This window comes from Panulirus ornatus, chromosome 63, assembly GCF_036320965.1.
Source record: "Panulirus ornatus isolate Po-2019 chromosome 63, ASM3632096v1, whole genome shotgun sequence".
Lineage (NCBI taxonomy): Eukaryota > Metazoa > Arthropoda > Malacostraca > Decapoda > Palinuridae > Panulirus > Panulirus ornatus.
The window spans coordinates 17,045,574-17,117,662 of NC_092286.1; positions in this window are offsets into that span (position 1 = coordinate 17,045,574).

The window sequence follows — 72,089 nt, forward strand, 5'->3', positions numbered from 1 at the left end:
GGAAGCGCTATCGCTAGGCCATGATTATAATAATAGTCATAATGATACTACTACTACTACTGCTAATAATGATAATATTAATAATATTAATAATAATAATAATAATGATAATATTATTAATAATAATGATGATAACAATAATGATTCCTGTTACATTCTGGATATCTCTAATGAGCAGGTGGCCAGACACATGTCTGTGAGATAAAGACGTTCCTAAACATTTAAGCGTACAGAGAGTCAGTAATTTGATGCATCACCTCCATACATAGAATTGTAAGCCATCTTATTATGCAGCAAAATTAATCCTAACGATACGCACGTCTGTGTCTGTCCGCCAGATCAGCTCCAACAAAACAACCATCGTGGATAGGATGCCTTCTTTCCCTCTCTTCGCCTGACAACGCCTGAACATATTGCGTATTTTTGTGAGCTTCGGATGGAAGGATCTTTGCTATCCTAAGTTTAGGACAGTGTGTCTCGTCTGGGAGATTTACCTCGTTCAATGTGGCGTCGTTACATCTTACATAAACGGCACTTTGATGGTCTGTTTCAACTGTAATAACTGAGTCATCCATTACTGAAGGCCTCTTCTTGCCTACTGTTGATTACGTAGACGAGTACCATTATGTCGTTCATTACAACCAATAACATTCACTTACCACTGCCCCTTACATGACGTAAATGATTCTGGTTCTTAGAGTCATTACCAAACGTAGAGGTAGTTTGATATGCAGCTAAAATTTGAGGACAATATAAAGAAAAAAGAATATGTGAGGACTTGGTGTAGAGGAAGTACTGCAGGGAGTTTGGGTGAAGTGTTCACGGCGAAGTGGTGATCGTAAAGAAGCAGGGGCAAGCATTTGGCTGCTGCTTACAACACCTTCTTTGTGGACACCGGCCACTCGAGGATTGGCTGTTATGATGTCTCCTTCTTCCCTCCAACGACTCAGCTGTGGAATTCCCTTCCTTCTTTTGTCTTTCCCTCTTCATATAACCATTCTTCCTTGAAGACTCAGATCTACAAACACCTTGAGTAATCTACTTTCTTTTTCTTTTACGTTTTTTGTCTTTCAACCAAAATGGCATTGAATGGGATATGTTTTATCCGTGCCATATCGGCAGCTATATAAAGAAAAGTGACACTGGAGAGAGGCTTGGGTGGAGACCTGATGCAAGGGAGGAGGAGGCCGGAAGTAGTGGTATGGACGAGTGGCTGAATGATGATAGTAATGAGGAAGTGATGAACGATCTTATCATAAAAATACATGAGTCGATGAAGGGGTTAGTAGTGTTGAAGTGAGGGTGAGGAGGTGTGAGGGAGAGAGAAGCAGTGATGGAGAAGTGGTATTGGTACTAGCGGAGAGGTGATAGAATCATTTATGTATTGCTACAAATATGAATACTGGGAAACGAATGGTGACTTTTGACACCCTCAGAAGGTATCAATATAAAGACATTTGGTGGGAAAAAGAAACTTGATCATTATTTCCAGCTCTTTTTCGAAGCGGCTGCTATGAATTTGACAGAAAATTGATGTCAGTATGAGACAATTATTCAAATGAGCGAAATGGTGCTTTGGCACTTCACAAAGACACATATATGCGAACTTGACCGTGAAATATCATTATTAGCTTTTATCTGCATTTTTTACAATGTAGACGACAGGCGGTTGGCGTGCATGATAATAGATATATCCACATTATACTTGCAATTTGGAATAAAAAAGGTTGAGTTAATGAGACGTGACTGCTTTGTTTAGTGGAAAACAATATGACAAATATATCTGACTACATGGTTCACTGTGCTCTCTCTCTCTCTCTCTCTCTCTCTCTCTCTCTCTCTCTCTCTCTCTCTCTCTCTCTCTCTCTCTCTCTCTCTCTCTCTCTCTCTCTCTCTCTCTCTCTCTCTCTCTCTCTTATTCATTTATTCATATGTAATTACTCCGAGACCAATTTCTGTGAAAGAGTCCAGACTTTACGCAGGACCTCTTTCTAAAAGGCTCGCTCAGCCCAAACATGCGCAACTTGTAGTAGCAGGGAAAAGTAGACTCCTTTAGAGCGAGAAGTTCTTTGACGAGACAGTACTTCTAGTGACGCAGCTTCGCCAAGTGAAACTTTTCACTGACGGTGTAACCTCTTGCAGAGAGAGAGAGAGAGAGAGAGAGAGAGAGAGAGAGTGGTGATGGTAGTGGAGAGGCAGCTATGAAGAGGCGTTGGTGAGAGGAGATTTTGATGATGAAATAATGATAAAGGTGACGCTGAAGAAGTTCTGATGAAGGGATGGCGAAGAGAGATTGTGGTTTGAGAAATGATAATGAAGAAGAAATGATGGAAATGTTGATATTCACGTGGTAGTAAACAGAAATGAATGGAGAAGTGGGGATGAAAAGTTGTTGGAGAGAAGTGGATGATGAAATTATGATTGAGTGTTTGTGGTGGAACGGTAGCGATAAAGAGTTGTTACTGGAGAACAACAGTTGTAGAGATGATGATGAAGAGCTTGTGGTTATGACTGGTGACGAAGACGATGATGAAGAGGCGGTGTTGGAGAAGTGATGGTGGAGGGCATGGTGATGACATGATGATGGCGGATTACTTATGGGAAAGTAGTGATGGTGGAGAAATATTTCTCTTAATGTTTGGGGTATTGTAGGGCATTGACGCTAGGATAAAATAGGATGAACGGTGGCAAAGAGAACGAGGCAGTGGAGATGTGTAAGGTGTAAGTAACATGGCAGGTGAGCTGCTGGGTCGGGGAGTTGACAGCTCGGGGTCAGCCATGGCTGCCGACTCAGCTCCCGGAATTCACTGCCGTCCCGTTGAGTGATAGGGCAGGGAGGGGAAAGCCTCGGCTGCATACTGTTCCCTCGCTGGGAGGGTGGAGGAAAAACAATGGTAAGAAAGGTGGACACAACAGGGCCAAGACTAAACGAGAATGGTGTAAAGAGTAATAAAGATATATAATATCATGACGAGATACACTTTGAAAAGACGGTTCAAAGGGCGTCACCTCGTCTGATGTAGATGAATTTATATACTCATGTCTTGTCCTGAATTTGGATGCATCCTGTAAGCTCTGCGTGGTAGACGTGATATTAACCCTCCGACTGTAAAGCATTTATACATAAACAACTGAAGTACCAACGAATATCAGATATCCCTAAACTTCAGTAGTGTGGATAGTATTAAACATTGGAAGACACATACTCTAGGCTAAGGAAACGTATGTCAAAATTACCTTGTCAACAGTACACAGATTGTGTAGCTAAAGCAGTCATGTATATTGGAGATTTGATTCAACATAAGATCGAACACTTACATCAGTTTGGTATTTTTCTTGATAGATTTACAGGCAAACAATCTCCAGTACGTAACCCTTCACTCTCCTACACTCCAACATACTCAGTAATACCTCCGCCACATACACACACACACAACATGACAATCTTTTTCGTAAACTCTAACACTTTTTCTCCCCCCCGCCCCTCTTCCCCCTCCTCCATCCCTCAAGTAAGCTCGTTTTAAACACAAGTAAATTCATTCCTCAGCACACCTTTGCAAGCCTCCTGTAATGGCAGCCTCACTCTCAAAGACGCTACCAACAACACTCATAATTCCCTGAGATAAGTCGACACATTCCCCCCGCCACACACACACACACACACACACACACACACACACACACACACACACACACACACACACACACACACACACATCCTGACACTCTCTCAGACAACATGCAGAAATTTCCCCACTTCTCTACATTCAACATTAGCTGTCTCCATTCAATCAGATATGTGGTAGATCCATTCCGATACACATCCATTCTAGCATACTGCTGCCGCTCTATCAATCAGCCACGAACCTCACACACTAAACAAATTTCCACATACTGCCAGGACTACATCATCATACCTCACCGGTTAGAGTACTCGAGGGAAATCAGGTACTGATTTAATGGCTTACTGGACGATCAGTGATGAACCTAAATTTCGAGAAGCTCTCTTGTCTTTACGCCTTCTGTCGTGATTCATTTTGACGGACACATTAATTCTGAATAATGTCTCTCATGATGATCAGATAGTCCAAAATACTTTTACGTAATTAACAAACAATATGAATAAGATTTCGATTTGAGTGAATAGAAATGACATTTATGCATGAACTTTTCGTGGACGAAACATTTATTCTGTCCCGTTGTGACTTCTTATATAGAAGGCAATATATGTTTTGATGTTTTGTCCTTTGCATTTATTCGTATACGAAAAAATGTGACACGTATGATGAATTCTAGTGCGTTAACCAGAGACGAAATATGAAATGTTTTCTGCTCATGTTTTTTTTTTTTTTTGATTTTTCATCTTCGTAACAAAAAAAAAGAGAATTTCCTGTTACTAACAAACATACACATGAATCAGCTTGAGCCAGCATGGAATCAGAGGCACTGGAGTTCATGTGTGGGTGTAGGAGTCAGACCACACCCAACCCAGGCGTTCATCCTTCCGATGTGTGTGTGAGGGTATACATACATAGGAACAAAGACAAGATGCATAAATACACGGCTTAGAGACGGGGCAGCATGAGTGCATAACACTTTCCCCGTAACATATGAATAGTAATCACACACACACACACACACACACACACACACACACACACACACACACACACACACACACACACACACACACACACACACACACACACACACACACACACACACACACACACACACACACACACACATGTTCACATAAGAAGAACACTGAAGAACATATACTGTCTACTTGCAAATATTATCATAACATTCAAATATATGGATAAGGAAATATTCCGCAAGCTATTTGCATACTTATACATTTCAACATATACATATATGTATATACACAGATATATACATATATACACGTGTACATAATTCGTACTTGCTGCCTTTATTCATTTCCGTCGCCACCCCACCACACATCAAATGAAAACCCCATCCCCCGCATGCGCGCGAGGTAGCACTAGGAAAACACAACAAGGGCCACATTCGTTTACACTTAGTCTCTAGATGTCATGTATAATGCTCCGAAACCACAGCTCCCTTTCCACTTCCAGGCCCCACAGAACTTTCCATGGTTTACCCCAGACGCTTCACATGCCCTGCTTCAATCCGTTGACAGCACGTCGACCCCGGTATACCACATCGCTCCAATTCACTATATTCCTTGCATGCCTCTCACCCTCTGCATGTTCAGGCCCCGATCGCTCAAAATCATTTTCACTCCATCTTTCCACCTCCAATTTGGTCTCCCACTTCTCCTCATTCCCTCCACCTCTGAGACATATATCCTCTTTGTCAATCTTTCCTCACTCATTCTCTCCATGTGACCAAACCATTTCAAAACACCCTCTTCTGCTCTCTCAACCCCACTCTTTTTCATCACTACACATATATCTTACCCTTTCATTACTAACTCGATCAAACCCCCTCACACCACATATTGTCCTCAAATATCTCATTTCCAACACATCCAACCTCCTCCGCACAACTCTATCTATAGCCCACGCCTCGCAACCATATAATATTGTTGGAACCACTATCACTTCAAACATACCCAGTTTTGCTTTCCGAGAAAGGTGCATGAGATGAAAAAGAGGGCAAATGAGAGTTGGGGTGAGAAAGTATCATTAAATTTTTGGGAAAATAAAAACATGGTTTAGAAGGAGGTAAATAAAGTGCGTAAGACAAGAGAACAAAATGGGAACATTGGCGAAGGGGGCTAATGGAGAGGTAATGACAAGTAGTGGTGACGCGAGAAGGAAATGGAGTGAGTATTTTGAAGGTCTTTGTTGAATGTATTAGATGATAGAGTGGCAAATATAGGGTGTTTTGGTCGAGATGGTGTGCGACGTGAAAGGGTTAGGGAAAATGATTTGGTAAACAGAGAAAAGGTAGTGAAAGCTTTGCGGAAGATGAAGCCGGCAAGGCAGCGGGTTTGGATGGTACTGCAGTGGAATTTTTTAAATAACGGGGTGACTGTGTTGTTGACTGGTTGGTAAGGATACCTAATGTATGTATGACTCATGATGAGGTGCTTGAGGATTGGCGGAATGCATACAAAGGCAAAGGTGATAAAGGTGGGTGCCCAAATTACAGAAGCATAAGTTTGTTGAGTATTCCTGGGAAATTATATGGGAGGGTATTGACTGAGAGGGTGAAAGCATGTACAGAGAATCAGATTGGGAAAGAGCAGTGTAGTTTCAGAAGTGGTCGAGGATGTGTGGATCAAGTGTTTGCTTTGAAGAATGTATGTGAGAAATACTTAGAAAAGCAAATGGATTTGTATGTAGCATTCCCGCTCACACCTCTCACCATCCTGAATGTTCTGGCCCTAGTACCCTAAAGCCTCGCTAACTCCATCCTTCCATCTGCTTCTTAGTTTCCTCCTCACATTTTCTCATTCCATCTATAAAACCCTAAATCCTTTTAACAATTTTATTCTGGGATTTTCTCATTTTATTTTCATACGTCCCAACCGCTTCAACACAACTTGGATCAATTCTCTCAACCAGAACGATTTTATCACCACACCTCTCTCTCTTACTGTCATCTCCTTCACAATCAACGAGTCTCAACCATATATCGTCCTCAGACACTTCATTTCTAACACGTCCATCCTAAACCTTCCTTATCCACTCGAGACCTCAAGATTCAGCTCACTCTCCCCAAATTCCTTAATGCACCCGTGACCTTCGTCCCCTCTCCTACCATGTGACTCACTTCAGTCCCCCTTGGTTCATCCACTACCACATCCACCATCAGGGTACCTCAAGCACTTCACTTCCAAAGGTTCTCCCCATTTACTGAATTACTCTGAGGCCATCCTCTCTCATCCCCTTGCCATGCCTCATTGCTTTACTTTACATTTACTCTCAGGTTTCTCCGGTCACATAATTTCCCAAAGTCTGTCGCAGTTCTGTCTCAGAGAGAGACCTGGATTAGAAACTTTTTGTTAGAGCAAAGTAAACTCCAGACGCTGTAGAAAAGTTAATTATTCAATTTATACCAGCATAGTGGAAAAACTTCGACCAGCGTAGATATATCTGTGATAAATTAATAGATCTATATGTAAAGGGTCCACTCAAAAGTCATTCTCTCTATAAATGAGTAAAAAGTAAATAATGGTAAAATTTCATAATACAAGTCCACGTCCAAGAGTGAGAAAAAAGAAAAGAAAAGAGAAGAGAGATGGATTGCTCAAACGTCATAACCTTTAATATCTTTGTATGAAAAGTGAACATTATGAGGTATTTACTCTTACATGTTATTTAAAAGTGCTTGTAAGAAATCCTTTCAAATAAAACAAGATGAAGAAAGAGCTGTAAAAACTGATAATAGTGTTGGGGAAAGAGGAAAGGTAAGTAGTCTATTTGTGTAGATGTATATATAAATTATGAGACTGTATTGTGGCGTACTACTGGATTAGACACACTCAAACTGGGCGTATATTACAAAGGCTGCAAATCTTCAAGCAAAGAGAAGTTCCACTGATTACTAAAGAAAAAGAAAATAAAGAAAGGAAGTGAAGACTTAACATTATAATTTCATACAGTGATCTTAACACACTGGAGAATCTTAGCTTTGTAGTTTAACTTCACGAGGGCAAGGCTCACCCTCGGAACTTCGAAAAATATATTCTTTGGAAGAAAGTTTGACACTCAAGCGCTTGTGTTGTAAAGATATCAAAGAAAATCTTATCTAGCACAAGTATCAATTATTCTGTAAGAGGTCATCTCTTCCACAGCTTCTGGCGTAGGCTAGGTCGATGTAGGCTATGAATACTGGGTGACTCGCTTCATGATCTCCTAGGAACTTGTCCTATTTGTGAAGCTTCTATTTTATCCTTGGAGCGACACGCAATCATTTGGACCTGATACAGATTCAGTGTTGGGGGGGGGAGTAAAAAGAATTAGAGGAAGCACAGAATCATATTGATGACACCGCGATGCATCTTTCATGTCTTGTATTGACAGTGAGACGGTAAGGAAGGAGTGAGGGAGGAGAAGAATACGTGGGGACGTGGGAGGAAACAGCTGGTTATAGAGATAGTGAAGGTGGGAACGTAGAGGGTGGTGGTGACGACCAGGACGGCGGAGTTCCACGTACATGTTAGAGAGAGAGAGAGAGAGAGAGAGAGAGAGAGAGAGAGAGAGAGAGAGAGAGAGAGAGAGAGAGAGAGAGAGAGAGAGAGAGAGAGAGAGAGAGAGAGAGAGTTAAGTTACCTACCTCTGTTACATACGAAGAGATTTTACCCAAAGGTAGGGCTGCCACGTTAAAGTGCTCACTGCGAAAGAAATATAGACTTACAAGGATCGAGTCGTACGTATGTTTTGAACGTTTTCAAACGTTACATGTGTCGAGTCGTACGTATGTGTTGAACGTTTTCAAACGTTGTGTATGAGGAGGAACGACTCTATGTACTTAGACTGACTGCGGCAGCCACCGCTAAAGGGCTGACGAGAGAAAGAGAAACACGCAGATGTCAACTGCTTTAGAAAATTTAGTTCGCAAGAGAAGCAAGCTTTTTTTAGCGTCTTTCGTGCCAATTCTCTCGGTTCTAGCCTTCAGTTCTGAACCGATCTCGAGGTTCTGATGTTACATGGAACTCGTAATAACGTTGCTCACGTGATTGCAGCGTTGACCATAATGCCTCGAGATTTCTAGTCCACTATTCTATCATAAGTCATTTATGTATCTAAGTATGTTAATCAGCTGGGAAGAATGGGTGCTATACAGCACATTGTTTTACCAACAATGCTCGTCAGTTTGTCACACATCATGAAGTAACTTAAATGTGATGGGTGGTGTCCGTAGAGTTTTCCACCTCATGCCTCGCTGAACCGTTAGCCGTGAGATCCTGTGAACGTACTCTGTCAAGATCAAAATCTGGAAATCTAGTCACTACCCACCGTGACTAAACTAAGGATCTTCATGATAATATGGAACATTTTGCGAAAGAATACAATAAACTATAAATGAAAACTACAATACTATTACATCAATATTTCCTCTGTAATCTCACATTTATTTGGAGACACATAGAATCCGAACCAGGGTATTCAAAGATCCTCTTCTATTCTATATTAATCAATATCAGGCTTATCCTATCCTATGATAATTGAGGTTCATCTTTTATTACCAGGTAGAAGATCAATCTCCAAATACAGTTATCCAATTGTCGTATCAAATTAACCAACTGTGTCTGTTGATATAACAGTGCCAGATAAAACTCGTTAAAAGTAAACCTATAATACTGTAGACTCAAACTGTGGTAACAAGATATCATGGGGGAATCAGGATGCTGGAAAACTTGAAATATTTATGTGATATCAAATATTCTGAGGCCAAATAGACAGGAAAACAAGGTCATCTTTTATACATTCGTCAAAATTAGATTTTCCGAAAGAAAAATTAAATATATTCCTGTCTGCATAGGGAAAGTCACCAATTATCGTCCTAAATTTCATGAAGGCCATCATAGAATATTTTAGACATAAGATATATAAGCAGATTTGTAGATCAAAAAAGAACAGAAACATAGATTTATGAGTGCACAAAATGTACTAAATAGTGTAGCCTGGAAACTGAGAGCATTATACTGCAGTGCAATACAACCACTAAGTCTGTGTATATATACTGGGGAAGGCGAAGTTGACGCTGCGCTACACAAAGTTTGGAGTCAGCTGGACGCAGGTGACCCTTGCCCTGCATATGGAACTTGTGGTATGTAACTTGTGTCATCGTTTGGTGGCTCAGCCGCGGTGAGGAGGGCGAGCAGGTCGGCTGAGTGTAGCATTAAGGATAAAGGGAAGTCGTGACCAGGAGGTGGATGATCCTGCAGCACTGTGGAGGTTCCACACTAAGTCTGATACTGGGACAAAATAATAATGACCGAGAGGTGGATGATCCTTCAGCACTGTGGAGGTTCCACACTAAGTCTGATATAGGGATAAAGTAATAATGACCGAGAGGTGGATGATCCTTCAGCACTGTGGAGGTTCCACACTAAGTCTAATATAGGGATAAAGAAATAATGACCGAGAGGTGGATGATCCTTCAGCAATGTGGAGGTTCCACACAAAGTCTAATATAGGGATAAAGAAATAATGACCGAGAGGTGGATGATCCTTCAGCAATGTGGAGGTTCCACACAACGTCTAATATAGGGATAAAGTAATAATGACCGAGAGGTGGATGATCCTTCAGCACTATGGTGGCGCCACACTAAGACATTACCTGTGGTGGTCTTAGATAAATTTCCAGCTAAATCATGATTCATATTCATGCAGTAGTTGTATTGATCGAGCAAACTTTGACTTAACGTTTCTATCATCTATCATTGTCATATAATCTGTCATACTACTCTGTATCTCCATCCCACTGAAACAGCTCCAGCTACGATAAGACTAGAAAAAAAAGAATCTTCATCTGATGTATATAATAAAAACAAATCCTTGCCTTTTAAATCATGTACAAAGGTATTGAAATATGCAAAACAGTCAGCTGAAGTTTAATGATCGACGTGAAAGGAAACAGTGAAGGTAAAAGTAAATTTTTCTCCAAAGTCTCTGATCATGATGCAAAACACGTTAATTACACATCTTTTGACAGGGAGGAAATTCTTTGTTTCCTGGAATAATTTGAATGGCTCTCTCTCTCTCTCTCTCTCTCTCTCTCTCTCTCTCTCTCTCTCTCTCTCTCTCTCTCTCTCTCTCTCTCTCTCTCTCTCTCTCTCTCTCTCTCTCTCTCTCTCTCTCTCTCTCTCTCTCTCTCTCTCTCATCCAGCACCTTTTCTTGCTCTTTACCCCAGGCTCTCACAGCATCACCTTCCATCTTTATCCCAGTATCGCTCAGTATCTCCCTCCATCTTCACCATAGGTTCCCACAATAATTTTCTCCTTCATCACCACACTTCCTACTGCAGCTCCCGTGTTCCTCACACAGTAGCAAAGTATATACTCTGTGAGAAATCATCAAGTACATCAGGGAAAAATCTAATACATCAGGTTATAGAAAGACTGGAAAGAACACCCAGAAGGAGAGGACGTAGTTGCAAAAGCGACAGAGTTTTCGAAGAGATTTATAGTACATGACATAACAAAGTGTACGATCATAAGACATGCGAATGGGTAAGACAAAGTAGGTGAAATGAACTCAAGAATATGTAAAACTGTGGAACCACAAGCGTACGAAAATATCGTAGACAAAGATGCATTAGTAAAAACCGGGATTGGACGAATGAATGAAAATATTAGAAAATAGATAATATGGAAGGATGAAATCATCTTAAACCATTGTTGATGGCAAGATATTCCTCAGTCAAGTGAAGGATGGAGGAGTCACTTAGAGATAACTGGGAAAAGTTATTTTCATAACAGATGGCAAAGGAAACGACAGGAAGTGGATTTATGAGCAAGTCCAAGACTCGAGGAATAAAAGGAAAGTCACCCACAGGCAGGGCAATTTCCTCAAGGCTAATGGAGTGCAACTCAACTCCCAGTGGCGACACTCAGCCTCAAGCATGACTGAGGCTGCACAGGAGGAAGACTGGGTGTAACGTAAGGCAGACACTTAAAGAATGAAGGAAAAAATGATATAATTATGCTTCAAGGAATACTGACATGAAGAGAAGGAAACAAAACAAACTTGGCCAAACCTGCGCCTTAGTGACAATCTTAAAGGGAATATTCTTGAGGCGACGATGGGAAGAGAAACTCCTCATGTAGATCTAATGTACGACCAAGAAAATACAAAAGATTAAGAGCACCGCGCGTTGTAGTATCCCAGAGCAAGGCATACGTGAACAGCGTATATATATATATATATATATATATATATATATATATATATATATATATATATATATATATATATTATCCCTGGGGATAGGGGAGAAAGAATACTTCCCACGTATTCCCTGCGTGTCGTAGAAGGCGACTAAAAGGGGAGGGAGCGGGGGACTGGAAATCCTCCCCTCTCGTTTTTTTTTTTTCTTTTATTTTCCAAAAGAAGGAACAGAGAATTGGGCCAGATGAGGGTATTCCCTCAAAGGCCCAGTCCTCTGTTCTTAACGCTACCTCGCTAATGCGGGAAATGGCGAATAGTTTGAAAAAAAAAAAAAAAAAATATATATATATATATATATATATATATATATATATATATATATATATATATATATATATATATATATATATATATATATATGTGTGTGTGTGCGTGTGTGCGTGTGTGTGTGTGTGTGTGTGTGTGTATTATCTATCATACTTTATCGCCTTTGTCCCGCACCAGCAAGTTAACACCAGGGAACAGACGAAGAATGGCCCATCCACTCGTATACACATATACATACATAAATGCCCATACATGTTTATATCAACGTATACATATACACCCATACGCAGACGTACACATATATATACACATGTGCATATTCATATTTGCTAACTTTCATCCATTCTTGATGCTTCCCCGCCCAACAGGAAACAGCATCCATACAAATTTCTGAATGAGTAAATGTAAAATAATCGTATTGGAAGGTATAGATACGGAAAACACTTAATAAAAAGAAATAAGATTAAAAGAAACACTTTGGTGAGATATCAAGAATGCCTGATCAATCTTAGTGAATGAGCAGAGCAAGAGAAGGAAGAAGGGAAAGCTAATTCAAAGATGGAAAAAAAAAAAGTGGTGCTCTGAGTGACGGGTTAATTAGGGACAGGAAATCCAGCTGACTTGGAAGGAGTTGGGCTGCAGCGCCGGACACACCAACGTGGATAAGATACATAATGGGACAATGGATAACTGAAACAGACATCATACTCAGGTAGCGCCCACCGTTACAGAGAGAAGTCATAAATGTAATCAAGATAACATCAAGATAACTTTATACAAGGAACGTTTGAGAACAAAACCAGCAGGAAGTAAACCATATGAAATTTGTTTGTCAAGCAGTCATATCATATTGTTATGACACTTAGGTGTACAAGGATGTAAATAAGTCCATTTAAATGTATCTCGCAAGCCAAGGCGTCTATAAAAAGCAGTACAGAGTAGGGTGGAGGGGGTGGTAAATGTGATATACGTGATCGCAAGCTTCTCCTGGGTTAGAGAAAACGAGGAACACTAAGGATATACTCCAATTCTTTACGGAATAAAGACAAATTGGCAGTGATCCCTGATGGTAATGGGGACTGATGAGCCCTGACTGTTGGGGAAATGGAGATGAATGCAAGGAGAAAAAAGTTCTAAAGGTTTAAGGATTGTATTGATGGATAAAAGGTTTAAGGGTACTGAAGAACAAAGGTTTAAGGACTGTATTGATAAATAAAGGTTTAAGAAATATTGGTGGGTAAAGTTTTAAGGGGTATAGTGGTTAATAAATCTTTAAAAAATGTAGTTACGGAAATAAATTCAGGGAGCGTACTAAAGGACAAAGTGTTTGAGAAATGTAGTAATGGATGAAAGGTTTAAGGAATGCTTTGATGAAGGTCCAAATAAGTTTAGTGATGAATAAAGGTTTAAGGATTGTAACAATAGATGAAAAAAAGTTTAAAGAATATAGTGATGGTTAAAGGAGATAATTTAGAATGAAAGAGGAGAATAACAAAGTGCAACTTAGGAATCTTTAAGAAAGGAAGAGACATACATTACCTTTGAGGAAAGAAACAGGAAAACTATTGATGTACAGACATTAAGAATGCAAAATTTATCCAAAGGTGTGAGAAGATATGAGATCAGGATCCCAGTAAAGCAAGATCATATGAGGTCAAGATCACATGAGGTCAAGATCACATGTGGTCAAGAACACGAGAAGAGGCAACCATATAAGACCAAGACTACGAGAAGAAAAGACGATATGAGGCCAAGGCCACGAATAAATAAGACCACATGAGGAGACTAAGGCCGCGAGAAAAGAAGACCACATGAGACCAAGACCACGAGAAGAGAAGACCATACGTGGCCAAGGCTACGAATAGATACGACCACATGAGGAGACTAAGGCCGCAAGAAGAAAAGACCATATGAGACCAAAACCATGAGAAGAGAAGACCATACGTGGCCAAGGCCACGAATGAATGAAACCACATGAGACCAAGTACATGGTAAAGTAAAGTCATATGAAACCAAGAAGGGGCGAGAACCTTAGCGAATACCGTGGACCAACTCATCCCTCGACGTTGTTAAGTCCTGAAGACATCTGTGACTTACCACGTTAACGCCTGATCACGGGAGGACGTCCTTAGAACTACAGTATTCTTTGGTGGTCAAGGAAGCGCTACTGTCCTCCTGAAGTCCTCCTCCTCCTCCTTTACCTCCTCCTCTAAGCAACTTGAGCAAAGATCTAGGATTCATCGAAATTTTATCTTGCCAACATTCCCTACACAGACACAGGAAACACCAGGAACACAGACGCAGGAAACACCAGGAACACAGACGCAGGAAACACCAGGAACACAGACACAGGAAACACCAGGAACACAGAGACAGGAAACACCAGGAAGACAAACCTAGGAAACACTATGGACACAGAACCAGGAAAATAACATCAAATACTACACATAAAAGAGGCTGCCTGAGATAACCTGCAAGGATGGGAGGGAATATTTCCACCACATGTGAACCAAACTGAAATTTGTATTGGAAAAGCATTACGGAGGATAGCGGCCACTGACTCACAGTTCAGCCACTCGGATACATTGCAAGTGTGACAACGATCATTTTGATCTATTGTTGCAGATATATACCACATATGCTACATGATAGTTGTATTAACGTGTTATGGTTACTAGAAGCAAGTTATAGTATAAATGTATAGTAAACAGTGATTGTCCTAAAAGCTGTGGGTCTCCAACTGTCTTCGTGCCAGAAGTCATGATTTACTAAAAGACGAATTCAACAGAGAAACATTTTATATGTTTGTCATTTTCTTAAGATATCCACAATACAGTGGATCATATATAAACAGAGTTGGATCTCGACGATTTTCTTTTTTTTTGTCCCAAAAAACTTCGTTCTGAGTTTCGCAATTTTTACCCCTTTTTTGGTATGAGTGTAAGAAGTGGGGGAAGAACCTAATGGGTGTCCTGCAGTCACTTGTGAAGCCTGAGTGATTGTCTAAATCTGATTTGTGATGTACTGTATTTATATTTATTACAGAGGCTCCTAGAGTAGTCACCCATCGTTAGTACTAAGACTCTCAGAGCAGTGACTTAGGTATTGAGTCATCCATCATTAGTACTAAGACTCTCAGAGCAGTGACTGATGTACTGAGTCATCCATCGTTAGTACTAAGGCTCCTAAAGCAGCGACTGAGGTACTGAGTCATCCATCCTTAGTAAAGAGGCTCCCAGAGTAGTGGTTGAAGAAGACACTGAAATGCTTGGTCATCCATCGCCAGCACTGAAGCTCCCAGAGCAGTGACTGAAGTACTGAGTTAATACTGAGACTCATATAATACCATGACCAGCCCGCCAGATTATCTGGTTATCATCATTACTGATACGCAATTATCGGCAATCATTTGAGATTATTGCCAACACGTCCCTGCTCTCTGGCCGTGAATATTCAACAGGTCACAATAATCGCAGACACTGGCCTGTGATAAGCCCTGATATGCCTCATCACCTCAACTACACAGCGACATGAACCTTACGGTAAACATTTGACGATGATGATATTGTTTGATCATATTCATGACCCAACCTACGCATTTGTGAAAGAATTGAACAATCCTATCCATCCCAAGAGGAGAAACAAGCCCAGTTAATGTATATTTGGACGAGAATATCATTCCACCTTGATAACGATCTTCCAACGCGCTATAGTGTACAGTGTGTATATATGGCTCATGGCGAGGTTCCCGAGGATTGGCTGAATGCTTGTATAGTGCCACTGTACGAAGGCAAAGGGGACAAAAGTGAATGTTTGTTGCGTGTAGATAGTTAGCTGTATAGGAGAATGGTGACTGAAGGGGGGGGGGTGGTCATACACAGAGTTTTGGTATGGGATGAACAACGTGACTTTAGTAGTGGTTGTGTATGTGTGGATCAAGTGTTTGGTGAAACAAATGCGCGATAGAAATGTTTAGTAAAGCATAAAGACTCGTTTATGCCCTTTATAGATCTGTAGAAAATGTGTGTGGAATTGTGCTATGAATATATGGTGTGGGATGAAAGCTGCCAGAAGCAGTGAAGAGAGGAGAGTGAATTGTTCAAGATGAGGGTGGGTCTGCGGCAGGGGTGTGGGCGTTGTCACCATTGTTTGTTTAATTTGTTTATGAATGGGGTGATAGGAAGGTAAAAGCAAAGATCTTAGAGAAAGGGTAAAGCGGGATGGGGGAAGGCAGGGAGATAAGTCAGTTGCTGTTTGCTGATGATATGTCGATGATGGCACGCTCGAGTAAGAAACAGCGGTGGCTGGTGTTTGAGTCTGGCAGAATGTGTGAGAGATGAAAGTTGAGAGTAAATGTGAATAAGAACAAGATTATTAAGTATAGCAGTGAAGAGAGACGAGGTATCTAAGATGTGAGTTCCATGGAAGAGAACTTCAAGGAGGTCGAGTGCTTTTGATACCTGGGAGTGGATACGGCATAGGATGAGTGAGGAGGCAAATGCTTTGGGAGCATTGAGAAATATGTGGTACGAGTCACTGTCCTTAAAGGCAGCATGGGTATGCTTGATGGTAGAGTAGTCTCGTCGGTTCTGTACGGATGCGAGGCATAGACCATAGGTAAAATATGTAAAGAAGAGTCTAGATGTGTTGGAAATGAAATGGCTGACTGTTTGGCCTTTAGAAACCTTGGTACAGATACACACATATATACCGTAAATCAACTCATGGTACTGAGTCAAAGACCAATACCTCATCTCCGATAACATACCCTGTTTTGCATGTCAAAATATCGTACATCAGTAGGTATCATTTCCAGCCCTTTCACCAGAACACATTTCTATAGAAGTCGACCATGATTGGTGAGTGCCATTATCCTCCCAATATGACGTATGACGTGTCAAATATGTTCATAACAAAAGCCAGTCTAGCAGCCTCCAGCCTCAGGACTCCCAGGAAGCCGAGTTGGTTGTCCCTCTCCTTCCTCCGCCTCACCTTACATCATCCTCACAACCGCGTCACAACAAAGTACCTGTTTAAAGTCGCCCAGCTGGAATACCTCATTCCTTCCCAGTGTTTTATCTGCGTCTTATTACTCCCGTGGCCCTAATTTTGAGCCTGTCTTTATTTCACTCTGGCTTTATGTTCTTTGGCCCCGTTTTCTCTGCCTGGCTTCCTCAGGCCTCGTTTTATTTCCTATTTTCTTTACTCTTCTTATTTTCTGCTTGCTTTTGTATCATCCTGTCCAAACATTTTTCCACCCTCCTTCGTTTATATAAACGACGTCCGCCAGGAGGAACTTTTTCAACAGAAGGACATCTATCGAGGAAATATATAACCAAACGTTTCAAGAATCTGTTAAACAAATGGAACATGTATCTCAATCCTCTCTGAAGAAGACTTTATAAGGTCTTTGAGAGCTGTCGAGTTTTTGAAGAGTAAGGGATGAACATTATTACATGTGCCGACAAGTTTCCAAATACTGAAATCTACGTTTATCGTCACATTTGAGCACCTGCCTTTAAAAGGTGTTCAAAGTGATATGGTGAAAGGCTTTGATCTTACATATGAGAGATCAAATTACTAGACATAAACCAATCTAGATATATATTAAAATCATAAAGTAAGAATACTTGCTCTTAGTTATATTGCGCCTTCTTAACCATAAAATAGATTCATAGCGTAAATATTAAAGCTAAACCATCATTAAGTATATCACCATACGAGACATTACTTACTTTATTGAAAATGATGTTCGTTTGTTTATTACCATAAGACGAATCCATCTCTTATGTCTATATGTCTGTGTTGTGTTCAACTTCTGTGTACTTGTGAGGGAGGAACGCAATATGTGAGGGAAACCTTTTTCAGAACACAAAACAATATGAAAATAATGAAACTTAATCAAGAGATAATCCGTCCATGCAAAAAGACTTGCCAAAAACCAGGAGGGAGGAGATGTTAAGGTCGAATATATAAGTAAAAGCAGTGACTAATGTGAGTTTATCGTGGACCATATCCACAGTGAGTTTGTAGTATGTAGTCTTGGAAGTATCCTTAACGCTTGTAGACGGTGTTATATTCTTTTATGGTGTTGTAGAATGTAGGTTCTGATAACCCTAGCTGCCAATAGGCCACCATCCTAAGCAACTAACCATTGTGAAACTATATGTGCATTATGATCTGAGGTAATCAGAGTCTTCCATATCGTCAGTTCTCTAATTTCTCGGCAGCTGCCTGAGGCCTGAACGAGCGAAGCTACTTTGGTCCATTCTTCTTTCCAAACTTTCAAAATGCACGTCTCTAAGTTCCAGGTATATTGTGTTGGCTGATGGCGGAAGAAAGTTTCCACGCCTTGTTGGACGGCGTAATAAGGTGTTGTGTTCCACTAGAAGTTACACAGAATAGTCGGAAGGTCTGTAAACTAAGGCAGCGTGATGCCTTTGAGTATATTTTAAGCAAGTTTTGTCGATGCTATCTACATGGTAAGATTGTATATACGGTAGGATGAGAATGTATTATCACTCAGTATATTTAGATATAGAGTGAAACAAACATACATATCTATCTGTATATATATGCATATATATATATATATATATATATATATATATATATATATATATATATATATATATATATATATATATATATATATATATATATATATATATATATATATATATATATATATATATATATATATATATATATATATATATATATATATATGTATATATATATATATATATATATATATATATATATATATATATATATATATATATATATATATATATATATATATATATATATATATATATATATATATATATATATATACATATATATATATATATATATATATATATATATATATATATATATATATATATATATATATATATATATATATATATATATTTATTTATTTATTTATTTGTTATCTATATCTATTTTGCTTTGTCGCTGTCTCCCGTGTTAGCGAGGTAGCGCAAGGAAACAAACGAAAGAATGGCCCAACCTCCCCACATACACATGTATATACATACATGTCCACACACGCAAATATACATACCTATACATCTCAATGTATACATATGTATACACACAGACATATACATATATACACATGCACATAATTCATACTGTCTGCCTTTATTCATTCCCATCGCCCCCTCGCCACACATGGAATAACAACCCCCTCCCCCCTCATGCGAGCGAGGTAGCGCTAGGAAAGACAACAAAGGCCACATTCGTTCACATTCAGTCTCTAGATGTCATGTAATAATGCACTGAAACCACAGATCCCTTTCCACATCCAGACCCCACGGAACTTTCCATGGTTTACCCCAGACGCTTCACATGCCCTGGTTCAATCCACTGACAGCACGTCGACCCCGGTATACCACATCGTTCCAATTCACGCTATTCCTTGCACGCCTTTCACCCTCCTGCATGTTCAGGCCCCGATCACTCAAAATCTTTCCCACTCCATCTTTCCACCTCCAATTGGTCTCCCACTTCTCCTCATTCCCTCCACCTCTGACACATATATCCTCTTGATCAATCTTTCCTCACTCATTCTCTCCATGTGACCAAACCATTTCAAAACACCCTCTTCTGCTCTCTCAACCACACTCTTTTTGTTACCACACATCTCTCTTACCCTATTATTACTTACTCGATCAAACCACATATTGTCCTCGAACATCTCATTTCCAGCACATCCACCCTCCTCCGCACAAATCTATCCATAGCCCACGCCTCGCAACCATACAGCATTGTTGGAACCACTATTCCTTCAAACATACCCATTTTTGCTTTCCGAGATAATGTTCTCGACTTCCAAACATTCTTCAAGGCTCCCAGGATTTTCGCCCCCTCCCCCACTTCCACTTCCATGGTTCCATTCGCTGCCAGATCCAGTCCCAGATATCTAAAACACTTTACTTCCTCCAGTTTTTCTCCCTTCAAACTTACCTCCCAATTGACTTGACCTTCAACCCTACTGTACCTAACAATCTTGCTCTTATTCACATTTACTCTTAACCTTCTTCTTTCACACACTTTCCCAAACTCAGTCACCAGCTTCTGCAGTTTCTCACATAAATCAGCCACCAGCGCTGTATCATAATATATATATATACATATATATATATATATATATATATATATATATATATATATATATATATATATATATATATATATATATATATATATATATATATATATATATATATATATATATATATACATATATATATATATATATATATATATATATATATATATATATATATATATATATATATATATATATATATATATATATATATATATATATATATATATATATATATATATATATATATATATATATATATATATATATATATATATATATATATATATATATATATATATATATATATATATATATATATATATATATATATATGGAACCATGGAAGTGGAAATGAATCATAGGGCAGGGGAGGGGGCGAAAGTTCTGGGAGCGTTAAAAAATGTGTGGAAATCGAGAACGTTATGTTAGAAAGCAAAAATGGGTATATTTGAAGGAATAGTGGTTCCAACAATGTTATATGGTTGCGAGGCGTGGGCTATAGATAGAGTTCTGCGGAGGAGGGTGGATGAGCTGGATGTTTGAGGACAATATGTGGTGTGAGGTGGTTTGATCGAGTAAGTAATGAAAGGGTAAGAGAGATGTGTGGTAATAAAAAGAGGGTGGTTGAGAGAGCAGAAGAGGGTGTTTTGAAATGGTTTGGTCACATGGAGAGAATGAGTGAGGAAAGATTGACCAAGAGGATATATGTGTCACAGGTGGAGGGAACGAGAAGTGGGAGACCAAATTGGAGGTGGAAAGATGGAGTGAAAAAGATTTTGAGTTGATCGGGGCCTGAACATGCAGGAGGCTGATAGGCGTGCAAGGAATAGAATGAATTGGAACGATGTGGTATACTGGGGTCGACGTGCTGTCAATGGATTGAACCAGGGCATGTGAAGCGTCTGGAGTAAACCATGGAAAGTTTTGTGGGGCCTGGATGTGTAAAGGTAGCTGTGGTTTCGGTGCATTATACATGACAGCTAGAGACTGCGTGTGAACGAATGTGGCCTTTGTTGTCTTTTCCTAGCGTTACCTCGCGCACATGCAAGGGGAGGGGGTTTTCATTTCATGTGTGGCGGGGTGGCGACGGGAATGAATAAGGGCAGACAGTATGAATTATGTACAGGTGTGTGTATATATATATATATATATATATATATATATATATATATATATATATATATATATATATATATATATATATATATATATATATATATATATATATATATATATATATATATATATATATATATATGTATATATATATATATATATATATATATATATATATATATATATATATATATATATATATATATATATATATATATATATATATATATATATATATATATATATATATATATATATATATATATATATATATATATATATATATATATATATATATATATATATATATATATATATATATATATATATATATATATATATATATATATATATATATATATATATATATATATATATATATATATATATATATATATATATATATATATATATATATATATATATATATATATATATATATATATATATATATATATATATATATATATATATATATATATATATATATATATATATATATATATATATATATATATATATATATATATATATATATATATATATATATATATATATATATATATATATATATATATATATATATATATATATATATATATATATATATATATATATATATATATATATATATATATATATATATATATATATATATATATATATATATATATATATATATATATATATATATATATATATATATATATATATATATATATATATATATATATATATATATATATATATATATATATATATATATATATATATATATATATATATATATACACGTTGAGATGTATAGCTATGTATATGTGCGTGTGTGGATGTGTATGTTTATACATGTGTATGTGGGTGGGTTGGGCCACTCTTTCGTCTGTTTCCTTGCGCTACCTCGCTAACGCGGGAGACAGCGACAAAGTATAATAGAATATAGATAATATACATATATATATATATATATATATATATATATATATATATATATATATATATATATATATATATATATACTCCCCTGATGCCGGCACGAGCTTGCTGCCAGTCGTCTGTCAATGTTCTCTTGTGCCTCTGATGGGTCATGAAGGATCATGAACTCTCAAGCTCTTAACCTGTATGTTGAACGCTCCCCTGCTGGACCTGGCCTCGGTATTCTATTCACCTGCAGCCATGTATGAATATTGTCGAATTAAAAAGGTGAGATATTTCATGACTGACTCATATCTATATACTTTTTTCAAACCTAAATCTTTGATTATGGATGGAGAGCTAATAAGTCCTGAGAAATTTAATCATTGCCTGGAGTGTTAATGAGGGTGAAAAGTGAACCGTGCTTACTGCAGAGAGCGGAAATAAGAGTGAAATTATGGTGATGAGTGTAAAACAGTGGTTGGTGTGTAATGATGGCAGGTGGGTAATGATGGTGGCAAGTGCAATGACTGATGATGATGGGGAGATGAGCAACAAATGTGTTGGTGTGGTGATGGTGTGGTCAGTAACAGGTGTGGTGGTGGTGTGGTCAGTAGCAGGTGTGGTGGTGGTGTGGTCAGCAACAGATGTGGTTGAGGTGGTTTTGTGGTCAGTAACAGATGTGATGATGGTTGTGGTGTGGTCAGTAACAGGTGTGGTGGTGATGGTTGTGGTGTGGTCAGTAACAGGTGTGGAGGTGATGGTGTGGTAAAACTTTCAGGAAGATATATGAAGAGATGTCATGAGAGGGAGGGACTGTGTTCTGGTGTGATTATGGTGGACGACAGGGTAATGAAACCTATGATAACATGACTGGAGGTGTGAGGGAAATGGCTGGAGGTGAGAGGGAAATGGCAGGAGTTGTGAGGGGAATGGCTGGAGGTGTGAGGGGAAAGAGTACGGTCGCTAAAGAGATGGACTATAACCATCACCACCACTGGTACGGTCGCCTCCATCTTCATAAACGTCACTACCACCACACCACTACCACCTCTACCACCGACAACCACTACTACCACCACACCACTACCACCTCTACCACCGACAACCACTACTACCACCACACCACTACCACCTCTACCACCGACTAACCTTACTACCACCACACCACTACCACCTCTACCACCGACAACCACTACTACCACCACACCACTAGCACCTCTACCACCGACTAACCCTACTACCACCACACCACTACCACCTCTACCACCGACAACCACTACTACCACCACACCACTACCACCTCTACCACCGACAACCACTACTACCACCACACCACTACCACCTCTACCACCGACTAACCCTACTACCACCACACCACTACCACCTCTACCACCGACAACCACTACTACCACCACACCACTACCACCTCTACCACCGACAACCACTACTACCACCACACCACTACCACCTCTACCACTGACTAACCCTACTACCACCACTACCACTTTGACTCCACCTTCAAGACGCAACCACCTGTACGAGATTTCCATCAATTTCTTATCATTCATTGATTACTTATCACGCAGAACACGTTCTAAAAGCAGCGAAGGGCAATAGCAATATCATGTTAACTAATAAAAAAAAGAATGTACTTCAAAGGAATTTCTAATTCCATATGGGTGTGTGTGTGTGTGTGTGTGTGTGTGTGTGTGTGTGTGTATGGGGGGGGGGTTAAGGTGTAATTACCTTCTTTTCAACTACATATTTATACTGTTCTGAAAGAGAATTTTATGCTCATGGGGCTTCATCTCTTGAACATTTTATACAACTCTTTAAACTTCGGAATGTTTTCCACATTCACAATTTCGTCATTCATTTTTATCCGTTCATTCAGTACCCTCGTCCTGTAAAAGTACTTCTTTATGTCTTTTTTAACACGATTTATTTTTTTTCAATTTCCTATATCGGCCTCTCGCTGGTCTGTTACATCTGCATAATCAACATGAATTAAAAACTTCAACTTTTATGATCATGTCAGCTCTCACTCTTTATAATTACTTTACTGTACTGTACGGGGAGTGTGTTACACATTAGCGAGGATCCATCTCCTAAACCATCACTATTATCATTCAACTTTTATATTTGTGTTTGATGTCTGCATTCAGTATATTCAGGTCATTCGTGCACCACTCTTACACGGTACAAGTACTTGTACTATATATTCGTTCTTACAAGTTCCTTCTTGAATTTCATGTTATGGCCTCTGGTTATTCTATCCACACATCTGGTGAAGAGCTGTGTCCTATATATATATATATATATATATATATATATATATATATATATATATATATATATATATATATATATATATATATATATATATATATATATATATATATATATATATATATATATATATATATATATATATATATATATTTTTTTTTTTTTTTTCAAACTATTCGCCATTTCCCGCATCAGCAAGGTAGCGTTAAGAACAGAGGACTGGGCCTCTGAGGGAACATCCTCACCTGGCCCCCTTCTCTGTTCCTTTTTTTGGGAAAATTAAAAAAAAAAAAAAAAGAGGGGAGGATTTCCAGCCCCCCGCTCCCTCCCCTTTTAGTCGCCTTCTACGACACGCAGGGAATACGTGGGAAGTATTCTTTCTCCCCTATCCCCAGGGATATATATATATATATATATATATATATATATATATATATATATATATGTATGTACTATACAGAAAGCGACTTGCTCTCAAAGGGTTGAGCCCAAACATATGTAGCGTCAGTCAAAACCATGGTCCTGGCTGACTGTGGACAGGGGGCTGGGGCGTCGGTTCCTGATGCATGACAGTAAGAGATTAAACCTAAGCGAATCAGGCCGTTTCTTCTCTTGTTCCTAGAGCTAACGTGATAACATGAAGAAGAAATATGACGAAGGAATTCCATTACTCCTTAATACCTACATGTATGAGAATTATGCAGTGACATAACCTTTATATATTGTACTGAGGAAAAGGAACCTTTCTCAAGTTGACGTACTATATCAATGGTTCTCCCTGTATACAATGAAGGTTCTTACGTCTACAGATAGCTACATCTTTGTGTGTCATTGCGACTTACGGATCCCATTAAGAAAGTTTTACCCGAGATACTTTATTACTTGCGTCAACGAGAGTTGCCTTATACTTGACCATGTATTATGTATCAAGTTACTGTTACTGGACAACTGTTCGTAAGTACACACACACACACACACACACACACACACACACACACACACACCTTCTGTCTGCCACATAATTAACGGCAGGAAGTGGGAGTATGGGACATCCTTGTTAGGAAAGCTCCCCCAACAGACCCTCAGAACGCACCTACGCTTCATCATTAACGATAATGATAAACGCCTCAGTAGAGCCAATGTGGAAGGAATGTTCAGCTTTATATCATGGTTGCGGCTACGAGTCTATATCTCAGTATTTCTCATGTACACAAATTCATCCCTTCGTCTGCATGGGAAATGAAAATTATTGATCGAGAGATTTCCTAGCTCGACACATCTTCAGTTATTACAAGAATGAGAAGAGTAAGCACAAGAGGAGCAACACAGGAGGTCAGACCTGACCCATGGAGGTGGCAACCCAGATGGGAGGCTGACTACCTCCTGGGACGGACTATGAGAAAAGGCTCCCTCACGGCGCCTCCATTATCTTATCCACTCCCTAGATTATCACAAAATAATTTACATTTTACGTATCACAGGTGATGATCGTACGTAGCTCCACCATCATAAAGAAATGCTCGTATTCTTGTTTTTCGTTTTCTTACTGGCAGAGAATTGTGTGTTGTGTCCTGATTCCTCATAACTCGCTCATGTCCTCATGTCCACTCATCCCCAGTAAAGATCTCCCTCTGCACTTGACTACATCCAGTTTAATCTTGTCTTCATCTTGTCTTGGACGACTTGACCCTGACATGATGGTCCTTTACTTGTGACCTGGTCCTGTCGCAGTGCCCAGGTCTTGTCCTGGCTAAACCCATCTGGAGTCCTCTCTTAGATCTTGGGTTGGCTCCGTCTTGACTTGGCTTGTTCCTGCACTGTGAGAACCTCCTTGCACCAGCAGGAGAGCAGGGCCAACGACCCTTCACAGCGGAGGTAATTGGCTCTCCAACAAGTTGGCTGAGGCTCCATCTTCCTATTGACAGCACCATCAGCCACCAGGGACAGTGGGTCCGCCTCCTTGCACCTCAAGATTGATACAAGCTCCACATGTGGCTCCTCCTTACTCCCCGTCCATGGTAGGTAGCTTTTCCGTCTTCTGTGTCTATCTGTCTGTCTGTCTGTCTGTCAGTCTGTCTGTCAGTCTGTCTGTCTGTCTGTCTATCTGCCTGTTCGTCTGTCTGCCTGTCTGTCTGTTTGTATAATCATCGTCACCTACATTTATGTCTAAGATTACAAGATTTCCTGTATTGTCTTTATAGATCGACGAATTTTGTGACTATGCTTTACATGTTGCTGTCTATATTTTGCCTACGTTATATGAATCTTTATCTCTTTATTCATTTTCATTTTCTCCTCCGTTGTGGTGGTATGTGTCACGGGGAGAAGAGACTTTTACACTCGTGTTGTTCAGTCTCTTAACTTTGTAAATACATATCTTGTCTTTACTACTATGTATGTATGCACAGGCACACACACACACACACACACACACACACACACACACACACAGATCCTAGCCTATGCCAGATACCAATATTATCGACAAGCCACCAGGGCAGGATGAGGAGCTGGGTGGGAGAGAGAGAGAGAGAGAGAGAGAGAGAGAGAGAGAGAGAGAGAGAGAGAGATGCAAACCTCGGGGACTAGCCATAATGAGGGAAGACTAGCTGGGAAGATACATCGACCGAAAATATTGTAATAAAACGCACGAAAAAAAAAATTAAGCCGTGACGTCGAGTGCAAATATGAGAGAGTAATTACACGTGTCATGGTGTAGCCCAGACTTGGATCCTGGGCCGCGGGGGAGTGAGGGGAAATGTGTGAGTGAAGATGATGTAAAATTACACTGAACATTTGAAAGACCACTGACGGACTCAGTCCTTTTTTTCCTCCAGTAAGGTTCATGCACCAGAACGAACAAGAACCAAGCAAGTACTAGGAGAGTGAATAGGTGTGCTAATTCAGGCAGGAGATCCCCATCCTGGGGAGTGAAATATCCCTCCAGTGGTACCTCAGCCTTGGCTTCCACTGACACCTCACACTTGGCCTTCCACTGACACATGGCATCCTTGGTCTTCCACTAACACCTCACCCTTGGCCTTCCACAGACTCATGACACCTTTGGTCTTCTACTGACACCTCACCCTTGGCCTTCCACTAACGCTTGACACCCTTGTCCTTCCAGTGGCACTTGACATCTCTGGCATTTCTACTAACACCTCACCCTTGTACTTTCACTGATACCTCATCCTTGGCCCTTATGTGATATCTCACCACTGATCCTTCTACTAATATCTGACACCCTTGGCCTGTCTCTGACACCTTGTACACTTCAGAATTACATTTCTAATTCGTTCGGCCTTTATCATTCTAGTAATTATTCTAGTAATTATCGTCATTTTCTAATAACTTTAATAGCTCTACAACCACGTTGTGAAGAATCTATGTTCACAGTTCACAATGTATATGTTACTCATTCTCTACTTACATGAAGTTATACTATCTTATCAGTGGGCTGCCTCACAATTCCTCATAGGCTCCTCACCAACGGTGAATGTAACCTGCATTTAACTAATTCACTATATCAGTCAGTCTCCATTAGCGTCATCCATTGCAAGCAGACAGCTAGAAATGAATTATCCCAGAACTCGGCCTAACTTCTCTCTTCTAACACCACCCAGAACTCAGCCCAACCAAACTTATCTCTTCCAACATCACCACCGCCCATAACCTCTCTTGTGAAAAGAGAGAAAAATAACTTCCATGACCATTTGTACCAAACTCTCCTCACCTGTTCTTCATCAGGTAGTTGAAAGCATAGACTTCATAAATACTTCCCTTCAAATCCATAACTGACAATATTTGCATCTCTTTAGTTATGTGAAAAACTGAAAAATATGTCTTGTCTTTCTACTCTTGCTAGACTAATCCATGAACGTCTTATATCTTCCATTATCACAAACAGCCTCGTCGGGACCTAATGGTCTGTTGTTGTTTGAATTCATTTGTATTCATTTGTAAAAACTTGTTAATCATTAATAACATATAAAGCTAAATTCTGGTTGCAGGCTGTAAGGCAATTTTTGCTGTTCTGCGGATCATATAATCATTCATTCCTATGATCTTCCTTTTCTCAAGACGTCATCTTCATCTTTACATCACAGGAATACGTCATACATATAATGAACGCATGATGTGCTTCTGTTCTGACCCAGTGTTCATCCAATATGTTCTGTGATTGTTGTGGCCTTAACCATGATCTGATTGGTTACAATTCCTTCATTTTATCCACTTTCTTATTCTTCCAAGTCTTTACTTTATCAAGATTCCCCAGACCTACTTAGCGTTCGTACCATGACACGCTCCTCCATAATCGTAAATATCAAACCTAGTTTCTACCGCAAGCCAATATTTCCCTGTGATGAATTGGTTCATGTATCTATAACTTAACATGCAGCCAACAGCATGAGAGGTAATTATTGCATGGCTGTCATGCTGATTTAATTCCCTTTAGAATAATGAGACTATTGTCATGGTGCAGGTGTAAACACATTATCCAGTGTTATAGGAAATGAGGTTTAGGTATTATATACGGTGGTGTTGGAACGCATCCACGTGAGGGAATTGAATCAAAGGAGCGGGTAATTAAAGTAATCAATGTTCCCCTCAGCTAAACATTATGTCAGCCTCTGATTTCCCTCGAGTGTAATCAGACCGTTGGTGGAGAGAGTGTCCAGGGCGTGGGAGGTATGTGAGGACAGATGATGTATGTGTGTGTGTGTGTGTGTGTGTGTGTGTGTGTGTGTGTGTGTGTGTGTGTCTGTCTGTCTGTCTGTCTGTCTGTCTGTCTGTCTGTCTTTGTAATATATAAATAGATAAACAATGAGATGTTTATTCAATTCAAACAGCCATTCGGCTGAAAATACACAGTTGAGGAATTATATTATCATTTCACATTAGCAACTAGTTAATTGATTACAAAGTAAGTCATGGTTAAGGCAGGACTGGATACTTCCACGCCCTAGTTAAGCACATGAGGGAAGTCTGTCTTAAGAGTAGAGGAAGCTTTACAGAGAAAATTTTATGGTTTATACATTATACATTTAGTGGTGATTCATTGAACAATTCTTGACGTAAAGTTACATATTGGTTGAATTGCGGTATTATCATGTTGACATACATTATATATTTAATGGCAAACATTAAGTGATGTGAAGCTTCATACTGCTTAAATTGCGTTAGTATTGTGTTGACTTACATTATATATCTAATGGTGAACATTAAGAGATGTATATTACATACTTTTTGAATTGCAGTAATACGTTGTTGACATATATTATGTAATGACTGATGAATATTAAGTAGTGAATACTTTCACGTTGGTTCCGGCACAGTAATACTGTAGTCGACCTACACGAAGCTATGAGAAAGTAAGTTATTTGTTTGCTTTACCCAGCATTGGTTCATGAATTGTGGATGACGTTCACAGTAGCAGTTATGGGATGGTTGTGCTGTCTGTACGAGCACACTGGTTGGTACAAGGTGGTCGTGGTGACCGAGCCTCTGGCCCACGAGGAAATGTATGGATTTCCGATGGTCAGCTATGGATCCAACGGTGACCCCATCTACAAGATCATTTGGTCACTGGTAAAGGTCACTAATATGTACGTATCTTTCACAATCAGATTCATTAGAAGCAGATGCACTTTTGTGAAGGTCCAAGCTGAAGATAGAGAGAGAGATAGAGAGAGAGAGAGAGAGAGAGAGAGAGAGAGAGAGAGAGAGAGAGAGAGAGAGAGAGAGAGAGAGAGAGAGAGAGAGAGTTACTAATTTAGTAGTTCCGGTAGACATGTTGACCTGGAGGCGACCCGAGAGCGCCAATGTGTGTGTGTGTGTGTGTGTGTGTGTGTGTGTGTGTGTGTGTGTGTTTGGAAGAACGATTAGGTTTTTGATATGGTGGACGAAAGTATTGGAGAGGGAGTGACGACATGGGTGAGGGCCAGGCGGGAAAGACTCTTGTGTTGAAGCAGTGTTGTGATATGACGATACCTCTGGATGTTTGCCTGGGAATGTGAAGGAAAATATGAGCGTCGCGAGGGAGATCGAAGTGTGTGGAATATGCGTGTAAGAAATGGTGAGTGTGTTCGAATGTATCAGAAAGTGTGGGTGGTTGTTGGTGTCGATAGATGTGGTGGAAGTTTTATCAATACAAAGGTGTAAATGTGTGTATGTTGCTAGATTAAATTGCTCTCTGCTACTGGATGGTCTTCCTTAACATACACGTCACACAAACAACACAAACTCTTAACTTCGTAGTGCCATACAGAAGGAAACATATTTTCAAAGCGAAACAGAGAAGGGAAAACGAAAACTTATATAAAATATGACCATTCAGGGAAAGCAGGGAGATATGTAAGGCATAGACAATGAGCAACAGACAGACTGGGTGAGTCTTGAACGTCCCACTGACCTGTACAACATTATTGGCAACAGACGTTCTCTTCAGCTTTAAAGGAGGTGGTGTAAAGACCAGTGTTAGACAGATCAGTAGTAAGGCAGGGACCAGTGGTGCATAGACCAGTAGTACAAGGACTAGTCACTAGTGGCACACCAGTGGTACACGAACCACTGGTATAGGACCTGGTGGTGCACGACGGACGGAGAATTATATTCATGACTTATGAAGCCATCTTGGTACGAGGAGTGAGGACTGTATGTGTGGGTGACTGCAGCAGGAGTAATTGAATACCCCGGGCTCTCGTTGCAAAAACAATATCCTCAGAGAAACATTTTTTTTGGATTAGAAAGCTATAAAGCCTTTAGATTTCAAATGCATTCTCATTTGTTTACTTCTTTACATCTTCTGGATCATCCATTATCATACAGCTATAGAAAATGAGATCATTGTCAGCCGATGAAAGAATCTTCTACAAGAGTGAAATCTGTTGCTGAATAGGCAAGCAGAGACTAGAGTGAAGATCTAGGTACCTAGGGTGACGTAAAGAAAGAATGATCAGGGATGATAGTAAATATGATGATGAAACAGAATATGATTATAACACTTCGTGGTATATAGAAAGCAGTCTTATACGTGTTCTCTAATCCCAACGTTAGCGACGTTGCTTCAAGGGCAAATGACTGAGCCTTTGAGGTAAAAAAACTCCTCACTTTGCTCCTTGCTCTGTTCCTTCTCTTGGAAAGTAATAAAGGAGCGGAGGATTTCCAGCCCCCACCCGTTTCTCCTATAAAAGGCAGTAACGTCGTACGACATGCAGGGGGTGGTACGTGGGCAGTATTCGTTCTTCACTATTTTAAAGGATAAGAAAGAAGTACTCATCGGTATTTCTACGAATGATTTTTGATAGATCAAGTTGGCCACGTCTATATTCATGAAAGCTATCTAATCAGGGTAAGATAAAGTAATAAAAGTTAATGGTAACATGTAATTAGACAGATGCTTACCGTTAAGCATCAATAAAGCTAAAACACTTGCGTTAGTCGATTGATGTAGATTAAGTAATGATAACGAGTGAAGAGATAACGAAAATATGTCACTGAGTGAGAGGCAGGAATGTAAGATAATGATACTGTCGCTGAGCGGGAGGCAGATCACGTCAGTAAAATGACTTCGAAGTTATAATGGCAGACAGAGGAGGAGGCAATTTCATTTTCTAGGAAATGGTAAAGGATGTATCATGCTTGGAACAATCCCGGCTTAAAGTGGTTGGGAAAAAATACCAAATTGGCAATATATCTCGTTCAGATTCTAGGGATTATTAGTTGCTGCAGACTGGAAACTGAAGACTGAATGCCGGGGATTGGTTGGGATTTAAATGACTTGCAAAATGACTGGTGGCGGAGCACTGAATAGATGGATGAAGATCGATTTCTTGAAAACTGAGAGTGTGGGATTCATGAGTGCTTAGTGTGGATATCAAGCGATCAAAATCTGGTTACTGACGGCCCTTTACTGAAAACTACTTAGCGAGGAATACTTCTGGTGACGGAATTCTATGTAATCTCTTCCTCTACTGTTGGTTATATGAAGGATTTATGAACAAACACGATTTACTGATTCCTAAATACTGTGTCATTCAGTTAAACGATATAACAACTGATTCATTGACAGAATGACCGACCTGTCGAAAAAGATTGAACTTGTTACACTGAACGAGACACTGAGAGGTACAAAATCATGAACAAATTACTGAACACCTAAAGATTCTCGAGCTTATCATTTGTTATACAAAGCCGTCAAGGCATTTGGGATTCATTTCAACGATATCATGATTAATCAATTACAAGAAATAGTGATTCATGATTACGATTAATAATCTTTGACTGCTCATGTCTCCACTAAGATATCTGACTGTTGGTGTATGTGACAGCCAAAGATCTTGGATATTTCATCTCTCTCATTCCGTCCTTGTGGTCGACCAGCTGCCTGACACGTTCCATTCATGAACGAGTCTCAACTGAGTCAGTAAATTAGTTGATAATATTTTCCTCTATGGTCGGCTGCTTGTGTGATTAGTCGTCTAAATTCCCACTGTATGAGTGACGTTCTCCCTGAAGTATAATCTCCCTGGAGAATAATCTCCCTGAAGTATAATCTTCCTGGAGAATAATCTCCCTGAAGTACAATCTTCCTGGAGAATAATCTCCCTGAAGGATAATCTTCCTGGAGAATAATCTCCCTGAAGGATAAACTTCATGGGGATTAATCTCCCTGAAGGATAAACTTCATGGAGAATAATCTCCCTGGAGGATAAACTTCATGGAGAATAATCTCCCTGAAGGATAATCTTCCTGGAGAATAATCTCCATGACGGATAATCTTCCTAGAGAATAATCTCCATGACGTATAATCTTCCTAGAGAATAATCTCCCTGAAGGATAAACTTCATGGGGATTAATCTCCCTGAAGGATAAACTTCATGGAGAATAATCTTCTTGGAGGACAATCTTCCTGAATGATCATCTCCCTGCATGATCATCTCCCAGAAAAATGATCTCCCTGGATAATATTCTTGTCATTCTCTCCCTCAACGCCTCTCTGCCTGGAACTACTTTCAGAGTGCATCATGATGCTTCAGTATCAGTTTGTTTATTTTTTCTCTCCCGACTTTATATAAGCAATATCGTGGTACTGCCCTGGCTGTGTGCCCCACTGAGATCCAGGGATATACACAACTGGAGCAAAGCAAATGTTAGTGTATTTACAATTTAATGAGCATTCATGCAAATCTGGAATTCAATGCAATATGCATTTAAAATTCTTCATTATGTATACTAGCCAGTAATAAAATATTTTGGCTTTGAGTGAAATGAAGCTCAAGGGTAAAGGGGAAAAGTGGTTTGGGAATGTCTCGGGAGTAAAGTCAAGGGTTGGTGAGAGGACAAGAGCAAAGGAAGGAATACCACTACTCCTGAAGCAGGAGTTGTGAGATATGTGATAGAATGTAAGAAAGTAAACTCTAGATTGATATAGGTAAAACTAAAAGTGGATGGATGGAGATGTATGATTATTTGTGCCTATGCACCTGGTCATGAGCAGAAAGATCATGAGAGGCAAGTGTTCTGGGAGCAGATGGGGGAGTGTATTAGCAGCTTTGATGCACGAGACCGGGTAATAGTGATGGATGATATCAATGCAAAAGTTAGTAATTTGGCAGTTGATGTTATAATTGGTGTGCATGGGTTGCTCAGTGTTGTAAATGGAAATGGTGAAGCGCTTGTAGATTCGTGTGCTGAAATAGGACTGGTGATTGGGAATAACTAGTTTAAAGAGAGATATACATAAGTATACACATGTAAATAGGAGAGATGGCCAGAAAGTGTTATTGAATTACGTGTAAATTGATAGGCGTGTGAAAAAGATACTTTTGGATGCTAATGTGCTGAGAGGTGCAACTGAGGGGATGTCTGATCATTATCTTATGGAAGCGAGGTGAAGATTTGCAGAGGTTTTCAGAAAAGAAGAAAGACTGTTAGGGTGAAGAGAGTGGAGAGAGGAAGTGAGCCTGGAAAAGAAACTTGTGTGAGGAAGTACCAAGAGAGATTGAGTGAAGAATGGAAAAAGGTGAGAGCAAATGACGCAAGGGGAGTGGGGAAGAATGGGATGTATTTAGGGAAACATTGATGGCCTGCGCAAAAGATGCCTATGGGAGGTGGGCAGATTAGAAAGGGTATTGAGTGATGGGATGAAAAAGTAACATTATTAGTAAAAGAGAAAGGAGAAGCATTTCAACAATTTTTGCAGGGAAATAGTGCAAATGACTGGGAGATGCATAAAAGAAAAAAGGCAGAATGTCAAGAGAAAGGTGCAAGTGGTGAAAAAGAGGACAAATGAGAGTTGGGGTGAGAGAGTATCATTAAATTTTAGGGAAAATAAAAAGATGTTTTGGAAGGAGGTAGATAAAGTGCGTAAGACAAGAGAACAAATGGGAACATCGGTGAAGAGGGCTAATGGGGAGGTAATAACAAGTAGTGGTGAAGTGTGAATAAGATGGAGTAAGTATTTTGAAGGTTTGTTGAATGTGCTTGATGATAGAGTGGCACATATAGGGTGTTTTGGTCGAGGTGGTGTGCGAAGTGAGAGGGTCAGGGCGAATGATTGGTAAACAGAGAAGAGGTAATAAAAGCTTTGCGGAAGATGAAAGCCGGCAAGGCGGCAGGTTTGGATGAAATTGCTGTGGATTCATTAAAAAAGGGGGTGACTATGTTGTTGACTGACTGATGAAGATATTCAATGTATGTATGTTTCATGGTGAAGTACCTGAGGATTGGCGGAATGCATGCATAGTGCAATTGTACAGAGGCAAAGGGGATAAAGGAGAGTGTTCAAATTACAAAGGTATTAATTGTTGAGTGTTCTTGGGAAATTATATGGGAGGGTATTGATTGAGAGGGTGAAGGCATGTACAGACCATCAGATTGGGGAAGAGCGGTATCGTTTCAGAAGTGGTAGAGGATATGTAGATCAGGTGTTTGCTTTGAGGAATGTATGTGAGAAATACTTAGAAAAACAGATGGATCAGTATGTAGCATTTATGGATCTGGAGAAGGAATATGACAGAGTTGATAGAGATGCTCTGTGGAAGGTATTAAGAGTATGGTGTGGGAGGCAAGCTGCTAGAAGCAGTGAAAAGTTTTTATCGAGAATATAAGGCATGTGTAAGAGTAGGAAGAGAGGAAAGTAATTGATTCCCAGTGAATGTCGATTTGCGGCAGGGGTGCGTGATGTCTCCATGGTTGTTTAATTTGTTTATGGATGGGGTTGTTGGAAAGGTGAATGCAAGAGTTTTGGAGAGAAGGTCAACTATGCAGTCTGTTGTGGATGAGAGGGTTTTAGGAAGTGAGTCAGTTGCTGTTCGCTGATGATACATCGCTGGTGGCTGATTCGTGTGAGAAACTGCAGAACCTGGTGACTGAATTTGGTAAAGCGTGTGAAAGAAGAAAGCTGAGAGGAAATGTGAATAAGAGCAAGGTTATCAGGTTTAGTAGGGTTGAGGGACAAGATAATTGGGAGGTAAGTTTGAATGGAGAATAACTGGAGGAAGTAAGGTGTTTTAGATATCTGGGAGTGGATTTGGCAGCGGATGGAACCATGGAAGAGGGAGTCACAGGGTTGGGGAGGGGGCGAAGGTTCTGGGAGCGTTGAAGAATGTGTGGAAGGCGAAAACGTTATCTCGGAGAGCAAAAATGGGTATGTTTGAAGGAATAATGGTTCCAACAATGTTATATGGTTGCGAGGCATGGGCTATAGATACGGTTGTGCGGAGGAGGGTGGATGTGTTTGAAATGAGATGTTTGAGAACAACATAGAGTGTGAGGTGGTTTGATCGAGTAAGTAATAAAAGGGTTAGAGAGATGTGTGGTAATAGAAAGAGTGTGGTTGAGAGAGCAGAAGAGGGTGTATTGAAATGGTTTGGTCACATGGAGAGAATGAGCGAGGAAAGATTTACAAAGAAGATATATGTATCAGAGGAAGAGGGAATGAGGAGAAGTGGGAGACCAAATTGGAGGTGGAAGGATGGATTGAAAAAGATTTTGAGCGATCGAGGCCTAAACATGCAGGAGGGTGAAAGGCGTGCAAGGAATAGAGTGAATTGGAACGATGTGGTATACCGGGGTCGACGTGCTGTCCATGGATTGAACTAGGGAATATCTAGCTTCTGCGGCAAACTATGGAAAGTTTTGTGGGGCCTGGATGTATAGAGGGAGCTGTGGTTTCGGTGCATTATACATGACAGCTAGAGACTGAGTGTGAACAAATGTGGCCTTTGTTGTCTTTTCCTCGCGCTACCTCGCGCGCGTGCGGGGGAAGGGTGTGTCACTTCATGTGTGGCGGGGTGGCGACGGGAATGAATAAAGGCAGCAAGTATGAATCATGTAAATGTGTATATATGTATATGTCTGTGTATGTGTATATATGGATACGTTGAAATGTATAGGTATGTATATATGCGTGTGCGGACGTGTATGTATATACATGTGCATGATGGTGGGTTGGGCCATTTTTTCGTCTGTTTCCTTGCGCTACCTCGCTAACGCGAGAGACAGCAACAAAGTATACTAAACAAGTGATTAAGATATTCCTATGAGTCCACGGGGTAAATGAAACATAAGTTCCCAAGTGCACTTTCGTGTAATAATCACATCATCAGGGGAGACACATGAGAGAAATATAAGTCAGTTGATGTACATTGAAGAGACGAAGCTATGACAATTGCATGTTTATCAAATGATGTCCTAGTTTCGTCTCTTCCATGTATATCAACTGACTGTTATATTTCTCTCTTGTGTCTCCCCTGATGATGTGATTATTACACGAAAGTGCACTTGGGAACTTATCGTGTTTCATTTTCCCCATGGACTCATAGAAATATATATGTGTGTGTGTGTATGAGTGGATGGGCCATTATTCGTATGTTTCCTGGTGCTCCCTTGCTGAAGCGGGATGCAGCCATTATATATAATCATGATATTATGATAACAATAATGATAATTACTATTATTGTTATCATTATCATTATTACTATCATTATTGTTATTATTATTATTATTATTATTATTATTATTATTATTATCATTATTATTATTATTATTATTACTATTATTATTATTATTACTATCATTATCATTACTATCATTATTATCATCATTATCATTATCATTATCATTACGATGTGGGAGAACCTGCTGCAGCTTAATTGTGTCGTTATTTAAGGACGCTCACTCGCTCTTTCTCCTTGCATCAAGTAACACACATTATTACATCTTGTGCTCTGGCAAATGTTGGTTAGTAACCAGCGATAAGCTGTGGTGTCAGTACACTAATTATGTACCACTGCTGGAAGAGGCTTAAGGTAAAGTCTAACTCATCAGTGAGCGTTAGTCATTAGTTAGTCATTACGAGTACAACTCAGGGTATGAGAAGCAGGCTACACCACAGCAAACGTGAAAACACATTTTTTTTTTATCATATAAAGCTGCTTTCATGAATTAGTATCCAAGAGAGCAGTAATGATAGATGGTGAAGTAATATTCACTTAACCTCTCTCTCTCTCTCTCTCTCTCTCTCTCTCTCTCTCTCTCTCTCTCTCTCTCTCTCTCTCTCTCTCTCTCTCTCTCTCTCTCTCTCTCTCTCTCTCTCTCTCTCTCTCAGGAACAAGCCACACCATCTTGCCTGAGGATTTCTGAAGAGCTTGCCTAGTTATCGCCACCAAGTGCATGCAGATCCACGGAAGATGCAGACCAAAGGGAGACGCGAGTGAGAATACTTCCACAAAGGATGTCTGCTTTTCTAGTCTTTCGCCGCCACAAGAAATGGTTGAACGGTATCCATTGTAGATTATACAGTCGGGAAGAATATCTGGCTATGCTGTACATGTTGCTGAAATGTATATCTATTTTTCGTAATGGATGAGTATAGGTGATTTAGATCTACTGAGCTTCGTGGACAAGTGTCAACTTAGGTTTGGGGAATCATCTACATCAATCTTCAGGTACATGACTCTCAGCTCATAGAGATAAGATAACACTTTTACTAGTACATAAGATAAGAAGAATGTTTGAAAATAGTTTTCTTTATACATATCCGTCATTTCCTATGTCAGCGAGGTAGCGCCAGGAACGGAGGAATAAATAACCTCCATCATGTACATCCTCCCTCTGGCTGTCATGTATAAAACTATCCAAGTCTGAATATTCTGGCACTCAGTTTCTATAAAGCATTGATGATCGGGAAAAGCTAAGATACAGAGTCTACTCAGTGATTTATACAACAAAAAATAGCAATGTTATAGTTTTATTAAGAAAGAGACATTATATCTGATATAGTATATTGAGAGAGACACTATATCTAATATCGTATTTTCAAGTCTTCCTCTCGAGTGTTATGTACATGGAAGGTATTTGGCTGGAGTAATGTATTATGAAATGTATGATTAGTAATCATTAGCTAAAGAAGGACAAGACTAGAACGATAATCAACATATTCTTCATACTTCTTCATCGAGAAATCGTCAAATCTTATATAATCCTGAATCTTTATTTGTATGAATGACAACCTCTTTTTCACACATTATTCATATTATCACATTTCTGCTGCTCCAAGCCCTGACTCTGTCATGTCTGGTACCTTTCATCTTAACTTCGATGTATCTGCTGTCGTGAGGCTGCGAGGTTCTCTGTTCTGAATGAACGTAGTGAACTAAGCGTCATATACAAGGCTGGGGTGGTCTTTGGTGCCCTCACAGTGGCTTGCAAGGTCCATGCGGTATAACTGATGTATCTGCTGCCGTACGCCTCACTTTGACATATCTCCCGCTGTATGTCTTGATTCTAGCGTATCTGCTGATGTACGCTGTAACTTTGGCGTATCTTCTGTCATACGTTGTAACCCTGTCGCATCTGCTGCTCTGCGTCATACCTCTGGCGTATTTACCGTCGTATAACAAAACTCTGGCATATCTACTCCATTATGCCATACCTCTGGCGTATCAATTGCTGTATGTCATAACTCTGGCGTATCTACTGCTGTATGTCATAACTCTGGCGTATCTACCGCTGTATATCATAACCCTTGCGTATGCGCCACAATACATCATAACATTGACGTATCTCAGACGAACCTGTTGCATTATATCACAGCTCTGACATGTATGCTCTTGTATGTCATAATTGTGACATATCTGCTGCTATACGTCAGCCCTGACGTATCTGTTAATCTGGTGTAGTTGCTATAGCACGTTTTAACCTTGACGCACTTGCTATAGAACGTCATTATTCTGACGTATCTGCCACTGTTATGTCATAACTCTGACGTGTCTGCCACTGTTATGTCATAACTCTGACGTATCAGCCACTGTTATGTCATAGCTCTGACGTGTCTGCCACTGTTATGTCATAACTCTGACGTATCTGCCACTCTCACGTCATAACTCTGATGTATCTGCCGCTATTATGTCATAACTCTGACGTATCTGCCACTGGTATGCCACAACTCTGACGTATCTGCCACTGTTACGTCATAACTCTGACTTATCGGCCACTGTCACATCATAACTCTGATTTATCTGCCACTGTTACGTCATAACTCTGACGTATCTGCCACTGTATTTACTTACTCTGACGTCACTGTCATCTAAATCTAATAATTCTATCGCTGAATCACTCTGGGTTTTTTCTATAGCCTGGAGTAAATCTTTTATTCATATGACCATCAGTGTCATGGCTGTCACCATTACCAGCAGCGCACATTTGCCGCTGTCACAAAACAATCGCCATTAAAAGAATAAATGAATATCTGTTTGGGGAAAATTCTCATAGTCCAACACTATCCCAACTGCACTGATTTTCTCTTGTCTATTTCAAAGGAAAGGTTATTGGACTTTCAATCAATCAGAGGTAAAGTGATTAATAATTTCTACATCATCTCACAACAGCTATGGCCTATCTATAGAGCAGGTTTTGAGTTTAAAAAAATGTAACAAAATCTTTTGTTCCTGTTATCTTGATGTTAACAATAGTATTCAGTGTTATGGGTTTGGTGATCAATATTTATCATCTTCATCCTTACCATCATGTGAGCTGTGAATAGTACAGATGAAGAGATGAACCTGACTGATGTATTGTATTGTAGAATGAATGGTTAGTAAGGAAATCTCTCCCACTTCCCCCATGATTGATTGCCCAAAACACATCTCCGCAGTTTGGCTTCCCTCCCAGGTAATACGATGGTTTTATCTCTTGTCATTTCCTTCCTTCTGCGTTGGTTGAGCAACAAGATCAGACTTCTGTAAATACTCGATAAATTTCATGAAATACATGAGAAGTGATGGTGGTTAGGCACACTTTGCCTCATAATACAGATGCTCTGTAGTTCCATCATCATACTTTTCACAGGTTCTCTGAATGTTGATTACTTTTACACTTACTGTAACAATCTTCATGATTATAATTCACGACGTATCACCTCACCCAGGACTCATCAAGCTTATGGTTCCATATCTGTCTTTTCAGTGTTGATTATATACATATCATTTAATGGTACTTGATAATTAAATCTTCAGCTTCAGTTTCCCATACCTGCATTGATTGCCACTTCACTTACAACCTGAAACTCTTTGATCAAGAGAAATAACATTGAATTTTCCTCATTAAAGACACAAAAAATTGTAACATGAACAATAGTAGTGGTCTATATAACCCGAACACTTCTCTCATAAGCAATACTTGTAAACGCCATGCTATCACACTCACACACTCACTCATGTGCATATATATATATATATATATATATATATATATATATGCATATAATTCATACTTGCTACGTTTATTCATTTCCGTCGCCACCCTGCCACACATAAAATGACAACCCCTTCCCCTAGCATGTGCGCGAGGTAGCGCTAGGAAAAGACAACAAAGGCCACATTCGTTCACACTCAGTCTCTAGCTGTCATGTATAATGCACTGAAACTACAGCTCCCTTTCCACATCCAGGCCCCACAAAACTTTACATGGTTTACCCCAGACGCTTCACATACCCTGGTTCAATCCATTGACTGCACGTCGATCCCGGTATACCATATCGTTCCAATTCACTGTATTCCTTGCATGCTTTTCACCCTCCTGCATGCTCAGGCCCCGATCGCTCAAAATCTTTTTCACTCCATCCTTCCACCTCCAATTTGGTCTCCCACTTCTCTTCGTTCCCTCCACCTCTGAAACATATATCCTCTTGGTCATCTTTCCTCACTCATTCTCTCCATCTGACCAAACCATTTCAATACACCCTCATCTGCTCTCTCAACCATACTCTTTCTATTACCACACATCTCTCTTACCCTTTCATTACTTACTCGACCAAACCACCTCATAACATATATTGTCCTCAAACATCATGTTTCCAACATATCCACCCTCCTCCGCACGACCCTATCTATAGCCCACGCCACGCAACCACATAACATTGTTGGAACCACTATTCCTTCAAACATACCCATTTTTGCTCTCCGAGATAATGGTCTCGCATTCTACACATTTCAAAACGCTCCCAGGACTTTCGCCCCCTCCCCCACCTGTGATTCACTTCTGCTTCCATGGTTCCATCCGTTGCCAAATCCACTCCCAGATATCTAAAACACTTCACCTCCTTCAGTTTTTCTCCATTCAAACTCAGCTCCCAACTAACTTGTCCCTCAACCCTACTGTACCTAATAACCTTGCTCTTATTCACATTTACTCCTAGCTTTCTTCTTTTACACACTTTACCAAACTCAGACACCAGCTTCTGCAGTTTCGCACCAGAAACAGCCACCAGCGCTATATCATCAGCGAACAACAACTGACTCACTTCCCACGGCCTCTCATCCACAACAGATTGCATACTTGCCCCCCTCTCTCCAAACTCTTGCATTTACCTCCCTAACAACTCCAACCATAAAAAAATTAAAAAAACATAGAGACATCACGCATCCCTGCCGCAAACCGACATTTACTAGGAACCAATAACTTTTCTCTCTTCCTACTTGTACACATGCCTTACATCCTCGATAGATTATCATCATTTCACTCTATGTTTAATAGGGCATTACGTATTTACCGTCCAGAGTTTATTGATGATGAGTGTGAGAAGATATATTCTATTGGATCTAAGTTAAAGTACCCTAGATCTTTCATTGATGAATCCCTTAAGTTAGCAAAGAAATCATTTTATAGAGTTGAACCCAAACCTCCCATTGACACCAAGAGTCTTTTAGTTCTCCCTTTTATAGTAAGTTTACTTTACTTCCCATGTTGCTTAAATCCTTCATTGTAAATGTTGCCTTCAGCAACAATGATGCTACAAAGAGTATCTTAATCAGGAACTCACCGGAAAATTCTTCTGGGTGCATCTATAAAGTGCCATGTAGTAATTGTGATAAGTTTTATGCTGGGTGAACTGGTAAGGATCTTTCTGTTAGACTTCAGCAACATGAATACAGTATAAGATCAGGACAAGAATCAAATGCCTGGTTTAAAAACGTGAACTACGACCATTGAGTAATGCCATCTCAATTATCAACTCTAACTCCAGTACCTCGAGAAATATCATTGAATCTTCCATTATCAAATAAACAAAGAATTACAACCTTAGTATCAGTGAAGGTCTATACAAATTGGATAGCTTTAGTATTGATAGAATTTGTAAACAATTCCCCTTCTTGTCGACATAAGATGTTTATGATACACTCGTTGTCTGTCTTGGACAATAACGTGTTTACCAAATGGTGTCCTAGCCACGTCTCTTCGTTGAATATCAGTTGACTTATATTTCTTTCTTGTATCTCCCCTGATGATGTGATTATTACACTCATAGGAATATATATATATATATATATATATATATATATATATATATATATATATATATATATATATATATATATATATATATATATATATATATATATATATATAGAATTATATATATATATATATATATATATATATATATATATATATATATATATATATATATATCCTACCCTGAGCCAGATACCCATATTGTCGACCAACTCCTAAGGGGAGATCAACAGCTGGGTTGACTGTGGACCGACTGCCCGCAATTGGTAATTGGTTAGTCTGTCTACCTACATAACTAAACAGTATGTCTGTTCCTAGATTCATCTATCCTTCTTGCTATATATCTATTGATGTGTATTTCATTTCGAATTTTTCGTCAAAGATAATGTTACTTTTAAAAATGAATATCCCGATGTATTCCATATAACCATTCACGGCTTGCTGCACCACTAGTCAACAATACCCGCCATTGTTCCTTCGCTCTTCCATGAATTTTGAGAGGACATCAGATGCAAGATTTACTTCCTCACTTCCTTGGAAATGTGTTGCATTTTTCAGATGTCAGTCACATCAAAATGTAAATGCAGGTCTCACAAAATTCTCGGCAAGAATATTGCTAGTAACGTTTGGTGTTGGTAATCCGATTTTCTCTGTCTGGGGCCAGAAAATGAATTTGTGCATTTAAGAATGTAAACCTGTGTTTTGTATACACGCATATATATATATATATATATATATATATATATATATATATATATATATATATATATATATATATATATATATATATATATATATATATTTTTTTTTTTTTTTTTTTTTTTTTCATACTTTGTCGCTGTCTCCCGCGTTTGCGAGGTAGCGCAAGGAAACAGATGAAAGAAACGGCCCCCCCCCCATACACATGCACATACATACGTCCACACACGCAAATATACATATCTACACAGCTTTCCATGGTTTACCCCAGACGCCCCACACGCCCTGATTCAATCCACTGACAGCACGTCAACCCCGGTATACCACATCGCTCCAATTCACTCTATTCCTTGCCCTCCTTTCACCCTCCTGCATGTTCAGGCCCCGATCACACAAAATCTTTTTCACTCCATCTTTCCACCTCCAATTTGGTCTCCCTCTTCTCCTCGTTCCCTCCACCTCCGACACATATATCCTCTTGGTCAATCTTTCCTCACTCATTCTCTCCATGTGCTCAAACCACTTCAAAACACCCTCTTCTGCTCTCTCAACCACGCTCTTTTTATTTCCACACATCTCTCTTACCCTTACGTTACTCACTCGATCAAACCACCTCACACCACACATTGTCCTCAAACATCTCATTTCCAGCACATCCATCCTCCTGCGCACAACTCTATCCATAGCCCACGCCTCGCAACCATACAACATTGTTGGAACCACTATTCCTTCAAACATACCCATTTTTGCTTTCCAAGATAATGTTCTCGACTTCCACATATTCTTCAAGGCCCCCAGAATTTTCGCCCCCTCCCCCACCCTATGATCCACTTCCGCTTCCATGGTTCCATCCGCTGCCAGATCCACTCCCAGATATCTAAAACACTTCACTTCCTCCAGTTTTTCTCCATTCAAACTCACCTCCCAACTGACTTGACCCTCAACCCTACTGTACCTAATAACCTTGCTCTTATTCACATTTACTCTTAACTTTCTTCTTCCACACACTTTACCAAACTCAGTCACCAGCTTCTGCAGTTTCTCACATGAATCAGCCACCAGCGCTGTATCATCAGCGAACAACAACTGACTCACTTCCCAAGCTCTCTCATCCCAACAGACTTCATACTTGCCCCTCTTTCCAAAACTCTTGCATTTACCTCCCTAACAACCCCATCCATAAACAAATTAAACAACCATGGAGACATCACACACCCCTGCCGCAAACCTACATTCACTGAGAACCAATCACTTTCCTCTCTTCCTACACGTACACATGCCTTACATCCTCGATAAAAACTTTTCACTGCTTCTAACAACTTTCCTCCCACACCATATATTCTTAATACCTTCCACAGAGCATCTCTATCAACTACATCATATGCCTTCTCCAGATCCATAAATGCTACATACAAATCCATTTGCTTTTCTAAGTATTTCTCACATACATTCTTCAAAGCAAACACCTGATCCACACATCCTCTACCACTTCTGAAACCACACTGCTCTTCCCCAATCTGATGCTCTGTACATGCCTTCACCCTCTCAATCAATACCCTCCCATATAATTTACCAGGAATACTCAACAAACTTATACCTCTGTAATTTGAGCACTCACTCTTATCCCCTTTGCCTTTGTACAATGGCACTATGCACGCATTCCGCCAATCCTCAGGCACCTCACCATGAGTCATACATACATTAAATAACCTTACCAACCAGTCAACAATACAGTCACCCCCTTTTTTAATAAATTCCACTGCAATACCATCCAAACCTGCTGCCTTGCCGGCTTTCATCTTCCGCAAAGCTTTCACTACCTCTTCTCTGTTTACCAAATCATTTTCCCTATACGAACAAAATGTAGAGGAACGCGAACCTTCATAGAACATACAAACCTCCAACAGACAGGTTCGAACCCGGGACTTCTGTGTAGCAGGCGGGAATGCTACCGCTAGGCTATGGGCCTGGCTAATAGGAAATAACTATTCGAAAACTTTGTACTCGAATACCCTTCGTCTCACATTGATGAGCAACGGGGTCTACACCGGTCATTTCCCAACAGGCGCACACAGGCAGCAGTTAGCATTTTACCGAATCTAAATGTACAACGCAGAGGTTGTATTCATATACCAGTTTGATGATACATGCAATGAACAGTTCTCCGAAGGATGTGAGAATAGATCTACTAAAGGCCATGACATGAAATTAGATAGGAATCTTATTGGAAAGGATAGAACGAAGAGCTTTTTTTTTAGTGTAAAAGGAATGGATGAAATGGTATAAGTTGAATGAGGTAATGCTGACGTCAGATAGAGGTCTCAAAAGTTGTATGATACCAGACATATTTCAAGAGATGAAGATCCACAAGTTCAAAACTCTCCCCACTTACAGAGCAAGTTATGATAAAGTAATTACACACACACGGTAATGTGGTGTAAGGTTCCGCTAAAATTACATGGAAGGAATGGAGACACAGGTATCTTTAGCCTCAAGCACAGAGAATAGATTAAAAGAAGTATGGTTCAGTAACATGATATCACAATGCGAAGGAAATTGGCAGCGTCCTGGAAGAAAACATAAGTGGCACATCAGACAACCAGCATTTGAATGGCATCAGAAACCAAGAAGTAGATATAGCAAGATGAGAGAGAGAGGAAAACAAGGAAACCTTGAAAATAATACCATGAACGAAGCTACTAAAAATCCAGAACTTCTCCACAAAGTCCTCCTGAGTAAATTGTTTCTCATAGAGTAGCTAAGTAGCTAATACCACTTAAGAGGGTAGAGCTATAGAGAATAATTATAAGATATACAAGAATCTGAATTACAAGTTCAAAAGTATTTTCACCGTACAAGGCACTAAAGCTACAGCACCAGTGAGATGGTGGCGTTTGAAAAAAAAATTTAAACTATCAAGAAAAAAGTACAGTCAGATTAATAATGGTCTTGACCCCTATATGGCTCATGGTTTACCGCGAATTTTCCCAGTGTGTTGGAGAAGTATGGAGATACACTTGACAATTAACAATGCAGATATACTTGAAATACTCTTCAAGTTGCTGCTGTAGAAAGATAAAGTACCGTGGCAAACTGCATACCTCTCTTTGGTTCCAAACTAGTCTAGGGGACTCATTAGTGACCAGTTCTTCACATCATAAAAGAATAAAACGACGATAAAACATAACATGAAATTCAGGAAGAGTCTTGTAGTTAAAAAAAAAAGAATAAAAAGTATTTTCATAGCATTAGAATAGCGGGTGAATGGAATGAGGCAGGTATGTAAGTGGACAGCATAAACAAGTGCAAAAAGAGGTGCGAAAGCAGAGACAGATCAGGAGACTATGAGTCTATATCTCTTCGTTAAGAACAAATTGGTAATTAAACACAACTACCAGACAACCATCGTTCAGAGAGGCACAACCACCTGGAAATGGGGATGGCTTAGCGACAGAAACGCAATGAGCCAGCACCACAGTGGATGTCAAGTTCCACTCTTTTGTCTCATCTACCTGCTGATATTCAGTCCACAATCATATACTGATTCCGGTTTACACATATACTCAACAACGTGTAGCTCATACAACTCTCCGTGTTTAACTTTACACTCTTCTGCGGTGAACTCTACGCGCAAGCCCTGCTTGACGGCAAACTCTCCTTATGGGTAAAACATTTCAAGAGATGGAGAGCCGTAAGTGCAGAACTCTCTCGTCCTACTGCACAAAGAGGTAATTACAGACACACGCACACAGTGAATGAAAGGAATGGAAAGTTAAGTGGTGAAATTGTGAAGGTTAACAGCATAAAAAGAGATTAATAAGGTTAGTAAAAGTAAGATAAAAGTTCAAGAAATGAGACTCTCATGTGTGTAGAACTCCTGAGTCGTGGAGTGTAATTTGGTTAATTACACAAACAGTGGTATGAGCCACTCACACAGTCGTGCAAATATAGATACACAGACGTACGCAGTCAAGCACAAATGGATGCATACAGAAACACACACACACGCACACACACACACACACACACACACACACACACACGTGAATCAAAATAAGCCCAAAATCATGAGTAGATTTTTAAGAGTTACTTGTCACTCCTTTGCTACTTTAAGGAAGATATTGTAGACTTCATTCTCTGTGAAGAAATTCCACTGGTTTTGGTCTCTTAATTCGATCCTTTTTGTTGTACATTTAGTCATGAGGGAGAGAGTTCAGTGAACCACTCAAGTACCATTTCTCTCGAGGACATTTTTAAACCACCACCACCAGTTGTGTCAAACAAGGAGATAATAAAGGACAAAAAACAAAACTATTAAGAACAAAATACGAGTCAGTCTGGTTATAAGTCATAGCCATAAACCAACTATAGCATCTGTCAGCCTGAAAACATAGCACATCAGTACAGACGCAGGCGCGAAGCCTGTCTGGTGCGAGCGACGGACGCAATCCAGAACCTGACCTACTGAGAGCCAAGGTTCCTCCTCACCTCGATCCACCTCCATCCTGAACCTAGCCAGTGACACCCTCATCCCCAGGACGTGCAGAGAGGGTTCCTCCTCCTCCCCACAAACCTCCTCTCTCCTGAGCTTAGCCTGGGAAACCCTCATCCCCAGGACGTGCAGAGAGCTAGGGTTCCTGCTCCCCGATGACCCTACCCACACCCCCTGAGCCTAGCTAGGGGTGGATCCTAACCCCTGTACGTCCCCACGTTGCAGCGATAGTGCCAGCAGCACGCAGGAGATACCATCTGAGTGGCACGTGTCATTGGCATCCAGCTTTATCTGGAATTGATGGAGTAAACCAGACGTGGATATTTTCCTTCCAACACGAGATTTAAAAAAGAAAATATATATAGTTTAGCAGCGTTCATCTCTCTTCATATTCGCAACCCTAATCTATCAATACGAAGGTGACGTCCGTGAGGCTTGAGTGATGTGTCAGATGATGTCAGACGATTGCTAGATAGCACTAAGCTCTCGCATGATGCCCTCCAGCCTTACCTCACTGGTGGAATACAGGCGAGAGGCCGGAGGATACTAACTGAGATGTAGTCTGTTGATACTCACGTACAAAGGCACGGTGCTGAGATAATTACTTCGAACAGTAGAGACAGATTATTCGTTTGAAAGAAATTACTGTTGTTTCTCTTCCTCCAAAAAGAGAGAGAATACGTATATGAATCATTTGGTTGGTTAGCATCTGTCTATTCATCTCTCTGATTCTTTTATAACCTCTCTCTCTCTCTCTCTCTCTCTCTCTCTCTCTCTCTCTCTCTCTCTCTCTCTCTCTCTCTCTCTCTCTCTCTCTCTCTCTCTCTCTCTCTCTCTCTCTCTCTCTCTCTCTCCCACAGTGCTACATGTTATCCTGGAGATCATCCTACTGGCTGGGACCAGAGAGCCGACCATCGTTACCTTGCGCCATAATACAAATGTTTTATTGGTCACGTTATAACCGGCTGCTCCATAGATATCTGGCTCAGGTGACTTACATACCTTGGCTTCTTGGCCTCTAGACACAGCCAGCAATATGACGACCTACGCTGACTGACGTCCAGTCTTAATTCGTCCGTATATTTCAGTCTGTCTCCAGCTGTTTATATCGGCCAGAAGAGAAGTGTGAAGGGACAACTCTAATGACTGGGCCCAACTGGGTTGTATTTACCAACGCATTTCCCAGTATTCCCCATTATGGACTTATGTGGTGTAATGGTCAGTGTTGCTTCAATTAGGACATCTAACTGCCAGTACCGTCATAGGTAATATTAAAATATCCTTAGTTTTATAATACACACATAGTCTCAACTACGTCGCTTTACTATACACTAAACAAACTTCATTCACATCTGGCTCAGAATATTTCCAATAAATAATTGCAACAATATCTTATATGTATAAGAAAAAAAACTCTTGAAATAGTTATACATTACACAAAGTTGTTGCACACCAACGGTTGACGCTCCTCTCAAACAACTTCTAGTCATTGCTATAATTTCGATCATTGTCACGCACATCATAGTGAAATAGGGTTAGCGGAAGTAATTTGCAATGACACACTCAGTGTTACGGGCTAAACGAAATCTTCTAATCAGTTTTAGTGACACCGTCATGCTTTCAATCCTGTAATCAGATATATCACACTTTATCAGTAATCCAGCATTCTTCTTTGCACTATTTGAATTATCATACATTCTTATCTGTGTATGTCAGTGTTATTGGCACATTCGTGTACATACAGAATTGTTATGTGTATATATATGTGTACACAGGAAGGCTCAATGCACCTATCAAAATTGAAGCTAAGATGATTATATAAACTCATGAAACTACATACTCGAGCATATCCATACTCAGACATACGTACAAACACGCAGCTACATACACATATATCAACATATAAACTGTGACACGATGTAGTGAGAACTCCATCTACAAGGGAACTCATCCGGTAACAAATGTCATTGTAAGTTCCCTCAATCTACAAATGTTACGATATAGAAATATACGTCTCAGTGAAGACATCCTCAAATCAGAGATATCACACAATTAGAAACACATCTTCTTTAAAAAGAATTTCACAGACAGATGAACTGTCATTTACCACGTCTTACTCTACAGAAGAAGAATCTATAGATATCGTTACTTTTGGGAAACTATGGAGCATCAGATATTTAATCAGACTAGATATCTAGAATCTCATCGTTTTCTCTTGTATTTCTAACATCTTTTATGATGTTCCCTTTTGTCACGTATTCTTTCTCATCTGACGAGATGAAATGAATGATCATTTGTCAATTTTCTTTTCCAGTCAGTACTGTTGAACATGCTGATGACAAGAATATTTTGTTCTCTGAGCATGAAAAGAAATCTGGAGGCTCAATAACAGAGGAGGGAGAAATACGATAAATGCAAAATCTAATACTAATTCAAAGATTCTCCTGCAAGTACAGGAGTTATTCAGTATAGAGAAGATAACATGACAAGCCAACCATAGCGTCAGCATTACACATGTCAACGACCAAGTCACCACCATATTCCTGCGTTTGTTAACTATACACCGTAAGCCTTGTGTAACCAGCTGCTATTGTTGTTTACATATTCACATAACTTAAATCACAATATAGTTTGAGAATCGTTATCTTTAGATTTGCTGATATATAAAAAAAAGTTATCGTTTGCTAAAATAACAACTGGTTCAAATTCTAGTTTATTCAAGCGTGCTAGACAAATGTTTTGTGAGTTAGATTAGAAAGAGAGAGAGAAATAATGAAATTTCTTTGTGTGCACACACGAGTTCTGAGCCTAAAAGCTATCCATGTGATTTTGTGGGTAAGAATAATGCACTTAGCATCCCTCAACAAATGTATGATTATGAATAAATGTTTTCAAGAGATCTTATGGAAAGAACTGGTATCAGTTTCCATCTAGACATCCCAAAATAAAAGAGGCATAATTAGTCATGTGAACTAATCAAAACCCTGCTGGTAATATCTTCTGTGAATTACTTGTATATATAAGTATATGATATTTTTACTTGTCTCCTGGATTTCCTTTATTGAGAGAAATAACGTAGAGTGTGACGACAGTGACAATTCTTGTGTATGGACGATCACATAAATAAATATACACAAGCATTAAACTTATGAGAATATCAATTGAGTACAAAGCGGAAATAAAGATTGTTTGGTTCGTTGTTAGTTAAGCTTAAGGCTTATCAAATGCACCTTCTGGGTTTTTTTTTTCAGGTACTGGTAAAAGGTAGGTTCTACCACATTTAAGCTTAAATAATGCTCTTACGTATATCTGCATGGCAAGGTTACCATATTACATTCAAATATACACGAATCTTCGAATCTCCAGCAATGAAACGTCAGATATTCCATGAATCATTGAAGGACTGGTACATCACAAAAGATGATAATGACATCATAGTAGAAAATGATAACGTCATAGAAAACGTGCATTGTAAGTCTGGACAAACAGTAACATGCTATTTTTAATGGATGTCTCCCAACAGTAATGTGGTTTCCAGCAAGTTTGTACACTAAATCTATCAAAGTCCCTCTGCTTCACCGAAGAAATATAAGATTCCTGCAATGGCATTGTAATGCAATACTGCAGTTTCTGAAATATATCCCCTTTGTGAATTTTTATCTATAACTGTTTTCTCTGCCTGAGCAGATGATAATAGATAGAATGAAATATAACATGGGACATATATTCATCGTATTTGTTGAACAGGAAACAGAGTTTCGTGGTGATACTGATTTCTAAGAAGAGAAGGAATATATCCTGTTACATTGTTGTAGTGCTTTAAGACCCACTAATTAGTGCTTGCACCGCCTGGATACTGACGGATCTTAGGAAATACCCCAGTCTACACAACGTATGGTCTGTAGATACACACAGTTGTTACCAGTGGAACTATGAGAGACAACAGTAGAATGAAAGGAGAGTCATGTGTGATCGTCTTCAGATCAGCTTAGGTTTGTAAACAAGACATAAATCATTTTGTATGAGTTTAACATCAGTCCACGAAACTTTGGAGAGTGTAAAATTTAGTGTAAAGGAAAAAGTAAGTTGTGAAATCGATATCTGAAATCGACACATTGGTTTCTTCATATGTCCATCGAGCAATTTCTCTCATCCTCCTCTAAATACGAAGGAGCTGCAAGCTGGAAGCCTACAGTATGGGATGGAATTTCATACATAAATCCTATGAGAGAGAGAGAGAGAGAGAGAGAGAGAGAGAGAGAGAGAGAGAGAGAGAGAGAGAGAGAGAGAGAGAGAGAGAGAGAGAGAGAGCAAAAATTGATATTCATTCTATTACAAGAGCTTTGTACCCAATCTACATCACAAATATACACAATTTGGATATTAACCCAAGAAATAACAAAAAGGCTACATACTGAACCCAAAATTATTCCTTCTAGAATTCAGAAAATCGACACACAAACGAAAGGACTTGGATGACCAGTTATTGTAGCAAGGAAAGACAAGATGAACAAATAGATAAAGGAAATGAGGAAAAGTAGAAAAAAGTGTTGAGAATAATGACCAGGAAGATTATCGAGGTTTGTAAATGTGAATAAGTTCGTGGACGGGGATAGGTGAGTGCGTTTTGGAGTGTGCATTATTGCTATTTGAGTATTACAGGTAGAGAATTTTACACGTGTGTGTGTGTGTGTGTGTGTGTGTGTGTGTTAATTTGTCTGAGCAAGAGACAGAGTTAAAGAGCAAGAAGAAAGGAAAGAAAGATACATCATGATGTAGGAAAGGGAAGACAATGTAGATTTCCAGCTCTTGCTTGGCATAAACGCAAATCTCACACTCAGAATTTTAAGCGATTCCTATGTTGTATGCGTCGGTGAGTTCCTTGACGCAGCCTCGCTAAGACATCTGTGGGTTCCTTGACGCAGCCTCGCTAAGACGTTGGTTGGTTCCTTGACGCAACCTCGCTAAGATATCTGTGGGTTTCTTAACGCAGCCTCGCTAAGACGTTGGTTGGTTCCTTGACGCAGCCAAGCTAAGATATCTGTGGGTTCCTTGACGCAGCCTCGCTAAGACGTTGGTTGGTTCCTTGACGCAGCCTCGCTAAGACATCGGCGAGTTCCTTGACGTAGCCTCGCGAAGACTGAAGACCGTATCTAGGATGTATGTAGGAGCCGAGGGAGAAAGTGTTCGTACAGGTACACAACTTAATTAGGAAAATTAGGTGATGTACGGTTACTTGACTTCAGATATTGAAGAGAAATATGTAGATTGAAAATGAGGAAGGGTGTGTCCCCTTGTATTTTCGTTGACTGTGAATGCAATAAGACGAACCAAGCCATTGTTGCTTCCATGGTTATTCAATAAATCTTTCGTGATATTTGAAAATTCTCAGTGAGCAACGGTATCGACAGTACAATCATAAATGCATTTTGGTCACTTGTTTCTCAAACACGATGTTCGCGGTCTCTGCAATGCAGCGAAATACAGATTCACTTTACAGTGGCAGGTGATAAATTAGGTACAGAGGGAGAGTTGATGGTTTCTCCTCATTGTAGCTTCGCGGCGACGTTATTTTGCGCTTATCCGAAGACTCCTTCAAACCCTCTTCTTTCACTCTCCACCCAACACCCTAACTTCCCGTTGGCAAGATCTAATAAGCACAATTTCACAGGCAAAGTTCCCTGAGGTTGCCAAGCGAATATTGAATCATCCGTTACTATCCTCTGTATCTCTGTGTTTACAAGGGTAAGGAGCGCGTTATCTTGAACGCATGTTAGTTCCCCAAGTCTGTATCAGAAAAGTAATGCTTTTGCATGACTGCAGCAGCACTGTGTACATCAGCTGAAAACAAACAGGTAAACATATTCCCACAGACGGGTACACGTGGGGTGATGATTCTCTTACTTGCATATAACAACTGTAAACATAGAGTTATCTTTGAAGCGTGCAAGCGTATGTTTACGTTACCACAGTGACGGCTTCAAATGCAAACTTATCCTTCAGGTCTCTCACTTCTTGTGTTGACAATAGCTAGCTGGGGTTTCAGTTGTTCCCTAAAAACGAGCCAGCATTACTTGCAGAAAATCTTAGTGAAGATCTTGGAAAACACATGGCGGTCATCATCAGCCCTCACCACTCCTGGTGTCTCGCAGTCCCTATGACCTCAGGATCTATCATGACCCACATACTGAGCGGGAGTGGATGTGGCTCTAGTCTCATTCTTAACACCTGAAGAAGGTGGTAAAGATTATAATTGGTTGCTCTATTCTCATTCTTAACACATGAAGAAGATAGTAAAGATTATAATTGGTTGCTCTATTCTCATTTTTAACACCTGAAGAAGGTGGTAAAGATTATAATTGGTTGCTCTAGTCTCATTCTTAACACCTGAAGAAGGCGGTAAAGATTATAATTGGTTGCTCTAGTCTCATTCTTAACACCTGAAGAAGATGGTAAAGATTATAATTGGTTGCTCTAGTCTCATTTTTAACACCTGAAGAAGGCGGTAAAGATTATAATTGGTTGCTCTAGTCTCATTCTTAACACCTGAAGAAGATAGTAAAGATTATAATTGGTTGGTGGTGACGATGAGAGACGTAATGGCCCTGGCAGCTGATTGTCCTAGAACGTAAACAACCAACCAACCTACGTTGTGAGGATGTTAATGGTCATAAGAATTACACTGAACACCAGATGAGGGAATATAAGTTACATCTCTTTCAATATATAGTTATAACTTGACGTTGAACAGCTTAAATGACCTTGGCAGTCTGCTGGAATAAGGTTCGTATAACCAGCCAATCAACCGTGATGTAGTTTGATTACACTTTTCTCTCTACTACATTTATTCCACTAGAGTATCCAATATGGTGACAATAAAAACTAATTCGAGTTTTCATAAGCTGCGTGTAGGATGATTTAAGGAAAATGTAATGCAATGCTGATGATTGGATGAGCTCGTATGATTGCTTTTATTCTTATAGTTGTTGTTATCAGTCATGTCTTTAATCACATTGCAAAAAAAGAGAGATTGTTTATAATAAAACTTAGCCTGTAGGAGGTGTTATGGGAAAACTAACATGAGTCTTTGTAAAAGTCAACAGAAACTACAATGAAATAGAATGAAAAATCTGTATTAAATTTGCTGCTTTTTGCCATCGCATGAATAAGTTATTATGGTATTCTCAGTAATAACTTTAAAAGCAATAATTACCTCACACTGTGGAATCCCAAGCGTCAACCAGATTACCTGAAGCAAATCCTTTTGAAAACAGACCAGCTTAATGGATATCCAGCCACTGATTACCATAATTCTCACTTCAGATTTCTGAGTTAAATTCTCACATCCAGCAGAATGATCAATAATAGGAAATGAGAGAGTGGTTCTCTTCTTGTTCTTAACAACCATTGGCTACGGAAAGGAATATATGGTAATATTCTCAGCCAAAACTAGTGGTTTAGGGAAGAGCAGCGTAGGATATTAAGCATTCAATCATACCGCTCAGTAAATAACATGTAGGGCTTTGTGTCTCATGAACGTAGGAGAGAGAGAGAGAGAGAGAGAGAGAGAGAGAGAGAGAGAGAGAGAGAGAGAGAGAGAGAGAGAGAGAGATTCTTTTACCTAAGAAGTAGTAGAAAAAATGGACATGAGAGAGAAATGTGATGCTAGTAGGAGGAACTCTGGTATGAAAGAATCATAAATATATATATATATATATATATATATATATATATATACAGAGGTATAAGTTTGTTGAGTATTCCTGGTAAATTATATGGGAGGGTATTGATTGAGAGGGTGAAGGCATGTACAGAGCATCAGATTGGGGAAGAGCAGTGCGGTTTCAGAAGTGGTAGAGGATGTGTGGATCAGGTGTTTGCTTTGAAGAATGTATGTGAGAAATACTTAGAAAAGCAAATGGATTTGTATGTAGCATTTATGGATCTGGAGAAGGCATATGATAGAGTTGATAGAGATGCTCTGTGGAAGGTATTAAGAATATATGGTGTGGGAGGCAAGTTGTTAGAAGCAGTGAAAAGTTTTTATCGAGGATGTAAGGCATGTGTACGTGTAGGAAGAGAGGAAAGTGATTGGTTCTCAGTGAATGTAGGTTTGCGGCAGGGGTGTGTGATGTCTCCATGGTTGTTTAATTTGTTTATGGATGGGGTTGTTAGGGAGGTAAATGCAAGAGTCCTGGAAAGAGGGGCAAGTATGAAGTCTGTTGGGGATGAGAGAACTTGGGAAGTGAGTCAGTTGTTGTTCGCTGATGATACAGCGCTGGTGGCTGATTCATGTGAGAAACTGCAGAAGCTGGTGACTGAGTTTGGTAAAGTGTGTGGAAGAAGAAAGTTAAGAGTAAATGTGAATAAGAGCAAGGTTATTAGGTACAGTAGGGTTGAGGGTCAAGTCAATTGGGAGGTGAGTTTGAATGGAGAAAAACTGGAGGAAGTGAAGTGTTTTAGATATCTGGGAGTGGATCTGTCAGCGGATGGAACCATGGAAGCGGAAGTGGATCATAGGGTGGGGGAGGGGGCGAAAATTTTGGGAGCCTTGAAAAATGTGTGGAAGTCGAGAACATTATCTCGGAAAGCAAAAATGGGTATGTTTGAAGGAATAGTGGTTCCAACAATGTTGTATGGTTGCGAGGCGTGGGCTATGGATAGAGTTGTGCGCAGGAGGATGGATGTGCTGGAAATGAGATGTTTGAGGACAATGTGTGGTGTGAGGTGGTTTGATCGAGTAAGTAACGTAAGGGTAAGAGAGATGTGTGGAAATAAAAAGAGCGTGGTTGAGAGAGCAGAAGAGGGTGTTTTGAAATGGTTTGGGCACATGGAGAGAATGAGTGAGGAAAGATTGACCAAGAGGATATATGTGTCGGAGGTGGAGGGAACGAGGAGAAGAGGGAGACCAAATTGGAGGTGGAAAGATGGAGTGAAAAAGATTTTGTGTGATCGGGGCTTGAACATGCAGGAGGGTGAAAGGAGGGCAAGGAATAGAGTGAATTGGAGCGATGTGGTATACAGGGGTTGACGTGCTGTCAGTGGAGTGAATCAAGGCATGTGAAGCGTCTGGGGTAAACCATGGAAAGCTGTGTAGGTATGTATATTTGCGTGTGTGGACGTGTGTATGTACATGTGTATGGGGGGGGGGTTGGGCCATTTCTTTCGTCTGTTTCCTTGCGCTACCTCGCAAACGCGGGAGACAGCGACAAAGTATAAAAAAAAAAAAAAAAAAAAAAAAAATATATATATATATATTCATTTTATTTATCTATTATTCTTTGTGGCTGTTTCCCTCGTTAGCGAGGTAGCGCAAGGAAACAGACGAAAGAATGGCCCAACCCACCCACATACACATGTATATACATACATGTCCACACACGCTCATATACATACCCATACATTTCAACGTATACACACATATACGTACACAGACATACGCATATATACACATGTGCATAATTCATACTTGCTTCCTTTATCAATTCCCGTATATATATATATATATATATATATATATATATATATATATATATATATATATATATATATATATATATATATATATATATGTATATATATGTATATATATATATATATATATATATATATATATATATATATATATATATATATATATATATATTTTTTTTTTTTTTTTTTTTTTTCTTTTTTTTATACTTTGTCGCTGTCTCCCGCGTTTGCGAGGTAGCGCAAGGAAACAGACGAAAGAAATGGCCCAACCCCCCCCCCCCATACACATGTACATACACACGTCCACACACGCAAATATACATACCTACACAGCTCTCCATGGTTTACCCCAGACGCTTCACATGCCTTGATTCAATCCACTGACAGCACGTCAACCCCTGTACACCACATCGCTCCAATTCACTCTACTCCTTGCCCTCCTTTCACCCTCCTGCATGTTCAGGCCCCGATCACACAAAATCTTTTTCACTCCATCTTTCCACCTCCAATTTGGTCTCCCTCTTCTCCTCGTTCCCTCCACCTCCGACACATATATCCTCTTGGTCAATCTTTCCTCACTCATTCTCTCCATGTGCCCAAACCATTTCAAAACACCCTCTTCTGCTCTCTCAACCACGCTCTTTTTATTTCCACACATCTCTCTTACCCTTACGTTACTTACTCGATCAAACCACCTCACACCACACATTGTCCTCAAACATCTCATTTCCAGCACATCCATCCTCCTGCGCACAACTCTATCCATAGCCCACGCCTCGCAACCATACAACATTGTTGGAACTACTATTCCTTCAAACATACCCATTTTTGCTTTCCGAGATAATGTTCTCGACTTCCACACATTTTTCAAGGCTCCCAAAATTTTCGCCCCCTCCCCCACCCTATGATCCACTTCCGCTTCCATGGTTCCATCCGCTGACAGATCCACTCCCAGATATCTAAAACACTTCACTTCCTCCAGTTTTTCTCCATTCAAACTCACCTCCCAATTGACTTGACCCTCAACCCTACTGTACCTAATAACCTTGCTCTTATTCACATTTATTCTTAACTTTCTTCTTCCACACACTTTACCAAACTCAGTCACCAGCTTCTGCAGTTTCTCACATGAATCAGCCACCAGCGCTGTATCATCAGCGAACAACAACTGACTCACTTCCCAAGCTCTCTCATCCCCAACAGACTTCATACTTGCCCCTCTTTCCAGGACTCTTGCATTTACCTCCCTAACAACCCCATCCATAAACAAATTAAACAACCATGGAGACATCACACACCCCTGCCGCAAACCTACATTTACTGAGAACCAATCACTTTCCTCTCTTCCTACACGTACACATGCCTTACATCCTCGATAAAAACTTTTCACTGCTTCTAACAACTTGCCTCCCACACCATATATTCTTAATACCTTCCACAGAGCATCTCTATCAACTCTATCATATGCCTTCTCCAGATCCATAAATGCTACATACAAATCCATTTGCTTTTCTAAGTATTTCTCACATACATTCTTCAAAGCAAACACCTGATCCACACATCCTCTACCACTTCTGAAACCGCACTGCTCTTCCCCAATCTGATGCTCTGTACCTGCCTTCACCCTCTCAATCAATACCCTCCCATATAATTTACCAGGAATACTCAACAAACTTATACCTCTGTAATTTGAGCACTCACTCTTATCCCCTTTGCCTTTGTACAATGGCACTATGCACGCATTCCGCCAATCCTCAGGCACCTCACCATGAGTCATACATACATTAAATAACCTTACCAACCAGTCAACAATACAGTCACCCCCTTTTTTAATAAATTCCACTGCAATACCATCCAAACCTATATATATATATATGTATATATATATACATATATATATATATATATATATATATATATATATATATATATATATATATATATATATATATATATATATATATATATATATATATATATATATATATATATATATATATATATATATATGTGGAAAGTTCTATGGGGCTTGGATGTGGAAGAGGAGCTGTGGTTTCGGTGCATTATACAAGACAGCTAGAGACTGAGTGTGAACGAATGTGGCCTTTGTTGTATTTTCCTAGCGCTACCTCGCGCACATGCGGGGAGAGGGGGCTGTTATTTCATGTGTAGCGGGGTGGCGATGGAAATGAATAAAGGCAGACAGTTTGAATTATGTACATGTGCATATATGAATATGTCTGTATGTGTATATATATGTATACATTGAGATGTATAGGTATGTATATTCGCGTGTGTAGATGTGTATGTATATACATGTGTATGTGGGTGGGTTGGACCATTCTTTCGTCTGTTTCCTTGCGCTACCTCACTAACGCGGGAAACAGCAACAAAGCAAAATGAATAGATATAATATATATATATATATATATATATATATATATATATATATATATATATATATATATATATATATATATATATATATACATATATATATAAAACATCTGCTCCAGTTTAGATGTGAAACTTGCAAGACAGAGATGGAAGGCGCTCCCGCGCTCTAGTCTGCCTGGCACATATCCTGTCACATTAGAAATACACGCAGGACATACGATGTATCCTGGCGGAGGCTCATATGTTTTCGTGGGCATCGATACAACTTGACGGGTCACTTAGATTTTAATCTCTTTTCTTGGATAGAGAAATTACTTATATCAAATTGAGAGGCATACGGATATAATGGAGATAATGAGAGTCATTACATATATAGTCTGTTATTATGAGAGATAATATTTTAAATTTTGATCATTAAGCAAGAAAATTACATACATACATACATACATACATACATACATACATACATGCATACGTACATACATACAATGTAGACAGAAAAGGGCTGTATATATCAAGATGTCGTTATGATAAAGGATCAGTGATAAATACAGTTAGTTTAACATAATCCCAGACGAAAACTGGGACGACGTATTAAAAGAAAACTGATATATTTTCCGTCATCGCAGAAGTATTCCCAGGACTGTGTGGTATTGGTTGGAGGAGTGACAGTAGGATTGTCAGAAAGACATACCGAAATGAACGGGATCCAATCTCACGTCTGTACACTAGAAGAATTCATGTGATGCTCATATGTTCCGGGAGCTGCAGGAAAAGGAATTTTGTCTTTTCTTTGGCAACTCTCGTACATATCTTACTAAATCTAGAGATTCCTATTGCGTATCTCATTCAAACGACTTGTATATATATATATATATATATATATATATATATATATATATATATATATATATATATATATATATATATATATATATATATATATATATATATATATATATCATTACTGTTATTATCATTATTATTATAGTTATTATTCTCATTAAAATCTGTGGTACCTTTGGGTCTGAAAGGATAAAAGGCATATGATGGGTAATGAGGGCCTTTTGGAAGGTGCTTCAAATTTACGGGGTAAATTTTAAGTCACTACATGCAGTGTGTTTATAACAGGAGAGTTAGTCACATACATGAATAAAAAACGGGGAAGGTAAGTAGCTCTTGGTGAAGCTAGGTTAACCTTAATGATGTGTGATGTCTCTGCAGTTAGTTAATCTCTTTATGGACGGGAAGATGAAGGTGATAAATGCAAGGCTGTTAGAGTGAGGGAAGAGACAGCAATATCGTAGGGGTAGGGAAGTATGGAGAGTGAATTTGTTACTGTTTGCAGATACCACAGCTCTGGTGGTAGACTTCAGCAAGAAACCCAAAAAAGTTGATGACAAAGTATTGGAGAATACATAAAAAGGAGAAAGATGCTGAAGAATATTCAAGACATGAGTGGGTTTCCACATCACAGAAGTTCTCCTTAATTCGTACAAACCATCTGTATTCAACCTACAAAACACGGGGCAAGACCGTATAACCGGTAAGAGACAAGACCTTCAAGAGACAGATGAAGTTAACCACCAGCCACGTCCCCAACACTGCTACTCCTGCGTCCGATTCTCTCTTGCATAAAACCTGTTCAGATCTCGTGGTTATTTCAACCAGCCAGCCCTGGCCTTTTCACCACAATGATCACATGCCAGTTATACCAAAACCCCAGCATCACCCATGCTAATACCAACAGCTTTTGAGATACGAACTGAAAAATACTAACATTTTGAATCAAAATTCACTGATAAGAAATAAAAAAACGAAACGGAAAAGAGAGAGTAAATATAAATCCAGCAGCCGAGCACTGACACATCCAGAACCTAAAGGTTAAAAGCAACCAATTTATTTAGTCTCTTATAGATTTCCTCACCCGGGTCTCATCACAGAAAATGTGAACTCTCCAAAACAGTTTTTCCAGATGTCATAGATGTGACTAAGGCCAAAGGATGTAATCAGGAAAGCACCCATTTATTAATCAGAATACAAGTAGGACTCAAAGCAAACGCGCGCAGAATATTTTTCAGAGAGAGAGAGAGAGAGAGAGAGAGAGAGAGAGAGAGAGAGAGAGAGAGAGAGAGAGAGAGAGGGGGAGGGGGATGGATAAAAGAAAAATGGAAATAGTTTATCAAGTTTCCGGGAACCAGCCATCCACCGAACTCCATACATCAAAGGCGTCACAAAGGGAGAAGAAAATTATCGAGTAAAAGACCTGATTTCTTATTTTCAAAATATCCTGCAAAAAACTCTTTAGGACGTCGGAAGATGACAGGATCCTCTGCTCAGATGCTGAGGCTACTTGAGACCCAACGAGACACCATCTTCCAACCACTGGCCTCGCAACGCTGTATTCTGATGAACCAATGATAACTCCCACCACTGAATTGCTAATCAAAATCACTTATAAAAAGTAATCTAAATAGAAAACTCAAAGCTTAAACAAGAAATGTAAAAAGATTTTATGTAACCAGGTAGAAAATATAGGAAATTATCAGTGTAATCAGTGATAGGGAAAAAAAATTATGAACAGAATACAACGCTCAAGCAACAAAGAAAAAACGATTACATATAACCTAAAAGATAATATGTATACAAACGACCGTTATCTTCGGTGCAGCACAGCCAGCAGATAGAGTGTAAGACAGTAAAAAAAAATATAAAGCAGTACCCACCAGAGAAGCAGCATATTATAGACTTATCTCGCATATATAAACACCAAGCAAAATTCATACCACACTAATATATATATATATATATATATATATATATATATATATATATATATATATATATATATATATATATATATATATATATATATAAATTAATATGGGTAAAACTGAAAGTTGATGGAGAGAGGTGGGTGATTATTGGTGCATATGCACCTGGGCATGAGAAGAAAGATCATGAGAGGCAAGTGTTTTGGGAGCAGCTGAATGAGTGTGTTAGTGGTCTTGATGCACGAGACCGGGTTATAGTGATGGGTGATTTGAATGCAAAGATGAGTAATGTGGCAGTTGAGGGAATAATTGGTACACATGGGGTATTCAGTGTTGTAAATGGAAATGGTGAAGAGCTTGTAGATTTATGTGCTGAAAAAGGACTGGTGATTGGGAATACCTGGTTTAAAAAGCGAGATATACATAAGTATACGTATGTAAGTAGGAGAGATGGCCAGGGAGCGTTATTGGATTACGTGTTAATTGACAGGCGCGCGAAAGAGAGACTTTTGGATGTTAATGTGCTGAGAGGTGCAACTGGAGGGATGTCTGATTATTATCTTGTGGAGGCTAAGGTGAAGATTTGTATGGGTTTTCAGAAAAGAAGAGTGAATGTTGGGGTGAAGAGGGTGGTGAGAGTAAGTGAGCTTGGAAAGGAGACTTGTGTGAGGAAGTACCAGGAGAGACTGAGTACAGAATGGAAAAAGGTGAGAACAATGGAAGTAAGGGGAGTGGGGGAGGAATGGGATGTATTTAGGGAATCAGTGATGGATTGCGCAAAAGATGCTTGTGGCATGAGAAGAGTGGGAGGTGGGTTGATTAGAAAGGGTAGTGAGTGGTGGGATGAAGAAGTAAGACAATTAGTGACAGAGAAGAGAGAGGCATTTGGACGATTTTTGCAGGGAAAAAATGCAATTGAGTGGGAGATGTATAAAAGAAAGAGACAGGAGGTCAAGAGAAAGGTGCAAGAAGTGAAAAAGAGGGCAAATGAGAGTTGGGGTGAGAGAGTATCATTAAATCTTAGGGAAAATAAAAAGATGTTCTGGAAGGAGGTAAATAAAGTGCGTAAGACAAGGGAGCAAATGGGAACTTCAGTGAAGGGCGCAAATGGGGAGGAGATAACAAGTAGTGGTGATGTGAGAAGGAGATGGAGTGAGTATTTTGAAGGTTTGTTGAATGTGTTTGATGATAGAGTGGCAGATATAGGGTGTTTTGGTCGAGGTGGTGTGCAAAGTGAGAGGGTTAGGGAAAATGATTTGGTAAACAGAGAAGAGGTAGTAAAAGCTTTGAGGAAGATGAAAGCCGGCAAGGCAGCAGGTTTGGATGGTATTGCAGTGGAATTTATTAAAAAAGGGGGTGACTGTATTATTGACTGATTGGTAAGGTTATTTAATGTATGTATGACTCATGGTGAGGTGCCTGAGGCTTGGCGGAATGCGTGCATAGTGCCATTGTACAAAGGCAAAGGGGATAAGAGTGAGTGCTCAAATTACAGAGGTATAATTTTGTTGAGTATTCCTGGTAAATTATATGGGAGGGTATTGATTGAGAGGGTGAAGGCATGTACAGAGCATCAGATTGGGGAAGAGCAGTGTGGTTTCAGAAGTGGTAGAGGATGTGTGGATCAGGTGTTTGCTTTGAAGAATGTATGTGAGAAATACTTAGAAAAGCAAATGGATTTGTATGTAGCATTTATGGATCTGGAGAAGGCATATGATAGAGTTGATAGAGATGCTCTGTGGAAGGTATTAAGAATATATGGTGTGGGAGGCAAGTTGTTAGATGCAGTGAAAAGTTTTTATCGAGGATGTAAGGCATGTGTACGTGTAGGAAGAGAGGAAAGTGATTGGTTCTCAGTGAATGTAGGTTTGCGGCAGGGGTGTTTGATGTCTCCATGGTTGTTTAATTTGTTTATGGATGGGGTTGTTAGGGAGATGAATGCAAGAGTTTTGGAAAGAGGGGCAAGTATGAAGTCTGTTGGGGATGAGAGAGCTTGGGAAGTGAGTCAGTTGTTGTTCGCTGATGATACAGCGCTGGTGGCTGATTCATGTGAGAAACTGCAGAAGCTGGTGTTTGGTAAAGTGTGCGAAAGAAGAAAGTTAAGAGTAATTGTGAATAAGAGCAAGGTAATTAGGTACATTAAGGTTGAGGATCAAGTCAATTGGGAGGTAAGTTTGAATGGAGAAAAACTGGAGGAAGTAAAGTGTTTTAGATATCTGGGAGTGGATCTGGCAGCGGATGGAACCATGGAAGCGGAAGTGGATCATAGGGTGGGGGAGGGGGCGAAAATCCTGGGAGCCTTGAAGAATGTGTGGAAGTCGAGAACGTTATCTCGGAAAGCAAAAATGGGTATGTTTGAAGGAATAGTGGTTCCAACAATGTTGTATGGTTGCGAGGCGTGGGCTATGGATAGAGTTGTGCGCAGGAGGATGGATGTGCTAGAAATGAGATGTTTGAGGACAATGTGTGGTGTGAGGTGGTTTGATCGAGTGAGTAACGTAAGGGTAAGAGAGATGTGTGGAAATAAAAAGAGCGTGGTTGAGAGAGCAGAAGAGGGTGTTTTGAAATGGTTTGGGCACATGGAGAGAATGAGTGAGGAAACATTGACCAAGAGGATATATGTGTCGGAGGTGGAGGGAACGAGGAGAAGTGGGAGACCAAATTGGAGGTGGAAAGATGGAGTGAAAAAGATTTTGTGTGATCGGGGCCTGAACATGCAAGAGGGTGAAAGGAGGGCAAGGAATAGAGTGAATTGGATCGATGTGGTATACCGGGGTTGACGTGCTGTCAGTGGATTGAATCAGGGCATGTGAAGCGTCTGGGGTAAACCATGGAAAGCTGTGTAGGTATGTATACTTGCGTGTGTGGCCGTATGTATATACATACGTCCACACACGAGGAAAGCGATTGGTTGCCAGTGAATGTCGGTTTGCGGTAGGGATCCGTGATGTCTCCGTGGCTGTTTGACTTGTTTATGGATGGAGTTGTTTGGGAGGTGAATACAAGAGTTTTGGAGAGAGGGGTAAGTATGCAGTCTGTTGTGGATGAGAGGGCTTGAGAAGTGAGTCAGTTGTTTGCAGATGATACAGCGCTGGTAGCTGTATTAGGATGAGAAACTGTAGAAGCTGGTGACTGAGTTTGGTAAAGTGTGTGAAAGAAGAAAGCTGAGAGTAAATGTGAATAAGATCAAGGTTATTAGGTACAGTAGGGTTGAGGGACATGTCAATTGGGAGGTAAGTTTGAATGGAGAAAAACTTGAGAAAGTGAAGTGTTTTAGATATCTGGGAGAATGACAAATGAGCGCGTGATCAAGTCTATTCCTATGAATCCACGGGGAGATGAAACACGATACGTTCCCAAGTACGCTTTCGTGCAATAATCACGTCAGGGGAGATACAAGAATGAAATATAACAGTCAGTTGATATACAACGAAGAGACGTAGCTACGACGCCATTTGGTAAACAAGCGACTACCCGAATGGAGATCGGGTGCGTTTAAGTCTGGCAACAAGCATATCATAAACTTATTATTTGGACAAGATCGGGAATTGTTTACAAATTTTAGTGACAATAAAGCTATCCAATTTGTATAGACCTTCACTAAAGTTAAGGTTACAATTCTTTGTGTATCCAGTAAAAGAAGACTCAATGGTATTTCACATGGTACTGGAGTTACAGTGAATATCTGAATGGCATTACTCCAGTCACTACAATGATCATAGTTTTTAACATAATTGAACAAGGCATTTGATTCTTTTCCTGTTCTTGTACTAAATTTTCGTTGCTTAAGTCTAACAGAAAGATCGTTACCAGTCTCCCCAACATAAAACGTATCACAATTTCTACATGGCACTTTACAGATGCATCCAGGAGAACTTTCTGATGAGTTACTGATTAAAGTATTCTTCAAAATATTATTGCTGCTGAAGGCAACATTCACACTAAAGGATTTAAGCAACATGAGACGTAAAGTAAAATTATTATCAAAAGGGTGAACTAAAAGGTTTTTGGTGTCAAGTGGAGTATTTTTTCAACTCTATGATATGAATTCTTTGCCAGCTTTAATGATTCATCAATGAATAAGCTAGGATATTCTAACCTGGATCCAATAAAATATATCTTTTCAAACTCATCATCAATAAACTCTTGACTGCAAATATGTAATGCCCTAAGAAAGATAGACTGGAATGATGATAATTCAACTTTGTCAAGGTGAGCTAAATAATAATCGATGTGTGTGCATTCACACTGGTAGGTTTTCTGTATATGCTAAACTTAAACTCTTTTCCATCCCTATGGATCATGCAATCTAAAAATGGTAACATACTATCATCTTCATTTTCTACAGTAAATTTGATGGAAGGTACTAAATTGTTAAGTAAGGGGAGAAATGTTTGCAAATTTTCACTTGTTGGCCAAACACAAAGAACATTATCCATATGCCTAAACCAAATTGCATTAGAAGGTAAGATATCCTTTAGTAATTTTGTTTCAAAGAATTTCAAATAAAGATTACTTAACACAGGTGAAAGACGGTTACCCATTGCCAGACTATATTTCTTAGCATAAAATTCTCTATGAAGTTGAAATACACAGTCTTTTATACAAAATTTTATCAATTCAGTAAAAACAGACTTTGAAACAGGTAAATGAATGTCATCCAAAACATCAAATAAATATTCTAAAAGGCCATGAACTGGAACCTTAATGACCAGTGATGAAACATCAAAGCTAACCAGCTTGAAATCAAAATTGATATTGATATCATTAAGATTATTAAGCTTGTTAACTAAATCTACATTGTTCATGATATCAGGATGTGATATCTTACCCACTAACGGGCTTAATAAAGAAAATAACCACTTTGACAATTCATATGTGATAACTGAACTCACTGTGGACGTTGCTGGAAATTTTGGTTTATGTGTTTTGATAAGTCCATATATATATATATATATATATATATATATATATATATATATATATATATATATATATATATATATATATATATATATATATATATATATATATATATATATGGCAATGAAGGGGACAAAAATGACAAACTTTTGATTAAAGAACCATTACCTTTCAACAACAACTTCAGTTCTTTATTGGAATGAGAATTAACTGCCTCTAGGGGATTATTCCTGAGTTTAAAGTATGTTGTGTCACCGCTTAAAAGATCATTCATTTTAGATGAATAATTACTTTCGTCCATAATTACAACTGTGTTAGCCTTATCTGCTTTAGAAATAGAAAAAGTGACAATGATGTACATAGTCAACCCCGCTGTTCATCTTTCTCTTCAGGTTTTCGATAAAATGGGTACCTGACTTAAGCTAGGGTGTATGGTTACATACAACTTTAATGATGTGGCCTCCATAAGAGCATTCAGTTGTCCGCACCATCTCATCTAACATGAAAAGTATAAATAGTCCAACCTTGTATGTAGCAGATATGTGAGAGATATGTGGCTCGGTCTACATATAGGCATTAACTTTGACAAGGTCATGTTTACTGACATCCCGACCTTGGCCACAGGCACCAGCCTCACGTTTGGGTTGTGAAATTTAGAAAAAAAAAGAAATAAGAATGGAATAATCTATTTTAATTAATCTTTATATTGAAAATATCTTAAGAAAATATGAGAATTATGTGATTATATTAATAAGAAATGATACAGATATGACGCTTTGAAGGTCACGAGAGCTCCAGGTGGTAGCAGAGGCAATGATAAGGTAGAAGTGAAGGGAAAAAGAAGATGACAAATATTTTGGAGAATCTCTTCTGTCCTAATGTTATTTCATGTTTTTAAAGGATTCTTTAATCATGTACGATAATCCTATCAGAAGATACGTAAAATACACACAAAAAGAATAAAATTTTGGCTCGAAAGACGCGTTGTTATAGTAAAATTGTTTGAAAAATAAGAAGCCGTTATTGTTTGATATATGTCAATATAGGGATCATATTATAGAGGTATGACAAATATGAATATCGGTCTTTACATCATCATGATTCATGTGAATATTTGGCTAATGATTTGCTAGAGATATAATCCCTGTCCTCTGTGTGCACGACAACAGAATCCTTCATACTGAATTCTATGATATATTACTGTTGTAGAGAACATGCATAACTACATCAGGTTAATCTCACACGACCAAATGCATGAACAAGATGAATTATGCCCCTCTAGAAATTCCTGTGACGAATTCTATAGTGATTAGGGAAGAGAAATACATTTAGGCCAAAATGATGCTCACTTGTTGAATGAAGCATGTGAGCGGAGCAGACAAATTAATATTGATACAATTGAGTCAATTATTATTTATGCGTATAGTTTATACATGAAGTTGGCGTAACAAAAACATTTCCAACATAAACAACTCATTCAGGAAGTCCTTAGGGTTGTATGCTCATTAGAGGAGATCCAACTAACTGGTCGTTACTAGTATAAGTTAACAAATTCACTGTTAGTGTACCCATTACTGGTGGATCCGGGTAAACTCCCATTATATCAGTCCGGGAGGTAAGCTCAAGTAATGTGTGGATCAAAGGACTTCTTGCTTTTAGTGATTATGTTGTTCATGGGAGATGGAGGGACTGATGCAAGAGGTAGGAGGGATAGAAGAGAGGAGGGGGCGACAGAGAGAATTACATCGATTTACTTAGATACACACACCACACAGACCCCCAAGGTCCAAGCAAGATGGTCTAGCCTTAAGTTACACTACTGGGAAAGATACAGTCCTCTTTAGAAATAATAGAAGAATATGGTTGCTAAGAGAGAGAGAGAGAGAGAGAGAGAGAGAGAGAGAGAGAGAGAGAGAGAGAGAGAGAGAGAGAGAGAGAGAGAGAGAGAGAGAGAGAGAGAGAGAGAGAGAGAGAGAGAGAGAGAGAGAAATATTATAAAGGTTTTTCAGAGATTTAAGAGTTCTCAAGCACTTCAGCCATGGTGGAAACATACAGAGTGATTAAAAGCTCAGAACACAGTGAGTGGATCATCCAATGGACACATGTTTTTCTCAGCAGTGTTAAGAAAGTTGGTACGAGTAGCAAGTCCTTATTATCGCTGGTACTAGCCGTGAGTACATGTGATCTAGGGAGAGATATACGCGGAGAAGAAAAGTCAAGACACTCACACTTTGGAGGACAGGAAATATAACAGTTCATGAGAACAAGAGTATAAACTAATCACGATAGGATGACAAAACATTTCAAAAAAAAGCAGAAAAAAATTATAAATACACTTTGACGTCACGTCTAAATGCTTCAGAGACTGCATGCATACATACGGGCCAAGTACAGCTCCATAGAGCTAACAAGATTTAACCCTCTCGAATCCAAGTACAAAATACTGCCATTAAATAAATGAGAAAGAATCTCATTAGCTCCCTCCGTGTGTTGACTTCACAAACTTTCCTCAGGCACAAGTAGCACCGAGTTCAAAACTTTCGCAGAGGTTCTCCCAAGCGTTACTACCTTCCAGTGGTGGCGATGAAGGACGCAGAGACAAAGGACGTCAACTTGTAGTGGAGTAGTTGGATGGATTCCCAGCAGTTGAAGCCATTCTCAGGCTATTGTCTTGCGACAGTACGCATGACTGAGTGGTACTTCAATGTCCATGCATAGGAAAGGGACTGAGTGGATTGCATAGACCTTTGTGAGCTTCAGACATCCACCAGTCACCGATGCTGAGCTGGCTTAGCAGTGTGTTCTTGTTATGGATGGTGATGGGTGGCAGGAGGACTTGAGAGAAGAGCAGATATACGAGTTTCGATCTACAGACACTGGCGCTAGTGACTGTAGTGTTTCAGGGTTCCAACAATGTTACATGGCTGAGAGGAGTGGGCTATAGATAGAGTTGTGCGGAGGAGGGTGGATGTGCTGGAAATGAGATGTTTGAGGACAATATGTGGTGTGAGGTGGTTTGATCGAGTAAGTAGTAATAGGGTAAGAGAGATGTGTAGTAATAAGAAGAGTGTGTTTGAGAGAGCAGAAGAGGGTGTTTTGAAGTGGTGTGGTCACATGGAGAGAATGAGTGAGGAAAGATTGACCAAGAGGATATATGTGTCAGAGGTGGAGGGAACGAGGAGAAGTGGGAGACCAAATTGGAGGTGGAAAGATGAAGTGAAGAAGATTTTGGGTGATCGGGGCCTGAACATGCAGGAGGGTGAAAGGCATGCAAGGAATAGAGTGAATTGGAACAATGTGGTATACCGGGGTCGACGTGCTGTCAATGGATTGAACCAGGGCATGTGAAGCGTCTGGGGTAAACCATGGAAAGTTTTGTGGGGCCTGGATGTGGAAAGGGAGCTGTGGTTTTGGTGCATTATTACATGACAGCTAGAGACTAAGTGTGAACGAATGTGGCCTTTGTTGTCTTTTCCTAGCGCTACCTCCCGCACATGCGGGGGGGGAGGGGAGGGGGTTGTTATTTCATGTGTGGCGAGGTGGCGATGGGAATGAATAAAGGCAGACACTATGAATTATGCACATGTGTATATATGTATATGTCTGTGTGTATATATATATATATGTATACGTTGAGATGTATAGGTATGTATATATTGTGTGTTTGGACGTGTTTGTATATACATGTGTATGTATATACATTTCGTCTGTTTCCTTGCGCTACCTCGCTAACGCGGGAGACAGCGACAAAGCAAAATATATATAGATATATATATATATATATATATATATAAAATTCAGAGTAGTAACGTCAGAAGCAGACAATTTAACCTTAAACCTTCCTCTATTATCTTATTAAAGTATTAATGCAAGGGAGACGATTCCAGCTCCCGGTTCCCATCCATCTTAGTCCCATACTCTG